The sequence below is a fragment of the Rhinoraja longicauda genome, chromosome 32 (genome assembly GCF_053455715.1).
Source record: "Rhinoraja longicauda isolate Sanriku21f chromosome 32, sRhiLon1.1, whole genome shotgun sequence".
NCBI classification, from domain to species: Eukaryota; Metazoa; Chordata; class Chondrichthyes; order Rajiformes; family Arhynchobatidae; genus Rhinoraja; species Rhinoraja longicauda.
In genome coordinates, this window is record NC_135984.1 from 20817429 (window position 1) to 20889517 (window position 72089).

Sequence of the window (72089 nt, forward strand, 5' to 3'; positions counted from 1 at the left end):
TGTTACTCTCTTGTGAAATGAGTATAAGAATTTAGGCTGACACTTATGAGCAGAACTGACCCAGAGCTTCACTATTGGAAATGCTGCCTTCAATGTGCGATAGTTAACCAATTCTTGTCACAGGTGGATTGAAAAGACCCCTTGACATGACCTTGATGAAAAGCAGGGAAGTTATGACCAAAATCTTGCTCAATATTTATCCCCTTTTTAAAAGGGGATTTTTTAACATTTCTAAAAAAGACATCACTGCTTGGAAATTAGATTGCCCAGCAGAGCAATGTGATCCAGTTCCAATGTCACCCCAAGTGATTTGGGTTAGTAATCACTTCCAGATGAAATCACACCAGTCGTGATGTTCTTCACACCACAGTGAAGAAAGGCAATGGAATGTTGGCCTTCATAACAAGAGGAGTTGAGTATAGGAGCAAATAGAAGGATGAGAGGAGATCTTATCGAAACGTATAAGATTATTAAGGGGTTGGACACGTTAGAGGCAGGAAACATGTTCTCAATGTTGGGGGAGTCCAGAACAAGGGGCCACAGTTTAAGAATAAGGGGTAGGCCATTTAGAACTGAGATGAGGAAAAACTTTTTCAGTCAGAGAGTTGTGAATCTGTGGAGTTGTGAAGGCAGTGGAGGCCAATTCTCTGAATGCATTCAAGAGAGAGCTAGATAGAGCTCTTAAGGATAGCGGAGTCAGGGGGTATGGGGAGAAGGCAGGAACGGGGTACTGATTGAGAATGATCAGCCATGATCACATTGAATGGCGGTGCTGGCTCGAAGGGCCGAATGGCCTCTTCCTGCACCTATTGTCTATTGTCTTGTCTATTGTCTAATGTGATAGTGGGCCAGACATTTCAGTCAGCAGCTTGTCTGAAGCTTTTCAAATGAAGCCAATCATCGTGCCATGAGTGCAGACAGTGGCTGTCCAAAAGTCAGAGATTGAAAAAAATATAAGTGGCGTAGAAAGGATAGACAGTCAGGATCTTTTTCCCCATTGTACGGGAGACTAGAACTAAAAGGCTCAAGAGCAAAAAACTAATTGCGGGAGTAACTCAACAGCTAAAGCAACATCCATGGGGGGGGGGGGAAGAATTGTTCCTGTTTCGAGTCAAGATCTTGAATCTGGACTGAGTGCACAGGTTTAGGTTGAGAGGGGAAAGATTTAAAGGAGATCTGAGGTGTAAGATTTTCACACAATGATGGCAGTAGAGGTAGATAAAATTGCAGCATTTTAAAGGCATTTGGACAGGTACTTAGGAAAACTGGAGGAGTATGCAAGCAAATGGAATTAGTTTAGAAGGTCGCCAGTCAGCATGGACAAGGTGGGCTAAAACAGCATGTTTCTGTGCCTCATGATCCTATGGTTCTGTGGGATCATTTTTATGACCAGCAAAGATTTCCTTTCGATAAAAATCCAGCTGGTTGCAGATACAAGGAGCTGGAGATGGTGGTTTACACAAAAGGAGACAAAGTGCTGGAGTAACTCAGTGGGCCAGGCGGCATCTCTGGAGAACATGCGAGTCTGGAGAAGGGTACTGGGCTGAAACGTCACCCATCCATGTTCTCCAGAGATGCTGTCTGACCCACTGAGTTACTCCAGCACTATGTGACCAGCTGGTTGTGGATCTGGGGGAGAATTTCCTGTTAGTTGCAATGCTTTTCAACGGCACAGAGGCGCTGCAGTAGAGTTGCTACCTTACAGCGCCAAAGACCCAGGTTTGATCCCAATTACCGGTGCTGACAGTACAGAGTTTGTACGTTCTCTCGTGACTGCGTGGGTTTTCTCCGGGTGCTCCAGTTCCCTCCCACACTCCAAAGATGTACAGGTTTATCAGTTAATTAGCTTTGGTAAAATTGTAAATTGTCCCTAGTGTGTGGGATAGTGCTAGTGTACGGGGTGATCGCTGGTCAGTGCAAACTCGGAGGGCTGAAAGGCCTGTTTCCATGCTGTAACTCTAAAGTCTAAAACAGCTCCCAAGATTCTTTTTTCCTGAGGGAGTCTGGACTGCCGGATGTTTTTATTGGCCAGCATTGCCCAATGGATGGTTCCTGTGGCACAAGGTTCACACTCCGCTTCATAGCTGCTTACATCAGTTTACGCTCCCAACACACCAGACGAGTGGAGATACCAGAGCTGAACAAGTAAGACAATGATAGTGGAGAATGCTGCAAGTCTCGCCAAGATGCGACTCTGTTGTCTTTGCCAGGCTGGGGCACTCTGTACTGTAAGCCTCATGGTTGTATCAAACCTTGCCAGTTCTAGGTGATGGCCAGTGTTGGAGATGCGAGGCATGTTGCCCCTGGTGGCATGATCCATAATGAAATGCGTCAAGAGGTTGATTACGACACAAATCAACTGGTGCATTCGGTAAAGCTGCTGCCTCACAGTGCCAGAGACCTGGGCTCAATCCTGACTTCAGGTGCTTCCTGTGTGGAGTCTGCACGTTCTCCCTCACCGCGTGATCGATTGTCTGCATGGACGTGGTGGGTCGAAGGGCCTGTTTCCATGCTGTAACTTTCAATCAATCAATCATACTCCTGCTTTGGAAGTGACCTAGATCTGCTTCAATTTGCTTATTGCCACAAACATCGACAGCAGATGATTTTTCACTGGCTCCTTGCTGTGGGGAGAAGAAAGGAGGGGAGGGGGAAGGAGGCTGGGGGGTGGGGGGGTGGGAGGGTGATCAAGATACTCACAGTATAGCATGGGGTCCAGAGAGGACAGGCAAAACAGATAACATTTCATTCCCTTCTTTACAGTGTAGCTGCAACCCATGATCTGCTTATTGGAATATTGGTTGGACATTGATCAAAAGTAATTTTCCATAAAATGGGCACATCACTGGTTTATCTGTTCAGGAGACGAAATCAGTCATGTGTGTGATCAGTGTTCCTTTAGAGTACGACTCAGGAAAGATGCTGTGCTTTTTTTTCTCATCCTTGGGGGAAGCCTTTGGACAGTTTAGAGTATAGTAGGTGTCTTGATTTTCTAACCCCATTTCAGCACAGTGACTCAAGGATTACAGGCTAAATTTGTCACATTGTAGAAATCAACGTCATGATGAAATTCTGAATAACTTTAGCCAACTTCTAATCGCTTACAATACAGCTGCATTTACAGGGATTTTACAGGATTTTTTTTTGAGCCTGCTTGATTATCTATCACTCAGCTATGCTCATACATCCCGGGGTACATACAAAGGACGCGGAATAATTAGCACTCATATAAAACATAATGAATGCATCTTTACATAATGAATGCATCTAAAACATAATGAATGCACCACGTTAGACTATGGCAGTCTTTAGACTATTCAGCACAGGTGGCCACCACAGCTGAGTGCATCTTCAGGGTTTGGTCAAGATAACAGAAACATTGAGGTTACATGTCAATGTAAGCAGAACTATTTTTTTAGAGATACAACATGTGAACAGGTGCTTTGGCCCACTGAGTCCATGCTGACCATCGATCACCCATTCACACTAATTCAATGTTTTCCCACTTCCGTATCCACTCCCTACATGCTGGGAACATTTTTTTTTACAGAGGCCATTAACCCACAAACCTGCAGGATTTTGGAATGAGGGAGCAAACTGGAGCATGTGGAGGTACCCGCACGGTCACAGGGAGAACTTGCAAGCGCCACATAGACAAGGCCCGAAGTCAGGAACAAACCTAGGTCTCTGGCACTGTGAGGCAGCAGCCTCTACCAGCTGTGTCACTGTGCTGCCCTTGTATTAAAATTGCAGCTTGCAAGATGTCAATAAAATCCCCTCAAAACACGAGTGATTTATTGCTGACTGGTGAGCTTGCAGTGCCTGCTCATTAAGAACATCCTCCACCATCCAACATAAAATCGCACCATTTCAAAAGACAAATTAGCTATGTAGTCCAGCAAGCCTAAGCTATTTTTCGACAAGACAAAGTCTCCTGCTTTCTCCCCTTGATGTTTAATAACTTGTTTTCAATAAGTTATGTAACCGCCTATTAAAAAATGGACTTGATGTTGATAGTTGTTTAAAATAAGACAGGAATCTTATTGTTGTTTATAATCCAGTGAGGTGTACCTAGCTACTGGGGATCAGCAATGAGCAACCTTTGTCTGAAAATATGATTGCATAGCATTATTTCCCCCCACAGTTTGATGTAACTGGCGTGCCTGGGGTGAAACAGAACAATCACATTTTTTCCTGCCATTTTGTGTCATGCAGAAAATGTGATCAGGGCATTTCCTGCGGTCACGGTGGGCAGTCACGGTGGCGCAGCGGTAGAGTTGTTGCCTTACAGCGAATGCAGCGCCGGGGACCCGGGTTCGATCCTGACTACGGGTGCTGTCTGTACGGAGTTTGTACGTTCTTCCCGTGATCTGAGTGGGTTTTCTCCGAGATCTTCGGTTTCCTCCCACACTCCAAAGACGTACAGGTATGTAGGTTAATTGGCTTGGTAAATGCAAAAAAAATAAAATTGGCCCTAGTGGGTATAGGATACTTCCAGTATAGACCCTTCAGAGGTGATGACCACAAGATACAAGATACAAGATTCATCCCTGTGATCCTGAGATGATTGCTCTGCCAGGGCCTCACATTGTGAAGTCATTCCTCCTTTTGGAGAGGAGCTTGGCTTACTTTGGCCTCAGTCTGCTTGCAGTTGAACACTCCTGAGACAACATTTTACCAGAATGATGCCTGCTTTAGTGAGTATTAGCCACAGGGAGAGGTTGGGAAGACTAGGATTGTTTTCTCTGGAAGGCTGGAGGTTGCGGGGTAGAATTATATCAAGCTCTTGAAGTATTTTACATACTCCTGATAGAAGTATAAAAAATTATGAGAGGCATAGATAAGGTAGACAGTCAGAATCTTTTTCCCAGGTTTGAAAAATCAAATAATAGTGGGCATGGTTTTAAGGTGAGGGGTGCAAATTTAAAGGAGATGCGCGGGGCCAGTTTGTTTTACACAGTCAGAGGGTGAATGCCTGGAACTCGTTGCGGGGTTGGTGGTTGAGACAAATCTGTTAGTGGCATTTAAAGGACTTTTGGATGGGCACATGGGTCTGCAGAGAATGGAGGGATATGGATTATCTGCAGGTAGATACGTGATGGTTGCCATCATGACTGGTACAGATATTGTGGGCTGAAGGGCCTGTTCTTGTGCTGTCCTGTTCAATGTTCTATTTTCGAACATGATCTTAAAACCATAGCACCAAGCAAGGAATTGTGTAACATGACTAATTATTTTAATAAAACCAATCCCCCCAATACCCACCTGTTGCTTATTTATGACCCCGCCCCAATCTCACATTTTCTCCCCTCTCCAACACAATAGGTTTTCATACCTTGCTTCCAAAGCCAAACCCACAAGAACTTGCCCACTCCCAATCCCAATTCACTGTGCCTGATCTCAACCCATCCTCCCTCTCATATATATTCGCCTAAATGCCAGGTGAATCAGTTAAGCAACCAAGGGGTCATTTGCAGTTGGTTTCATAAAACTATGACAGTTGGTGGTCCAGGACATCTGTGCCATTCTAGCACACTGGAGGTTGTGCACTGTAATTTATACACATGTCTGAATTTCCTTCACCAGCCCATGGCACTGAGCCAAAAACACTGTCTCTTTTATTCACCCTGTGAAGTCATCAACCTCTGCATACCCGATGTTATAGAGTCATACAGCATGAAAGCAAGCCCTTCAGGCCAACTCATCCATGCCGACCAAGTTGCCATCTAAGTCAGTCCCATTTGCCCGCATTTGGACCATAACCCTCTAAACCTTTCCTATCCATGTACCTGTCCACAAACCCGGTATTATCATGCAAACTGCCTTGTCCTTATTCATCAGCTCCACTGGATCATATACAAAATGAATCACCTAAAAAAGCTCATTGCAGTACCATTCTAGCCTGTGAAATATTCAATCAACCATGACAGCGTCAGTCTCCTATTTTTTAAAGATGCTTTTGAATCTTGCACGTACCTTCTTTGCATGAACGGAGTGTTGGATGGCTCATCGCTCCACATGGCTTCCTGTCTTGGTTATGTTAAGTTTTGTTTATGGTGTCACTTTGCAAAACTCAGCCAAGACAATTCTATCCTGTGAGGTTTTGAATTTGAATTAGATTTTTTCACAGCTGGCCTTATGACACAAATTAAAATAGGGCTCAACTAAGATGAGAATTGGTTCCTCACTCTGCAAACAGGTGCACAAACACGCGGTACAGTGGCGCAGCAGTAGAGGCTAACATGGAAAGTGCAAAAGCAGCCAGTTCACCAGGCGCTTCTCATCAGCCCCATTACATCTAAAGTATAAGGCAACACAGTGGCGCAGCAGTAGAGCTACTGTCTTACAGCGCCAGAGACCCGAGTTCCATCCTGACTATGGGTGTATGGGTGAATTTGTAGATTCTCCCAATGACCGTGTGGGTTTTCTTTGGGTGCTCCGGTTTCCTCCTGCACTCCAAAGACCTATAGGTTTGTAGGTTAATTGGCTTTGGTAAAAATTGTAAATTGTTCCTAGTGCGTAGGATGGTACGAGTGTGTAAGGATAATCGCTGGTCGGCGCAGACTCGGTGAGCCGAAGGGCCTGCTTCCACACTGTATCTCTCAAGTCTAAAGTAAAGTTGAGACACACAAAGGAAAGCAATAGAGAGAAAATGTAAAAGGACACAAAGTACTGAAGTACCTCAGCAGGTTAGACAGCGTCTCCGGAGAAAATGGATAGATAGACGCAAAATCCTGGAGTAACTCAGAGGATCAGGCAGCATGTCTGGAGAATAGGAATAGGCGATATTTCGGGTCAAGACCCTTCATCAGACGGGAACATGGATATGTGTTCTCCACAGATGCCTGACCAGCAACTTTGTTTCCCTTTGTGTATTAACCAGCATCTGCAGTTCTTGTTTCTAGAGAAAATGGAAATCACTTACACCAACATTCAATTTGTAATCAAGATATAGAATACTTTATTACATATTCAGTAAGAAACACAGTAAATAAACTCACCATATTATCAGCAAATAATTTGAAACAAAAATACAATCAGTAAAGTGCAGCTTCAATTTTACATAAATCATTTGTCATTTTTTGTTAAAGCTCAGTTGCCTCTGCCCCTCTGAACCAGGGTAACTCTAATGTCTGGATTCTCCAAACCCCAGCTATTAATTAAATATTCAGCCACCTACCATAGTATCTGCCCTCTTTATGCATTCAACTGTCATCTATAATTGAATGCTTTGTTATTAAAATGTGAGAAATCTTTGAAGCAGTCAATTCATAGGTACAGCATCTTCCAACAACTACTTTGTCAAGTTGTGATATTGAAAGGCTCTCTTGTCAATTACATTTCTAATGTCTTAATTGGAAGAAGCAGAGATGAGACCATACAAAAAAATAACAGATGGTTTAATTACACTAATTAACCAAACTGGAAGGACTCCCATGTAAGGGGCTCCTGAAAATAACAGCATGACCTGCTAAGACAGCAATTGTGTAACACCTAATTACAACTAGGACACTGGCCTCATTGTTTCTTTCTCAGTTCAAAGGCAAAGTCAATAGAAAATTTGAAAGAATAAAACAGATTTGCTGTAATTGGTGGTTAATTGTTGTATCTCAAAAGCTTTAAATAATTTATCTTATATTCAGTGAAAGAGTTCAAAATGAAATTAAATATCACCCTTACTTATTATAAATCTGAAATCCAGTTTATACTTAAAATCTTTTATAGTTGCTTATTTGCTTATATTATTGGACTATGAAACTGATTGTTCGAAGAATTTGTCTCAAAATAAAGGATACATTTTTCCCAAGGACTATGATGATTAGCTACTTAATTGTGGGAAATTTCAAAGCGAACAGCTTGTCTATTCTACTGATACGTACATATTATTGTATTAAAAGAAAACATTTTTAATTCTGCTACATTGAGAGGCAGATTAAAAGTTCTCATACTACTTTCGAGCACATTTGGTGCAAGGTGAGTTGTCACCTACAGAAGAATAATTTCACCTTGGGATTCTAACTAGTTCATGATATCACACAATATGCCTGAGAAATTTATCTGTTTCCTTCTACTTCCTACAAATTTAGTGTTATGCACACACAATTTAAAATGGTAAGATTAACTTAATAACTAAACTAGGATAACACCAAGGCGCAGGCAGTAACTCCCACCTTTAGCGACCAAGCTTTTGAACTTGAGCTCCGGTGCTGCTTGTGTGGAGTTTGCACGTTATCCCTGTGATCGCACGTGTTTCCTCTGGGTGCTCTGTTTTTCTCCTATATCCCAAAGATGCACAATTTGGTGGTTTAATTGGCCACTGTAAACTGTCCCTTGTATGTATGTGAGTAGAGGAATCGGGGAGAGGGGGGGGTTTGATGAGAATGTGGGGAGAAGAATATGGGATTAGTGCAAGATTTCAAGATATTATAGTACATAAGTGCTTATGTACATATGATCATCACAGACTTGGTGGACAGAAAAGTCTGATTTCATGCTTTCTACAGAGAAAACTTTCATCTTCAGCAATCTTGCACAAAGGTATTCTGAAAAAGGTAGTGGTGGAGGACAGAGGGGTTATATTAAATTCTTAGTAGGCAACCCCAGCACATCAAGCTCTGAATCCTCACAAAATATGTGCACTCATCCGCAGTTTACTCTGCACCAATAATGATTCTCATGTCCGTCTTTCACCAAAATAGAATGAATGACTGCTTGGATCAGCGAATAAGGTATTGACTGACTCCAAAATCAGAACTGCAAAGCAAATTTAGGTAAATACTGTAAAGTCAGCGATACAACGTGTGGACGTGTTGCATCCTAATTCTGTATCAGTCACAGAATTTGCAACATTGCATGCATTTAACTGCCACTGGTAAAATAATTGATGTGGTAGATAGGTCTCAAGTGCTGTCAATTCACACAGTTGCTACCCCAACAAATTACACAAAAGGAGATAAATACAAAATGCTGGAATAACTCAGCAGGACAGCCAGCATCTCTGGAGAGATGGAATGGGTGACGTTTCCAATCTGAAGAAGGGTCTCGACCCAAAAAATCACCCATTCCTTCTCTCCAGAGATGCTGCCTGTCCCGCTGAGTTACTCCAGCATTTTGTGTCTATCGTTGGTTTAAACTAGCATCTGCAGTACCTTCCTATACACAAAAGGAGAAACAAGAAAGGAACAGGTCCAGCATATTTTGAATTACGCAAGTGTTTGTGGCCATGTTCAGTTTTTAATTAGTGTCTGTGCTAATAGCCTGCTCCAATCCAACATAGCTTTGATTGTGCATCATAGTGGGGCATGTGAAGGAAAATAAAAGTAGGCAGTTAGATGCTTCTGTCTTGGTTAGAAGAGAAGTCAAGAGACTTTACGCATGAGTGTTTATGCACTAGATATGAACAGGCACAATGCAGCAGCTTTAGAGTCACAACAACAATATATGTGCAATAAATGATCAGTGATTCAAAGTATCGGCACGGTAGTGCAGCGGTAGAGTTGCTGCTTTACAGCGAATGCAGCGCCGGAGACTCAGGTTCGATCCTGACTACGGGTGCAGCACTGTAAGGAGTTTGTACGTTCTCCCCGTGATCTGCGTGGGTTTTCTCCGAGATCTTCGGTTTCCTCCCACACTCCAAAGACGTATAGGTATGTAGGTTAATTGGCTGGGTAAATGTAAAAAAAAAAATTGTCCCTAGTGGGTGTAGGATAGTGTTAATGTGCGGGGATCGCTGGGCGGCACGGACTTGGAGGGCCGAAAAGGCCTGTTTCCGGCTGTATATATATGATATGATATGATATGATAGTGCACAAAAACAAAGTATATTGAGGTGGTTGAGGTAGGTTTGTGGATAGAGTTGAGCAGGGTGGTCCAAGAACCTGATGCCTGATGGAAAGAAGCTGTTCTTGAAGCTGGAGATAATGCTTCTCAGGTTCCATTATCTTCTTATTCACAAAATGCTGGAGTAATTCAGCAGGTCAGGCAGCATCTCGGGAGAGAAGGAATGGGTGACGTTTCGGGTCGAGACCCTTCTTCAGACTGCTGCCTGACCTGCTGAGTTACTCCAGCATTTTGTGAATAAATCGATTTGTACCAGCATCTGCAGTTATTTTCTTATCCATTATCTTCTTCCTGCGGTAGCATCAAAAAGTGGGTTGTGAGTCTTTGATGATATTTACTACCTTCTTGAGGCAGCATTTCTTGCAGATCCATTTGTTGATGGGGAGGTCAGTACCCGAGATAGTCCAAGCAATGTCCATCATTTCCTTTGCTCTTGCATGTTCATAGTTCCTAACCAGGCCATGGTGCAAATTGCCAGTATAGTCTCCACAATGCACCGTGTAGAAGTTTGATTGGGTATTTAATGACGTTGCCGAATCTCTTTAAATATTCTGATGAAGTAGAGGCATTGGGAAGCTTTCCTTGTGATTGCATCAATGTGCTGGGCCCAGGTCAAATCATCAGGGATTTGCACGTCCAGGAACTTGAAACTATCCCACCATCCCACCAATGAGGACAGGTGCATGCACCCTCAGTTTTTCATTCCCAGAGTCAACAATGAGCTGCTGGATCTTGCTAATGTTGATTGCAAGGCTGCTTTTCTGCCACCACTCAACCACATTGTCGATTTCACTCCTGCACTTTGACTCTTCATTGCCTGTTATCCATCCAATGATGGTGGTGTCATTGGCGAATTTAAAGATGACATTGGAGCTGTGCCTGACTACACAGCACAGGTATAGAGAGAAGAAAGAGCCGGGTACTAAGCACAGAGCCCCAAATTACACCTGTGCTGATGGTCAAAGAGGAAGAGGTGTTGTTGCCAATTCATACTGATTGAGGTCTGCTGATAAGGAAGTTGAGGATCCGGTTGCAAAGAAATGAATAGGGTTGGTGGTTGGAGATTGGAGTAGGAAGTATTAGTCAAGGAGGGTCGGGATCTTGAGGGTGGGTAGGGCTTAAGGGATTAAGCGAGGTCACAGTCAGTTGAGGGCAGCAGATGAACCTGTGAAGGTACGGCTTGAGGTTACAACCAGGGAAGTGAGATGGGAATCCTTTGGAAAGCTTCACAAGGGCTAGGCATCTTGGTCAAGGGAATAGGTGGTCAATGTGCTTCATAATCCATGCAAGCATGGACCAACATCACAGAAGTGACCTGTAGCAATTAACTGTATGCTATTAGAGATACTGTGCATACCCGAAGGTCTCTAGCCATCAATGGACTGAAGCGCCAAGGAACTGGAAGGAAAGCATGGCTCCATGACCCCTATAGTAAATGTCCAACTTTCCTTAACAATCAGTTTGATTGAAATTAAATCACTAGCATGCTTATGTGCTACACCTATGTGATAGATCAGGTAGACCACATGTTTGCAATGACATTCCAGAACATAGAACTAACATCAAGCAAAATTGACCCATCTCTGACTATCTATCCATGGCCTCGCACATTTAGCTTGGTCCAGTTTACCTAGAATAAATGATGAATAAATTAATACTTTATTGTAGGAAAAAAACCTGTAGATGCTGGTTTAAATCGAAGGTAGACACAAAATGCTGGAGTAACCCAGCGGGCCAGGCAGCATTTCTGGAGAGAAAGAATGGGTGACGTTTCGGGTCGAGACCCTTCTTCAGACTGATGTCAGGGGAGGGGGCGGGACAAAGGTAGGGTGTAGTAGGAGAGGAAGACTAGTGGGAGAACTGGGAAGGGGAGGGGAAAGAGAGGGACAGAGGAATTATCTGAAGTTAAGAAGTCAATGTTCATACCGCTGGGGTGTAAACTGCCCAAGTGAAATATGAGGTGCTGTACCTCCAATTTGCGCTGGGCCAATATTGTTAACAAATATTGTATATTTGTTTGTTGTGTTGTTGCATTTAATGCGCCAGTAAAGCTGCAGCATGTAAGAATGTAATTGTTTCCTGATACATGTGACAATTAAACACTCTTGACTCTTGATAATGAAGGTTATTCAGACCAGAGATCAGTGCAGAGATTTTCAGCACATTGGCAATGCCAGATAACGAATAGCGGAAATGAAAAAAAAGAGATCGAGAGAGACATAGGCATGAATGTGGGAAGTATGTTTGACAACACTGGATGGAAAGGTTAGGCTGGAGATGTGATAGTACTGTTCGAAAAGAGTGGAGTAAAGACAGGGCTATTTAACGAGAGATGAAGATGACAGATTTGAAAGCAGGTACAGTACCTGACGGGCACCATTAACATAATGGTTAGGAAGGTAACTCAGGCACTCAATAGTTTAGACACAATGGCACATCTCAATGCATCAGAATTTCATACACAGGGAGGAGCTATAAGGATGTCATTGTCAAACCAGGAACTGTAATTCCCAATAATCTACTCTCTTTCACAAGTCCATCAACTCCCTACTGATCCTACTGCCTTTCATCTGCACTCAGAGTAATTTGCAATAGCCAATTCATTTACCAGCAGCATCTTTGGTAACACAGTGAACATGCAAACACCTCACCAGCAAATCCAGATCTGCCATTATACAGATTTTGATTATACTTATTAAATATTTTGTCTTTTCCTCAAAGATAGCCCAAATATTTCAAAGTTATACTTGCCTCTGCTAATGGACTATGGAGCATGAATATTTATTCCACTATATTGCTGCCTTCCTCAAAACTCCGGCTCTCCTCTGTGGATGGATTGTCATTACCTTTTAGATCAGCCTCTGTAATAACTTCAGTGTGCTTCTGATCGACATTTTCATGATCTTGGCTATCAGTCAGCACCCCACTAACCTCACGCTGGTGTGCTGCCTCTTCTATGGTGTTATCTCCAGGTTCATCCTGCGGTTTAATATCAATCTCATTGCCAGTATCCTTTCTCTCTACAAAGCCCTGTTCAGTGCCACAGATATCAACATTTGCAGTGCTACCAGATGTAGCCTCAAATACATCTTTCCGATCCAATTCAGTCCCACAGATATCATGTCCAGCCATCTCAGTATCCATGTGTGGCTCCGATTTATTGTCTTCTTTCATGACTGACTGGAGTTCTGATCTACAGATGTCTGCATCTGCAGTAATGTTTTCCACCCTTATTGGGGAGCCAAGTTCTGCAGCACAAATGTTAATCTCTGCAGTGCCACCCTTCACTGTTGAACGGAGGCTACTGGCTCCCATTCTGCTTTGAGGTTCCTCATGGGTTATCTCCACGGCATCTTCAACATTGGTAGTTTCTTCTTCAGTAAATGCCAGCTCTTCTCCCGAGCTGTAATCAATTCCATCTGGATCTGGACATGCTTCTGTAAATAAGTCATCATCAGCTCTGAAAAAAAGAAATACATCTTCTTTAACATAACTCCAACATTCAGTTATATCTATTTTTGCATCAGAATATGTCTTTGCAAACAAAATCATCCCAGATTAGTTCCATCAGGAGTCACATTTAGCTCATCTGTAGAGCCTTTTTTACACAGTCTAGTTCTTCATTGATGGTAAAATAGCCCCTAACTGATCTTACTCAGATATATTGTTCAGTTCTGCATTGGGATGGATGATAAAGTAATCATTCATTGATCTTACTCAGACAGACCATAACATGGTAAAAGTGAAAATTAAAAAAATCTAGCATTTGAGCTTGAAGTTATGCAACAGTGATGGAAGAATTGAAGTTTAAAGCAAACTGAGTTAAACTTGAACCTGGATACTAAACCACCACATGGAACATTTCCTCTTTCTTTACAAATATTCTTCATCTTGACAAAATAAAATGTCGAAAAATAAAACTCTTGTATTAACAAAATAAACTTTATCAGATGTACATTTAAAATATCATGTAATAATCAAAACAGGTAAGCCTGTAACATACAGGCTAATGGAATCAAGGGATATGGTGAAAAAGCAGTAAGAGGGTATGATCAGCCATGATCATATTGAATGGCGGTGTTAGCTCGTAGGGCCGAATGGCCTACTCCTGCACCTACTTTCTATGTTTCTATGTTTCTAAATCCCAAGCCCAATGAAGGAAAGTATAATTCAACAAGGTGAATCGAAAAGCAATTTGGCTTAAGATTCATTCTGCTTAATAACAGTGGAGGGGAATGAAAAAGACTACGGCAGGAAAATGCCTCTTTTCTAAATCAACTAAAATATATCAACGATTAGTGGTTAAATGAAAAGCTTAACATCAATAATCTGATTTTTTTTAACATTCAGAACTGTCAATTCTGAACAATTTATTAATTGTATTGAAAAAAGAAAAGCACAATAAAGAAAAGACAATAGAATTGTCTGGTAAACAGTTTACAGTAGTGATTAATGATATTGATTTACAAAATTCATAGGAAAATAACTGCAGATGCTGATTCAAATCGAAGGTAGACACAAAATGCTGGAGTAACCCAGCGGGTCAGGCAGCATCTCGGGAGAGAAGGAATGGGTGACGTTTCGGGTCGAGCCCGTTAACGTCACTCATTCCTTCCCTCCTGAGCTGCTGCCTGGCCTGCTGAGTTACTCCAGCATTTTGTGTCTACCTACAAAATTCATAGTGTGGAGCCTGAGTTCAAATCTTGTACTTGTTTAAACTATCACCAATTATAATAATAAATAATTTTGGAAAAAAAATCAAAGTGACTGTAATGCATGAAAATTCTTACATCTTAATAGTTTCAATAGTGAAGGAGGTGTTCTTTATAGATTAAATATTAATAATGACAACAACCTATTTAGGATTGTACTTTGGGTGTCAACGGCCCATATGACTCAGAATGAAAGCAGAGTGAGATTATTTACTCCAAGGAATTTTATTCCATTGCTCAGGCTGCAATATCAGATTGGGGCAGGACAACAATGTGAGTGGAGAGCCAATGTTAAGAGCTTCAATGGAAAGATCCCAGTCAATTTTTTTCTTCCAGTTTTTGTATAAAGAAACATTTTACAATATTAGCTTCCTGTTAGTTAAATCAAATCAAACTAGAAAAAGACATTTTCATACATATTAGTCCTCTGCATTGATAATAAGACATAACCAGCAACTAATGTGGCCAACTTGACGTTATTGGTAAACTGTTGTTATTGATTAACACATTATATTGCTGATTAAAATATTTCTTAATTCGTCAATTTGTGAGATATGAAACTATAATGATTAAAGTTGCAAGTCTCCAGGATGGACTGTTTCACTGAATGTTAACTGCCTATGTAATGAGCAGCAAGTGAGAGCAACAGCCAGCATTGCCTTTATTTCCCGTGGGAAGGTCGCCATATTGACAGGGTGGCATGTGTCACTGAGACAACTTCCTGCCCAACAAAGCCAGTGCCTTGCTGTGCCACGTGGGATGGTGGAATCTTGCAATGGCAGATGGACCAGCTCGTCCCTCCCTCAACTCAGCCATCCATCTTCATTGAGACTTTTCACAATATCTGGAGGTCCCTAACAGACAGGCCTCAGCCTTTCCTAAGTTCTCTGGCTAAGTCTTGGATTCCTGTGGTGGAGAAATTAATGTTATAAACAAATAATTGTTTCCCAAAATAAGGTAGAAATTATTTGGACAAACTGTTAAATTAAGACAGAAGTGTACCCAAACTTCTGAATATTAAGTTAATATTTTTATTTATATTTCCTAGCTCCCAATTTCTTCCACCTATTTAACCTCAACTGTGTTCTTCTTGGATAGCGGGTGAGAATAAGGCCACTGGAAGAAACGCCACCAGGAGTTTCCATGTCCATCGCCTATACTGTAAATCATGTGTGTGAGCATTGGTCACACAACCTCCCCAGCCTAATGAACGATGAGTGGAACGAGGTGCACGGCAGGATTGCAATTGGATGGTGACTGGTGTGCATTGTACCCACACACTATTGGGGATTCGTGGTCAGATGCATCGTTGTTTCTGATGCTCTAATCCTCAGTCACGCCCAACTTCAGCCTGTCATCTTTGCCTTCACATATACAATTCTACTAGATATTAATTGCAAAGTTGATTGAGACACAAAAGTACAAATTCATGTTTTAGAGTAGCCTTCCGGCTTCCACCAGTTCAGAGTCAGGACAGTGTCAGAGATTGAGGGACTCCACATGCCACTGACCGGATGCATATTTACTATAACAAATTCAGATACGTTGATGCATGCAACACTTGTTCTGTACATGTATTAAATATACAATGCATTGAATGGTTGAAGACAACGTGGGAACAACATTGTGATTCCCCACCAATGAAAGGGAATAACGCTTTGGGAAGAAAAGCTCTAAGTGAAGTAGCTGCCTCTCCTACTTAACCTTTCTATTTATGTGTAGGAAGTGTAGGGAAGAAATGCAGATACTGGTTCTTAATATCATGTCTTAATATCAATACAGTGGTCTGAAGAAGGGTCTCGACCCAAAACGTCACCCATTCCTTCTCTCCAGAGATGCTGCCTGTCCCGCTGAGTTACTCCAGCATTTTGTGTCTACCTAACTTTTCTATTTATGTCAGCTACTGATGTGCAACTAATAGGTTGGTCAGACAAACTACCTTCTTCCAGGCCTTTCTCAGAAATATTATCACTTTTGTAATAGACACAAAAAGCTGGGGTTAATCAGCGGGTCAGGCAGAAACTCTGGAGAAAAGGAACAGGTGACGTTTCGGATCGAGACCCTTCTTCAGATCTTGACCCGAAACGTCACCTATTCCTTTTCTCCAGAGATGCTGTCTGACCTGCTGAGTTACTCCAGCGTTTTGCGTCTATCTTCAGTTTAAACCAGCATCTGCAGTTCCTTCCTACACATCACTTTTGTGATGATAGGTCTACTTCATCCTCAATCATTGGCTTCCTTTGTTTTTTTTAATTCCCATTGGTTGTCTTGATGAGCCTTCAATATTTCCTCTGGTTGACCTGCTTTATCTTCATTCATTGACTTTTGGAGTCTCATTTTTCCTCATTCGTTCAATGAAGCAATACAACCCTCTCACAACTTCTTCAATAGGAAGCTAAAAATCAGGAACTGGAAGTTTCTAATAGAAATTTTATCATCCTGTAAGATAGCAAATTTCAGCTAGACAAAGATTTAGACTAGAGAACAATTACTAAAGCTTGATGCTATTATTTGTGATAGAACCTTACCTATTCTTATTGCAAACATCAAATAATAGAGGAATGGAGAAACATCTTTCTGTCTGATTCTTGGGCTCTCCTCTTTCACTGTCTTTTAGATCATCCTTCATGGACAGCCCAATTGTATTCGCTTCCTGGTCTATGCTGTGAATAAGTCTCTGCATCGAACAGCAATTCCTCTCTCCATCCTATTTTTAGAAAATGCACACTACAGGAGTTCAGCTCTCACTGTCTTGAATAACGTGAAGGCATAGCTGTCAAAAGTCTCTTGCTTGTACCATCAAGGACCTAAATGAGATGTCTCAACGTGTCATCTAGACTGCAGCATGGTATATAATAAATAAAAGTCAGCACAAGTCACAATTGGCAGGTTTTAACAAAAGAGAATATAGTTAATTGGCAAAAAACTTCCACGTTGATAATGACATTTCTATATCTACCCATTTTCTTTGAATTTTAATGGATTGGATAAAGTTTACGGACGAAACCGAGGCTTACAGATGCAACCCGACAGAGTCATAGCCCTCTAACTTGTGCTCTTTATTGGGGATCTCTGTAATACGTGGAAGAAAATATATGAAATTATGCTGAAGAAACAAACAGAAATATGTTTATTTATCATCATGTCAGGAACACTGAAATGTGGAATAATCTGCTGAACCGCCCAACAAAAATCGTTATTTTTTAATATTATCATGTCTTCATAAATTGTGGTTTTCAATAATATAGGGTAGGGAAGATATGTTTCAAATTTCCTGGGTGAAAATGATCACACAATCTTTTTTCATTGGTTTTGTGCATCATTCAACCACCTAAAATTGCGGCATCCTTTGCAATAATGTCAAGTGATGACAACAATATTGAAGGCAATAGGTCTCATATAATCCTGAAGCGCCCACTATTCAGCCCACACATATTTAAGGAATGATTGATGGTTCTGGATTAGCATAAATACAAGATCCGCTCAGGCACAAATAACAAAGCAAATATGCGATCTGAGCTGCTACTTCAGAGATTTATCCTCATGGTAAACTATTCGAAGAGTAAAATGGTCTGCGATGCAATCAGATTATGTTACTCTCCTGTCTGAGGACTAACATTTTTTACATATTTTCAATAAAGACTAACAAAGTTTGGATTGGAACGGCTTTTGCTTTTCAATCAACATGATGGGGGAAGTGGTCTAAAATTCAGCTTCTCACTGCTGAAAAGGATGGTGGAGGCAGAACCCCTACTACATATACAGTATAAAATGCATCGACATTTGCTTGTAGACCTGTGACCTAGTGTTGCAGAACGTGTGATGAGGCTGGGGCGTGGGCGGCCAAGTGGCGCAATGGTGGAGAGTTGCTGCCTTACAGTGCCAGAGACCCCGGTTCGATCCTGACTACAGGTGCTGTCCAGACGGAGTTTGTACGTTTTCCCTGTGACTGCGAGGGGCTATGGGTTGACAGGGATCAGAAACTTGTAGAGGTCATTATTCGTGAAGGAGCTGGAAGATGAGAGTTAACCATGACACAATGTTCTACAATGTGTGATTTATAACAGCACATGACGCACATAGGCAATTGCCAACTACACAAATGGCATTTCGGCACATGGTACACGCAATGGGGGGGCAACGCAAATGTCCAGTGCTCTCCATGAGTTAGTGCATCAAATGTGTAGCATGGCACAGGGGCATCCTGGTAGAGCTGCTGCCTTACAGCGCTAGAGGCCCAGGTTCATTCCTGACTGTCTGTACGGAGTTTGTATGTTTTCCATGTGACCATGTGGGTTTTCTCCGGGTGCTCCAGATTCCTCCTACATTCCGAAGACCCACAATTTTGTCGGTTAATTGGCTTCTGTAAATTGTCGCTAATGTGTAGGTTGTAATTAGTATACGGGTGATCATTGGTCGAAGCCGACTCAGTAGGCCGAAGGGCCTGTTTCCACATTGTATCTATAAACTAAACTAAACTACTGATGACCAAAGTGAAATTATGGACTTTATGCAGTTTCACAAGTTCCTCGATTTTATCTTTCATTAAAAATGGATGGTTTCTTATACAAAAATGTTGGCAATATATGGTTCATTATAGGAATGTGTGGTTTATTTCACATTGAATACGACTGTTGATTCAAACCAATGCCTTATTTAAAAAAAGGAGTGAACCTGGAGGAGCTTGCTGGGTCAGGCAGCATATGTGAAGGGAAATGAACAATTGCCAGGGAACATTTGTTTTCTTGGGACTTATCATTCAAAAGCCTATTCATTTCATTATTTTGTGGCAAATTAACTAAAATGCAGAATGCTTTGGAACTTACCATAAACCTCGATCTAAAGAAAGAGCAATGAAACTTTTGGGAAACCAATGAATGCCTTTAAGTACCTTTCAAAATTACTTCACTGGAACCTGTAAAAGACTCATAACATTCTGAATTTGAGAAAGCTACTATCTGAATGGAATTCTCCCAATTGAATAAAATGACATATGAGAAATAGATTCAATGGAACAAAGATATTCTCAGTTTCCAGCCTCTTATGCTACTACAAGTAAGAATTTCATTGTTCCATTGTCAGTAAATATGACAATTAAACACTCAACTCTTTTGACTTGACCTTGAAATAGATTTATTAAAAAATCTGTGGTCTAGAGATGTAATAACCTGAATTTAAAAGATTAATTTTGGTCTTACATTACTTTTCTGCGTGAAATTTAAAACCCAATTGAATTGTTTTACACTATTATTGCTTGTTTTTTTAAATATATACTGAACTTTTTGTTGTTTATTATGCTGTTCAGAAAATGCTAGTTTACATATCTGTGGTGCTGCTGCAAATATGAATCTTATTGTTCCGTTTCGGAACATATGACAATAATACTCTCTTGACTCATGTAAATGCTAACTGGCAAGCTACGTATACCGAACTAGTGCCTTGGAATGACCATCTCTATCAGTTATGTCTTGTTATTACCTCTTAATGCTAAATGGCAATAAGATTTCCCATTGCCCCTAAGGATCACCAGTGGTGACAAAGTTTAGAAGGATGAGAGGGGATCTTATCGAAACGTATAAGATTATTAAGGGATTGCACACGTTAGAGGCAGGAAACATGTTCCCAATGTTGGGGGAGTCCAGAACAAGGGGCCACAGTTTAAGAATAAGGGGTAGGCCATTTAGAACTGAGATGAGGAAAAACATTTTCAGTCAGATAGTTGTGAATCTGTGGAATTCTCTGCCTCAGAAGATAGTGGAGGCCAATTCTCTGAATGCATTCAAGAGAGCTAGATAGAGCTCTTAAGGATAGCGGAGTCAAAGGGTATGGGGAGAAGGCAGGAACGGGGTACTGATTGAGAATTATCAGCCATGATCACATTGAATGGCGGTGCTGGCTCGAAGGGCCGAATGGCCTCCTCCTGCACCTATTGTCTATTGTCTATAAAGTTACCTGAACGAGCTCTTTAATTATCGAATCTGCATATAGACTCTGTCCAGGGACCCCAACATCCTTTTAGGTTAGGCAGAGGTTCACTTGCACCTCCTCCAACCTCATCAATTGTATCCGTTGCAGCTCCGCCCTTGCTCCCCTCCACAGAGTCGCAACAGGGACAGAATCCCCCTAGTCCTTACCTTTCACCTCATCAGCCATCGCATACAACACATAATCCTCCAACATTTTCGCCACCTCCAACAGGATCCCACCACTAGTTACATCTTCCAATCTCCACCTCTTTCTGCCTTCTCCAGAGACCATTCCCTCTGCAACCCCCTGCTTAACATCCCTTCCTACCCAAACCACCCCAGGTACTTTCCCCTGCGACTGCAGGAGATGCCACACCTGTCCCTATTACCCCTCCCTCGACTCTGTCCAAGGACCCCAACAGTCCTTTCAGATTAGGCAGAGGTTCACTTGCACCTCCTCCAACCTCATCTACTGTGCCCGTTGTTCAAGATGTGGACTCTTACACATTGGCGAGACCAAACGTAGACAGGGCGATCCTTTCACTGAACACCTTCGCTCAGTCTGCGTGGACCTACCTGATCTCCCAGTTGCTAAACACGTTAATTCTCCTTCCCATTCCCACACTGACCATTCTGTCCTAGGACTCCCGCATTGTTCGAGTGAGGCTAAACGCAAATTAGAGGAACAGCATCTCATATTTCGCTTGGGCAGCTTGTAGCCCAGTGGAATGAATATTGATTTCTCTAACTTCAAGTAACCCCGGCAATCCCTCTCTCTCCATCCCTCCCCCACCCAAGTCACACTAGTTTCCTATTTTCACCCAACAAACAGCTAACAATGCCCTGGTTTCTTTATTATCGTTACTCTTTTGCATAACTTTTATTCATTGTTCTATATCTCTCTACATCATCGTCTACATCTCTTGTTTCCCTTTCCCGTGACTTTCAGTCTGAAGAAGGGTCTCGACCCGAAACGGCACCTATTCCTTCTCTCCAGAGATGCTGCCTGTCCTGCTGAGTTACTCCAGCTTATTGTGCCTATTGAGCAGTGAGGTTCGCAAAACCTTACCTTGTTGACTTATTCCACCACCTCCAAGGCTCAAATCAGAGTTGTAGTAAATTCTCCATAGTTCTAAGAAGAATATTCTCCGCTTGCTTCACTGAGTACCACTCCAAAAATATTCTAGCCCATTCAACACAAAGATTCCCATTGCACCACGACCCGCCAACCGAACATTTCACTGCAGTCCGACTCTGGTGCAACCTGTGCAGTGTATGCTATTTTTCAAATGGAGGGCAGCAAGCTGTGAAAGCTTCCTCCCACTGCAGGCAAAACCCTCAATCTTACGTCAACAGAAGCTATCATTTGGGTTCTTTGGCAGCTACGAAATGGAAAGCTTCCTCCACTCACTCCACCATGGAAATATACTTTTCCTTTCCCGGCTGCTTGCTATGCTAAAGCTATTCTTAAAACACCAGTGTCAGTTCATCTCACCACGAGTATTGAAGTGGATCAGGAATATGGAATGAACAATAACCCGATCTGACAATTCCCAATTCTTATAAAGAAACTCAAATGAACTGAGTGATGCAGTTCCCCAGCTAGCAACCCTTCCACAAATCCTTTCTGTACAAATCATGAAAATCTGAACTAAAGAATTGAAGAATCTTTTTATATTAAAAACCAAAACTGCTGAGTAAATCTCCAAAGTACATCTACAAAAGCCCATTCAGCACAAAGATTCCACTGCAGTATTACCTGCCTACCAAACCTTTCACTGCAGTGCACTGTGATGAGTGCAGTGGATGTTGTGATACTATATTCTGCACTCTGTTTTCTTTCTCTTTTTGCACTCGTCGTATACTCATGTCTGGTAAGACTGCACTCGTGTATTGAGCAACCTGCCTGGATAACAACGCTTTTCACTGTGTCTCGGTACGCTTGACAATAATAAACTAAACATAAGCATAAACACTGAGTGTTAAATGTTCTATGTGATTTTGCATGCCCTACTATTTCTGTGCCATGCTTCCCTACCCCCCCAGCATTGTTGCGGTGCATGTGGATGATTAGCTAGGATTTCAGACGGCCTTGAAGGATGAACACATGGACTAACATCAAAATGCACTCACAGAATGAGCAGCAGCAATCTGTTCTGGCTGGGTAATGGGCTATTGCAATGGCACTGAAGACAGAGGCATGAAACATGTTTTCAGATACATTGAATGGAACCCAGGATGGGGCCTGTTAGCGTAGAACCAGGAAGAGAGCAGATCACTGAGTGACGTGACATCATTAAGGACCTTGGCAACCATAGATGCACTGGCATGCTGGTAGGGATCAGAACTTCCCAGCGCAACTTTTATTGGTCGGGTTATTTGAACCTGTGCTCCATGGAAACCGAGACCTTCTCCTATCTCGATTGCATCACGGTTGGTTTCACAATTCCTAATGTGGAGCTGGGCATCTCCTCAATTTTAGAAATGATGGGTTTCAGGCCTTGCATAAAATCTTGTGCAACATGAGAACTGGATGTTCCCATCCGTCTGGACACCAGATACAAGAAATATCCTGAGCATTTTCATACACTTGGGATTTCAGCGTTAACATAGACAGCAGCTTTGTGGTGGCCATCTCAATCCTCCAGAGAGGCCAGCTCTGCAACATTGATTTCTAAAACAATGACACATAAGCAGCCATTTTCCACTAGCCTAGTAACAGTGTCCATTGAATCATTTAGGGTAGATCCTTCCTCCACTTTTCCTTTCAATGTCCATAAAGGCCGTGATCTGAATTGGTGGATGCAAGGGTCAGTTATAGGCCATATAGAACGTAGAACAATAACAACATTGGCCCACAATGGGCAAACGTGACACCAAGATAAACTAATCTCATCTGCCTGCACATCTGTATGCCTCTGCAAATTCATGTGCCTATCTGAAAGCCTCTTAAATGCCACTATTGTATCTACCTTCACCACCACCTGGCAGCGTGTTCCATGCACCATTACAATTGATTAAATATTTTCAAGTGATTCAGAATCATTAATGACATAAAGTTGTTTACAGCCAGTTATTTAAAACATGTATTTAGTTCATGGCAATTGAATGAAGCATAACCATTCTACATTGACAACACTCAATTAAACAATTTTGAAGCATGTCGGCTTCTTATTCATATTATCGGTTCTAACTAATCAAAGTTAGGTTTTAGAATCAAATGAGAGTAAACATACCCAGTATTTAGTAGTCACCATTTTTGTGTGGCTGGTTCATTTGATTTTATTATCTGCAACCCCAAGACATTGATGATAGGGTCGATGTTGATATTGAAGATGAGGATTTGGTAATATTATTACCTTTGAATGTCAAGGGTAAGGTGGTTAGACACTCTCCTGTTGGACATGGTCATTGCCTGATACGTTTGTGATGCAAATGCTACTTGATCCTGAATACTGCGGCACAGTGTGTAGTGGTAAAGTTGCTGCCTCACAGTGCCAGAGACCCAGGTTCGATCCTGACTGCAGGTGCTGTCTGTACGGACTTTGTACGTTCACCCTGTAACCATGTAGGTTTTCTCCAGGTGCTGTGGTTTCCTCCCACATTCCAAAGACGTGCAGGTTTGGAAGGTAATTGGCTTCTGTAAAATGTCCCTCGTCTGAAGGATAGAACTAGTGTATGGGCGATCGTTGGTCGGTATGGACTCGATGGGCTGAAGGGCCTTTTTCCACGCTATATCTCTAAACTAAACTAAATTAAACTAAAGCCCATGCCCAAATGTTGTCCAGGTCTTTTCGCATGCAGGTATGGACTGCTTCTTTTGCTGAGGATTTTCTAACATTATAGAACATTTGAAATATTTTCTTTTCAGTACATTAGAATGTCAATGAAATGAAGATCCAAAGACATAGTCTCAGGGATTGAGCTTCCTTATATGAACTATATCACATCTACTTACATGGCATAATGTAAGTTACTGTTCATTACCGCTCAGTACTACTTACTGCTCACGTGGCTTGCCCCACCAGCAAGATCCTGCAGATAATTTTTTTAAAGCCCCCTAATTTTCTGAGGCATGAGCACATCTGGTTATTATCCTGATAGCTCCATACCTACATGTTTTAAATTCATTCTTTAAATTTCAAAGGCCGTTTCGCTATGTTTGGTTTATTCAATTTAAACAAAATATTTTGTCAGAAGAACATTTGCTGAAAGAATGCAAAGAGTTTTCTTTTATTTCTTAAATTAGTATACATGTGAAAGTCGAGGCACTTTAAAAATTAACATGACTATTGTTCTCTGTTTAAAATCCTTGCTGAAATAAATGTTTTAAAATAGCTCTGATCCTGTGTTTGAAATGTCTGCACAACACAAAGCAAGCAATACTTTTTCAATAATGGCAGTGGTCAAAATACTTTAAGATCCAGCAATTGAAATATAGGACGGTGTGGACACTTTTGTTTTGTCAGCTGAGGCACTGTATTACAGAACTCACACATCAGGTGGAGGGGCTGCAATTTCTTTCAATGACTTCCTTGTAGAGAAACCTCTATATGCTGACTGTATGATCACTGCAGCCTCATTTTCCTTTAAATTGGCGTCCTGTAATTAAAAAAAACAATGTAAAAATTGTTCCATGTAGGTTTATTTAGCGTTCAAATAGTGTTACCGAACACTTCTAATATCGTTTGCGAAAGACATATCAAGTGGGAGAACTTCGAATGTGAGATTTACAGAACAGCATTTTCATGTTTCAGAATAATATTCTCAATTTTTAATTCACTTTTTTTTTGCGTTATACTTTAACATCCTAGGTTGAATTTCATCCATGTCGAAGCTAATTTATTTTCTTCACATCTATCTATCGAACATATCGCTTAACACAGGCCTGACGAGGGTCAGCCAAAATGGCCTCTGCCAAAGAATAAAACAGTTTCACAAACATGCCGCTCCCAATATACATGACCATTCCTGGTTTGGAGGAGAAATACTACAAAGTAAAGATGAGAAATCATACAAAGTATATTCATTCTGTGCCAACCCCTATCCCAAGGGGTTTACAAATTGTTCAAATACGCTGGAGACATCTTCTATTTAGCACCTTACACCCACTTAAAGCGGTAACAACATTTATAGATGTCCCCCATCCAATTCATCAGGATTCATCGGCATGGTATTCAGATGATCCATCATCAGCACTCGGGTCCTGTACTCCTTCATAAACAATCATGTTCTCTGCCACCATAAGACTCCCAAGAACATCTGCATTTCCACAGTACTTTTCAGCTTTGAAAGCAATTGTGCATTCATATGTTTTCAATGTCAAATCTATCTTTGAACTTGTGGGGAAAACTATGTGAGGTGCAGGCTTCATTTCATGGAACAGGAAAATTGGTATTAGCGATCCATGCAAATAGTGAAATGATGCCCAATAACCTTCCCATAGCTGAGATTACATTTTCTACGCTGCCGTCAGTCTTCAGGATATAAACCCTTCTGACGAGACGATGCAGCACCAACATGGATAAGATAATTTTTTCTGCTTTATAATCAGTGAAGCTGCACATTAGAAGCAATTCTTTGCAAATACTAACAAAAACTGTTTCCTGAGTTTTAGTCCACTTCCACTTCAGATACCAGATTTGGCAAGAATTTATAATAATTCAACAATCTCAGACATGCCTTTAGCTCACCTACATTAGTGGAGTCATGGACAATGTTAATGGTTATTACTTTCTCTTGAACACAGTGTAGTTCTTCAGCATCCACCCAGGTAATGTACTCCATCCACCAAGAGACTGCACTAATTTCCATTTAAATGTGGGCCGACTTGAACATTAAGTTCAACATTTCCTCCACATTCCAGTGTTAGTATCTCCAGGCTCCTACATATCCCACAGCTCCACTCTTGCTCCCCCTCCCCCCATTCGTAACAGAGACAGAGTCCCTCTTGTCCTCACCTTCCACCACCATCAGCCGTCACATACAGCACATAATCCTCCGACATATTTGCCACCTCCAACGGGATCCCACTATTAGACACATCTTCCCATCTCCGCCCCTTTCCGCTTTCCGCAGAGACCGTTCCCTCCGCAACTCCCTGGTCAACTCGTCCCTTCCCGCCCAAATCATCCCCTTCCCAGGTGCGTTCCCCTGCAACCACGGGAAATGCAACACCTGTCCCTATACCTCCCCCCTCGACTCCGTCCAAGGACCACTACAGTCTTTCCAGGTGAGGCAGTAGTTCACATGCGCCTCATCGAACCTCATCTACTGTATCCGCTGTTCCACATGTGGACTCCTGTATATCGGCGAGACCAAGAGCAGGCTCGGTGATCGTTTCACTGAACACCTCCGCTCAGTCTGCCTAAACCTACCTGATCTCCCAGCTGCTCAACACTTTAGCTCCCTGTTGACTATATAATTACAGAAGCCTTACACCTGGATAATGATCCAAAGACTTTATTAACTACATAGCAAACACTAATCTACACTCCCCCTCCCATTCCCACACTGACCTTTCTGTCCTGGACCTACTCCATTGTCAGATTGAGGCCCAGTGCAAATTGGAGGAACAGCACCTCATATTTTGCTTAGGCAGCTTATACCCTAGAGGTATGAACATTGACTTCTCTAACTTCAAGTAACCCTTGGTTTCCCTCTCTCTCCATCCCCTCTGCAATCCCAGTTCTCCAACCAGTCTGACTGTCTCCAACTACATTTTATCTCTGTTTGCTTTGTTGTTACCTTCTCCCAACTAACAATGATTTATTCTATGTTTTCCTTGATCTCCATTCCCTATGTCCTGTTTTCACACCTTACACTTCCTTATCTATACGCTTGCTTATCCAGGTATCACCCACTCCCCTCACGTCAGCTTGAAGAAGGGTCTCGACCCGAAACGTTACCCATTCCTTCTCTCCAGAGATGCTGCCTGAGTTACTCCAGCATTTTGTGTCTATCTTCGATTTAAACCAGCGTCTGCAGTTCCTTCCTACACATCCCACAAAAAGGATATCATCCTGACCCTGTGAATGTCCTGCAATAATTCCTCCATGATTCTCTGAAAGATAATAGGTGCAGACCAAACTCCATGGGAAAATTGATCACATACGATCATGTGTCTTCACTGTCCAAAACATTTTAGACTGATCTTCTAACATGATATTGATATGCATTTGCATCCTACTTGGCCAACTACTGCTCTTCAGACAAGACTGCACCAAAGTCTTTTGTTCAAGACACAATTTACATTTAGCTGGTAATCTCCATAAATGCGGATAGATCCATTATGCTTTAACAGGGACACAGTGATTACTTTACATGTTCAATTATTATCGATCTGACAAGCCTGTCAACTTTTGATTCTAATTTTGAGTTCATTGTAAAGTCCATTGAGCCTAGCTTGAAGAACCATGATGGAATGCCAAAGTCAATGTGAGTTTTCGTTTGCCTGCTCTTCTATGTGCCCAGCTCAACTTCGAAAACCTCTTCATGTCTCCTCAGCATCCCCCAAGTAATGTTCCAGCCTCGCTCATATTAATATTATGAATGTCCCTCCAATCCAGGATAATTTATTTTAGCCAGCCCCTTGCCCACAGGCCTGGTCTGGAGTTTGCAATGAGACACTACCAGTAAGATTTCAACACACCTTGACAGGAACTCCAAGTACTTGAATGCTTTCACCTGTACAGGACTTTCGGATTTAGCTGTGCCTTTTTAAGTTCAGGTTTGGTTTACTGTGGTTATCCAACTGTATTTTCAGTGTGATTTATCAGTGCAATGCTGCATCCAGTGACCAGGTCAAATGCCTAGTCACTCTCTTTTGCATTCACACTAAACGGTTCTACTTTTATTGAATCAGTGTCTTTTCTCAGTAAACATTGTGAACACCTCCTCTGCATTACAGGACATTACTTCCAGTATGCGGCAAGAATGGTGGGAACAAGAACTTTGAGCACCTTCCTTTAATTTCCTACTTTCATTTTATTTGCTCAACTTTACTTCATCCTTCGTCCAGCAACCTCTGGCAAAATGGCCTTGTAAATAGATGACACTTGATATTATATGACATTTTCCTTACCAGCGTTCAGACAACATGTATATCCATCACAGTAAAAATAACCTGCATTTACCTTTAAAATGCTGGATGCTTTGCTTGTTTTAAGATGGCACCTGAGGGTGGCGATGTTTTACGGGTGGCTCTTCTTGAAAGTTCATTCAGTTATTCTGTTATTGAACTTTACATTTTTTGTACAACTCCAGATTGCATTGCAGTCTTGCACCATTCTACTTTTTGCTCATATTGTTGTATTTACTATTGTATTTATCATTACTGTATATACTGCTTGCTCTGTTGAACTTTACGTGATAAAGGAATTTCACTGCACCCTGGTGTACATGATAATAAACTAACCTGAAATCTGGAATCCGTAATGAAAAATGAAAAATATGTTTTGCCTCTTGTCCACCAAGCAGGCTGCTCAGTGGAACGATTTATTTCATTTGTGTGTTCTGGATATCTCTACTTGCCATTTCTGCTGCCTTGTCAGAGGTCAGATTCATCTCAGACAACAACTTATTCTGAATCCAGTCTTCACTGATTCCGCACACGAACCTAGGCTAGGCATCCGAAACAGTCTACTGTTGTAGCCTGGTTCTCAATGAATCCAACTGCAAACTCGAGAGATGCCGTTTGATCTGCTGAGTTACTGCGGCTTTTTGTGTCTTTATTCAGCCACTGTTTTATTGGTTTTCTTAACCATTGATCAAACTTCACCTTTGTTCCATCTCAGCTGGCTTCACATTAGACAATAGACAATAGACAATAGGTGCAGGAGTAGGCCATTCGGCCCTTCAAGCCAGCACCGCCATTCAACGTGATCATGGCTGATCATTCTCAATCAGTACCCCGTTCCTGCCTTCTCCCCATACCCCCTGACTCCGCTATCCTTAAGAGCTCTATCTAGCTCTCTCTTGAATGCATTCAGAGAATTGGCCTCCACTGCGTTCTGAAGCAGAGAATTCCACAGATTCACAACTCTCTGACTGAAAAAGTTTTTCCTCATCTCCGTTCTAAATGGCCTACCCCTTATTCTTAAACTGTGGCCTCTTGTTCTGGACTCCCCCAACATTGGGAACATGTTTCCTGCCTCTAACGTATCCAACCCCTTAATAATCTTATACGTTTCGATAAGATCGCCTCTCATCCTTCTAAATTCCAGTGTATACAAGCCTAGTCATTCCAGTCTTTCAACATACGACAGTCCCGCCATACCGGGAATTAACCTAGTAAACCTACGCTGCACGCCCTCAATAGCCCTCATTAAAGTTATTACTCATCAAATCTACCAATTCTCTATTTTTTATTAGTTATTTTATCTCCAGGCTCAACAGGTTTCTCATTGAACTTAGGCTCCCACCTGTGTACTGTAGGTAGATCCCTGTTTATTATCATCACTATTATTTGCAGCAAAGTAATGCAAAGTTATACCAAAATCCCATCCAGTGTTGCGAGTCAAAATCGAGCCTATAATAGTGACCATTTTCCTTCCTCTTGTGGTAAGATCAGGGAGATTAGATTTAGATTTAGAGATGCAGCAAGGCAACAGGCCCTCTCGCCCATATTAACCATCAATCACCCTTTCACACTAGTTCCATGTTATAAGGTCAAAAGGTTATGTGATAGGTGCAGAATTAGGCAATTCAGCCCATCGTCTACTCCGCCATACAATCATGGCTGATTTATCTCTCCCTTCTAACCCCATTCTCCCGCAATCTCCCCATAACCCCGTACTAATCAAGATTCTATCTATCTCTGCCTTAAAAATATCCATTAACTTGGCCTCCACAGTCTTCTGTGGCAATGAATTCCACAGATTCATTACCCACTGACTAAAGAAATTATTCCTCATCTTTCTAAAGGAACGTCCTTTAATTCTGAGTCTATGACTTCGAACCCTAGACTTTCCTACTAGTGGAAACATCCTCTCCACATCCACTCTATCCAAGCCTTTCACTATTTGGTAAGTTTCAATGAAGTTCCTCCCTCATCCTTCTAAACTCCAGCGAATACAGGCCCAGTTCCATCAAACGCTCATTATATGTTAACCCACTCATTCCTGGGATCATTCTTGTAAACCTTCTCTATACCCACTCCAGAGCCAGCACATCCTTCCTCAGATATGGTGCCCAAAATTGCTCACAATACTCCAAATGCAGCCTGACTAGTGTGTTATAGAGCATCAACATTACATCCCTGCATTTGTATTCTAGTCCTCTTGAAATAAATGCAAGCATTGTGTTTGCCTTCCTTACCAACGATTCGACTTGCAAATTAAGTTTTTGGAAATCCTGCACCAAGTCCCTTTGACCTCCAATTTCTAGATTCTCTCCCCATTTAGAAAATAATCTAGGCTTATATTCCCATTTTCTAAGGTCCCTACATGTTAGCCACAATTTACAGAGGCCTATTAACCTACAAATCTGCATGCCTTTAGAAACAGGAGCACCTGGAGGAACCCATGAGGTCACAGGTCGAGATCGAACCCGGGTCTCTGGCGCTGTGAGGCAGCAGCTCTACCAGCTGAGCCATTGTGCTGCCTCCATATTTGTTGTTTTGAATGTTCAACTTTCTTTCCCCGTCCCCATTTTTTTGTCCTTTTCACTTACCTGACTTCAGGAATCATTTTTCTTGATGCTGTTATGTTATTCCGTAAACATACAAGACAAAAGTGGAGGCAGAGTTTTGTTCTTTCAGTAGTTATTTATTTCCCCCCCAGCCTGCTGTGTGCACATTTGCAAACACAGTCCCTGCAGAGATCAACTAAAATGGTGCCTGTCAAGCAATGCACTAATCCTCAAACACACCATAACCTCTGCTGGCTGGGAGAAAAACAACTAACAACTATCTATGTTAGAATATTTTACAACCAGAACAGTCACATCCTGTTCTAAACACACAAAAAAAATCCATCTGGATTTACACACATTGGTCATCTTAACATTAAATAAGCAAAAATTAAAAATATATATAATTTCCAAATTTGCACAGTTGTTACATAGCACATCTGATGGAATATGTGCACCAAGTTTTTATATAGCACTACACAAGCAAGGCTCTTCCTGCTATGGAGAAGAGATGACAACAAATGAACAGATGTTGCAATAATCGGGCGAGGTCTCAAGTGGAAGAGTGGCTGAGTATTTCCGGGGAATCTATAGAATCTGGATAGACTGGCGAAGACATTGGTCAATGTAGGCACAATCCTTTGTAGAAGGGGCATGAAAACACTCGGAAGACATGGCCAGGTATACCTGGCAGGAAACTGCTAGTGGTGTCTCTGATTGTTTGCAGTTTAAGGAAGAGCTTGCCCATAAAGATGGTCTGAAGAAGGGACTTGACCTGAAATGTCACCTATTACTTTTCTCCAGAGATGCTGCCTGACCCGCTGAGTTACTCCAGCATTTTGTGTCTATCATTCATCGGTGTAAACCAGCATCTGCAGTTCTTTCCTACACAAGAGTTTGCCCTTGTCTGTTCTGCCTGCTCCTGTTGGGTGAGGGAAGGTTAAATAGTCCCCCTCTCCTTGGGCAGGGAGACCCTTGATGACATGCACAATGCAGCAATAAACAGCAAAACTATAAGATGTGGCCAAGATCACTGGCATGTGGGATGATCCTGAGGTTAGGAAGATGTGAGTGAAGTAAGGTCATTGAAGTTTGTGAAAGATTACAGATTTCACTGGGGGACAAAGAATGAAATTTTGGCATTTGCCCTTTATACAGTACAAGTTCAGGAGAAATAGGGTTAAAAGAAACTATTTTGTATGCAAATAAATAAGAACAGTTGCTCTTCAGATGGGTGAATTTGGAAATTTTATTGCAGATGTATTTTGCTCTGCTGACGTTGCCAGAAAGAGTTTTATGCCAGAAAAAGAGCGCAAAGAAAAAATATCTTAATTAAGAGGTAAATTTCCCATGGATTGATAATGCTCCCAGAAACGTGCACAAAATTGTTCTGTTCCAAGATAATGCAACTTTCAATTGTACAGCACTGCTTTATTTGTGCTACCTCAATATATTTCTAGGCCAGACCTTTAAAACTAAAAGAATGCTTGTGAGACAATGTACTCATTGTTAGATTGATAAGCTAAAACGTTACTTACTGCACTTGGTTCCTGAGAGGATGGAATTGTTTCTTCTTGGTCTTGTGCTGATGTTGTTGCAATCATTTGAGCAGCTTCATCTTCCTTTGACTCTTCTTCTGATGGTGCTGCAATCACCTGCGAGGTTGTTTCTTCCAAAGAACCTCGTTTCGATGCATCTGTGACTAATTCAGATGCAGTGGCTTCGATTTCTCCTGGTACAGGTGCTTCTGTGATTGGTTGAGTCTCAGTCATTTCCACAGGACTTCCTTCTGGGGCTACTGCAACCTCCTGAGAAGTGGTGGCTTCCAATGAAATTTCTTCTGGACCTGCTGCCGTTATCGGAGCCGTGGTGCCTTCTATTGGAGCTTCCACCAATGCCTCAGCAGTCAATGGAGAGTCAACGGCCACCCAAACCTGTTCTGGTATATACTCAACTAACGCTTGGGATAATTCTTCCGTTGGAACTTTCTCGACTGCTGCAGAGGTTGCGGCATCTTCTCGAGTTACTACTGATTGTTTTGAGTGCATTTCCTTATCCTACAAAAACAATTATATTATTATTTCCATTTTTTAATATTTAAGTTTAAATTTAGCATAAAAATTTCCCAATCTTCACATCAACATCTCTCAATCGCCAAAATGACACTTATCCAGAATTTTTTTTTGTCTGAGCATACTCCGATAAAAAACAACTTTTTGGGGGAAAAGAAATTGCTTGTTTAAAATATGAAATAAAATTATAAATCAGTTCTTAATAAATAATTGATAATTTATCTCACTCATTTGATCATGAACCTTACCCCTAACATTTTGTTTGTTAGCACAGGAAAATGAATTTACCTATCTCCTGCTCATGCCAACTCAAATCAGGTTGAATTTCTTGTCATATACACAAGTACAGTGAGGTACAGGTACAATGAATATCTTGCTTGCTGCAGCACCACATGGACTCAACCAAACACACAAAAACATAAATTACACATAAGTTCTGCGAGACAATAAAGAGAAAAAAGATAGTGCACTCCACCATTCAGTTCGATTATGGTCTGCAATTCAACCCCCCTTGCCTTCTTTAGCACCAAGCATTGTTAGCCCTCTAAGTGCCACTTCGAAGGTATGAGGTGCTGTGACAAAAACTTAACATATCATTCTGGCTCGGCTCAATAGTGACTGCATAACTGAAGCACATTTCCCCTTTTATTCTTTGTGAAATGAAGGTCAACATTCTTTTAGCTTTATGATTGTTTTTACTATCTGTCTTCCAGAAGATGACTTAGATAATAAAAACAGAAATGCTGAAGAACTCTGCCAGTCACAAAGGATTTGTGAAAAGAAAAACTAGTCAATGTTTCATTCAAGAACCATTCAATGGATTTATGTACTTGGTTTCCCAAATCCCCTTATTTCTCTTTGGTTCCTGCTCTTCACAAACAGCCCATGGCAGCCCTTGACCTTTAACAGTACAATTGGCTGGCCATGTTAGCATAACCGAGCATCTTTAACTGCAGGTGAGGTCCTACCTCCAAGCTCCATGTTGACAACACTATCACTGATATTAACCTTTAACATTTACAAACGTTCAGTATCATTGAGGAGTTGTTAAAAAAAGAAAGGAAATGCTAAAAGAAAGTCTAAATGATTAAACCTTTTTAAAATGTTAGACACATGGTCAAGTCCACCATACTTTTGAAAGCTGTTTTGCTGTTCTTCCTACTGTGTAAACTTTGTGCTTTACCTGTAGCATCATAGAGATAGTCTCTTGGGAAAATGATGTGAAATGGGCTGGCTTCTTTAGGCATATTTTTTGCATTCCCACCAAAGAATCTGTCAGGTCCTGTAAAAAATAAAATATAGTAATAAAATAGTAACAACGACTTTCATAAACAGATCAGCAATAATATAGTATAACAGCTCAAGAGTAGTCATAATAAACATTTTGCTTCTAAGCCACTGCAAGAGATATCAGACCCAGTGGTGAAAGGGGTAGGATTTGATAGGGGGACCTCATTGAAACGTATAGAATAGTGAAAGAGTGGATATAGAGAGGATGTTTCCACTAGTGGGAGAATCTAGGACTAGAGTTCATAGCCTCAGAATTAAACTATGTTATTTTAGGAAGGAGATGAGGAGGAATTTCTTTAGTCAGAAGGTGGTGAGTCTGCGGAATTCTTTGCCACAGAAGGCTGTGGAGGCAAAGTCAGTGGACATATTTAAGTCAAAGATAGATAGATTCTTGATTAGTGCGGGTGTCAGAGGTTGTGGGGAGAAGGCAATAAAATGAGGTTAGGAGGGAGAGATAGATCAGCCTGATTGAATCGTGGAGTAGTCTTGATGGGACGTATGTCTAATTCTGCACCTATCACATGATTTTATGATCTTATGATTTTAAGGAGTATTTCAAAGGAAGTAAGAAGCCAATTACTTTAGAGACAACTTCCAAAGGGCTAACGCAACCATGCATATGGCCTCCAAATAAACGTTGTAACAATCAGCAACATGCGAGATGCCAGAACTGAAAATAAGAAAAGTCACTGGTTTGAAGAGATTGCAAATATAAGAAAATAGGAATATAAAGGATTTAAAAATGAGAATAAAGATTTTTAAACTAGAGCAGTTTTGATTATATTATGTGACTACAGAAATCATGATAGTGTGTGTAAAGTAGACATCATAGAGATGACTTTAAAGTCATTGGTGCGATATTTAGGAATGGAAAGGTACTGGCAAACTAAAATCTTACACTTTATTGGGAAGATGATTAAACTTCGGCAAGTGATAGATGCCATGTATGTCAGGCAGAGGAATGGTCTTCTCCATATTCTGCACAAAATGATGGACTACATGCATATTAGATAGATGTTATTGTCTCTGAGAGTTCTATGTTATACGGTGATTGGCTTCTGTTTGTTTCTGTGCATGTCCAATAAAGCCATGGTTTTCCACAAGTCAGCATACTTCATTGTGTGTTAGTAATTGTTTTGAGTGTGTGCCATTGATAGAGTCATGAGTAGATTGGACAGCAAAGATTTTCTGTGTGCAATCGGCATGGATGTATTTCTATGTACTTAAGGAGTTGGCTCTAGAAATTGTGGACGCATTGGTGATCATTTTCCAATGTTCTATAGATTCAGGGTCAGTTCCTGTGGATTGGAGGGTAGCAAATGTTATCCCACTTTTTAAGAAAGGAGGGAGAGAGAAAAGGGGAAATTATAGACCAGTTAGTCTGACATCAGTGGTGGGGAAGATGCTGGAGTCAATTATAAAAGACGAAATTGCGGACCATTTGGATAGCAGTAACAGGATCGTTCTGAGTCAGCATGGATTTACGATGGGGAAATCATGCTTGACTAATCTTCTGGAATTTTTTAAAGATGTAACTAGGACAGAGGAGCCGGTGGATGTGGTGTACCTCGACTTTCAGAAAGCCTTCGACAAGGTCCCACATAGGAGAATAGTGGGAAAAATTAGAGCACATGGTATTGGGGCTAGGGTACTGACATGGATAGAGAATTGGTTGACAGACAGAAAGCAAAGAGTGGGGATAAAAGGGTCCCTTTCAGAATGGCAGGCAGGAACTAGTGGGGTACCGCAAGGCTCGGTGCTGGGACAGCAGCTATTTACAATATACATCAATGACTTGGATGAAGGGATTAACAGTACCATTAGCAAATTTGCAGATGATACAAAGCTGGGTGGCAGTGTGAAATGTGAGGAAGATGCTATGAGGTTGCAGGGTGACTTGGACAGGTTGTGTGAGTGGGCGGATGCATGGCAGATGCAGTTTAATGTGGATAAGTGTGAGGTTATCCACTTTGGTGGTAGGAATAGGAAGGCAGATTATTATCTGAATGGTGTCAAGTTAGGAAAAGGGGACGTACAAAAGATCTGGGTGTCCTAGTGCATCAGTCACTGAAAGGAAGCATGCAGGTACAGCAGGCAGTGAAGAAAGCCAATGGAATGTTGGTCTTCATAACAAGAGGAATTGAGTATAGGAGCAAAGAGGTCCTTCTGCAGTTGTACAGGGCCCTAGTGAGACCGCACCTGGAGTACTATGTGCAGTTTTGGTCTCCAAATTTGAGGAAGGATATTTTTGCTATTGAGGGCGTGCAGCGTAGGTTTACTAGGATAATGCCCTGAATGGCGGGTCTGTCATATGTTGAAAGACTGGAGCGACTAGGCTTGTATACACTGGAATTTAGAAGGATGAGAGGGGATCTTATCGAAACATATAAGATTATTAAGGGGTTGGACACGTTAGAGGCAGGAAACATGTTCCCAATGTTGGGGGAGTCCAGAACCAGGGGCCACAGTTTAAGAATAAGGGGTAGGCCATTTAGAACGGAGATAAGGAAAAACTTTTAAAGTCAGAGTTGTGAATCTGTGGAATTCTCTGCCTCAGAACGCAATGGAGGCCAATTCTCTGAATGTATTCAAGAGAGAGCTAGATAGAGCTCTTAAGGATAGCGGAGTAAGGGGGTATGGGTAATGGCTCACATTATTAATGAGCCCACTATCATATCATATCATATCATCATATCTATACAGCCGGAAACAGGCCTTTTCGGCCCTCCAAGTCCGTGCCGCCCAGCGATCCCCGTACATTAACACTATCCTACACCCACTAGGGACAATTTTTACATTTACCCAGCCAATTAACCTACATACCTGTACGTCTTTGGAGTGTGGGAGGAAACCGAAGATCTCGGAGAAAACCCACGCAGGTCACGGGGAGAACGTACAAACTCCTTACAGTGCAGCACCCGTAGTCAGGATCGAACCTGAGTCTCCGGCGCTGCATTCGCTGTAAAGCAGCAACTCTACCGCTGCGCTACCGTGCCGCCACTGTCATATTCTGTCCCTCAGTTCTACCATTATCATTTTGTCTCACTATTTTATCAATTTATTTTCTGAATGCCTCACCTCTGAACCTTCTGTTGTACCATTCTTTCATCCCTGCATAATTATTATTCAAAATCAAGGTAGATTTCACATTCTTTTAACCAATATCTCAAACTCCATTGCTTAATATATTACACAGATTCATAGAAAACATAGAACATAGGTGCAGGAGGAGGCCATTTGGCGCTTCGAGCCAGCACTGCCATTCATTGTGATCATGGCTGATCATCCACAATCAGTAACCCGCGCCTGCCTTCTTCCCATATCCCTTGATTCCGCTAGCCCCAAGAGCTCTATCTAACTCTCTTTTAAATTCATCCAGTAAATTGGCCTCTACGGCCTTCTGTGGCAAAGAATTCCACAAATTCACAAATCTCTGGGTGAAAACGTTTTTTCTCACCTCAGCTTTAAATGGCCTCCCCTTTATTCTTAGACTGTGGCCCCTGGTTCTGGACTTCCCCAGAAGATTTAAATTCATGAACCTATGCTGTACTGCTTCAATAGCAGTGATGTCCTTCCTCAAATTTGGAGACCAAAACTGCACACAATACTCCAGATGTGGTCTCACCAGGGCGCTATACAACTGCAGAAGGACCTCTTTACTCCTATACTCAAATCCTCTCATTATGAAGACCAACATGCCATTAGTTTTCTTCACTGCCTGCTGTAACTGCATGTTTACTTTCAGCGACTGGTGTCCAAGGACACCCAGGTCTAATTGCACTTCCCTTTTACCTAATCTGACACCATTGAGATAATAATCTGCCTCCTTGTTTTTGCCGCCAAAGTGGATAACCTCTTTTTTCGTATTTCATCTTTAATCAATGTATCCCAAAATTTGGCATTTTCAAAAGACTACTTCTTTATTGTCCCCTTCTACTCTTTCCAACTCTGCTCGCAGCCTACAATGTGGATGTCTGCCTTTCACTTATGTTCGTTTGGTATTGTGAACTGAATTTTAGATTTTGTCAATATGTACCAACCAATTTAGTTAGAACACTTAACAGTATTTTTTTTTTCTTAGGCAGAAGTGCTGGATGTACTCAACAGGCCAGAATCATTCTGAAGAAAGGATTAAAATTGTTGTTTTTCTTTTGGCAGATGCTGCCTGAGCTGCTGAGCATTTCCAGCATTTTCTGTTTTTTATTTACAATTCCATCCTCTGCAGTTTTTGTTTACTTTCCCCGAAAAGTAAAAGTAAATGTTGGAAAGAACATACTCTATTATGAATACATTAATTGAAACTAGAACACTTACCTCTGAAATTTTATCTTTATCCTGGAATGCTGTATCAATCGTCAGAGGAGCAGCTTTTGGTTCATTTTCAGGTATACTTGTTCGTTTTTCCTGCAAAAAAAAAAGGATAATTATTCTAATTATACAGGGCAGACCAGCAATCAAATTAGCTGCATTTCGTGAAGAACAATTCACTTTAATTTGCCTTTGTGCTTAAATTAATGTTTAAGCAAATAAAGAATAAATTGGGTCTACACAGTGGCTTAATGTTTAAAGACATTGCAGAACACATTCAGACATTTATGTGGCCTCAAGAATTGTTGAAACCCTTTCTTATCTCCAAATCATGGCATGAAAATCTGTGGATACATTTGTGTTATCAGACAGCAATGCTATGTAATTTATCCAAGGTTGATACCTTCAACAATGCAGAGGGCTTCCCTGTGGAGATAGTTTAATTGAAAGATGTAGCATGAAACAAAGGCCCTTCGGCCCACCAAGTCCATGGCCACCATTAATCACCCACACACACTAGTTCTACATTGTCCCACTTACACATCCACGCCATACACATTTGGAGCACTTTACAGCGACCAATTAACCTACAAATCTATTCGCCCGGAGGAAACCCATGTGGTCACAGGTAGAAATTGCAAACTCCACCCAGAAATCGGGATTGAACCTAGGTCTCTGGTGCTGCTAGGAAGCAGCTCTATTAGCTACACCAATGCGCTGCTCCTCGAATTGTATTATGTACTTCAGGAAAGGACATTGAACTTAATCAGCTGGGTAACAGATGTGTTACCCTTTCTTGGTTAACCTGGTATTTAAGGTTTTAGCTATAACAATAGTCATTTGCTCGGATGCTTCAATGAGAACATCCATTGTACATTCAAGCTGTACTAACATCATAATGCATTCACATTGCTTTTTCTTCCCATGTTTTTACTTTGCTACCCAGTTATGCAAACCACTTTTGATATCCTCTCTTTGAGGCCAATTACACAAATTCTTGAGTGAAATGTCTGAAAATTCTAACATTTATACGAGATATTGAGGTGGAGAAATTTAAAAATGGATGTGCATAGAATAGGTCACGGTGCAGGAAATCAGTTCTGAGCATATGAGGAAACCTGCTTCAACCCGCTAATTCTGGGTTTTTATGGACAAAGGACAAGAGGATGATGCGCCAGCCCCTCAGAGAAGATGGCCTTGGAGAGATACTGCATGGAAACAGGCCCTTGACCGATTCCATGCCGATATTCAACCACCATTTACACTAATCTTACACCAATCAAATGCAATTTTATTCTCTCCACATTGTTATTAACTGCTGCCAGATCCCACCCCTCACCTACTATCTACAGTGACCAATCAACCTACTGTGCAGCACATCTTTGGATGTAGGAGGAAACCAAAGTTCCAGGAAAAAGCCCACACCGTTAGAGGGAGAACGTGCAAACTTCATGCAGACAGCATGCGAGGTCAGAATTGAACCGGGGTCTCCACCACCGTGATGTAGCCACTCTCCCAACTGCCCCACATTCTAATCAGGCTGGAACCATCTCAATTATCCTTCGTACTAAGGAAGGCTGGAAAATAAATAAAACAAATAAAGCTGCTGATACTGGAATCTGAAACAAAAACAGAAATCATAGAAGAACTCGACCAGTCAGGCGGTATCCATGAACAGAGAAACCAGTTAACATTTCAGGTCAGGGACCTTAGGCGAGCTGGGTTTCATAACCTTTGGAAAACACAACAGTAGAAGAAGGGCTCTCGAAGGTTACCTGCCCTTGGATAATTATCTGCGAAGCCAGAATAATTAGATCTACTTTCTGCAATTCTCCATTATTTCTCACCATCAAATCGCAATTAAAAAAACCAATCTAGTATCAGAAAGCCTCCATCCACCAGCTGGACTGATGACTCAGTCATCAGATCCTCTACACAATCTTCTCCGCTTCCAGGATTGAATCCATTTCCCAGATCTCTCCACACCTAATTCCACTCACTTGCTGCTTAGTCACCACCCTCTGATCAGGCAGGGTATCTGGGTATCTAAAATTAAATCAAAAGCACCAGAGAACCATTTGGTCAGAAGAGGCAAATAAGAGATTAAGCTTATCCCAAAATAGCTTGCAAGTCAGAAGGGAGTGTGCAATGAACAATGGGCTCTGGGGGACTGTGCATGAATACGTGCTCATCCCTGAGAGTCCCAAAGTCATTGCCACCCACAAATTAGACAATAGACAATAGACAATAGACAATAGGTGCAGGAGTAGGCCATTCAGCCCTTCGAGCCAGCACCGCCATTCAATGCGATCATGGCTGATCACTCTCAATCAGTACCCCGTTCCTGCCTTCTCCCCATACCCCCTCACTCCGCTATCCTTAAGAGCTCTATCCAGCTCTCTCTTGAAAGCATCCAACGAACTGGCCTCCACTGCCTTCTGAGGCAGAGAATTCCACACCTTCACCACTCTCTGACTGAAAAAGTTCTTCCTCATCTCCGTTCTAAATGGCCTACCCCTTATTCTTAAACTGTGGCCCCTTGTTCTGGACTCCCCCAACATTGGGAACATGTTTCCTGCCTCTAATGTGTCCAATCTCCTAATTATCTTATATGTTTCAATAAGATCCCCCCTCATCCTTCTAAATTCCAATGTATACAAGCCCAATCGCTCCAGCCTTTCAACATACGACAGTCCCGCCATTCCGGGAATTAACCTAGTGAACCTACGCTGCACGCCCTCCATAGCAAGAATATCCTTCCTCAAATTTGGAGACCAAAACTGCACACAGTACTCCAGGTGCGGTCTCACCAGGGCCCGGTACAACTGTAGAAGGACCTCTTTGCTCCTATACTCAACTCCTCTTGTTACGAAGGCCAACATTCCATTGGCTTTCTTCACAGTGTGCTGTTACTGCATGCTTCCTTTCATTGACTGATGCACTAGGACACCCAGATCTCGTTGAACTCCCCCTCCTCCTAACTTGACACCATTCAGATAATAATCTGCCTTTCTATTCTTACTTCCAAAGTGAATAACCTCACACTTATCTACATTAAACTGCATCTGCCATGTATCCGCCCACTCACACAACCTGTCCAAGTCACCCTGCAGCCTTATTGCATCTTCCTCACAATTCACACTACCCCCCAGCTTAGTATCATCTGCAAATTTGCTAATGGTACTTTTAATCCCTTCGTCTAAGTCATTAATATATATTGTAAATAGCTGGGGTCCCAGCACCGAACCTTGCGGTACCCCACTGGTCACTGCCTGCCATTCCGAAAGGGCCCCATTTATCCCCACTCTTTGCTTTCTGTCTGTCAACCAATTTTCTATCCATGTCAGTACCCTACCCCCAATACCATGTGCCCTAATTTTGCCCACTAATCTCCTATGTGGGACCTTGTCGAAGGCTTTCTGAAAGTCGAGGTACACCACATCCACTGACTCTCCCCTGTCAATTTTCCTAGTTACATCCTCAAAAAATTCCAGTAGATTTGTCAAGCATGATTTCCCCTTCGTAAATCTATGCTGACTCGGAATGATCCCGTTACTGCTATCCAAATGCTCAGCAATTTCGCCTTTTATAATTGACTCCATCATCTTCCCCACCACTGATGTCAGACTAACTGGTCTATAATTACCCGTTTTCTCTCTCCCTCCTTTCTTAAAAAGTGGGATAACATTTGCTATCCTCCAATCCACAGGAACTGATCCTGAATCTATAGAACATTGAAAAATGATCTCCAATGCTTCCACTATTTCTAGAGCCACCTCCTTAAGTACCCTGGGATGCAGACCATCAGGCCCTGGGGATTTATCAGCCTTCAGTCCCATCAGTCTACCCAAAACCATTTCCTGCCTAATGTGGATTTCCTTCAGTTCCTCCATCACCCTAGGTTCTCCGGCCCCTAGAACATTTGGGAGATTGTGTGTATCTTCCTCAGTGAAGACAGATCCAAAGTAACGGTTTAACTCGTCTGTGAGAACTGCTGCAGGAATCCCTGGAACTCTCATCTCCAGGGGTTTCAGTAATTAGGTCATCCCTGTCTCTTGTTAGTTTAGTGCTGCTGGTGGTGAATATATTACAGCGAGAGAGGGAAATATGTTACAGAATATGCCATTTGGCTGGCATGGTTGACTGGATGGCAATATCTGCAAATAGTAAGAAGTGAATGTGAAGCAATGGGTGTGTGGCTGTGTGTGTGAGCTGAGACATTTAAAGGTTAGATTTCAGCCATAACTGAAAGAAGTTACCAGTTACTTATTTACCGGTAAGCGATCGGGCTATTTTCTATTGACCACTGCGGGAGGTTATTGACAAAGCTGGAGGAAATGTTTTTATTGTCTATGAATACACACAAGGACTTTTAGCTACTCATGGGTCCACACCAATAGCTTTGTGCTTGATTCTTCTTATTCACATTGAGTGTTGGCTGTTCACACTACTGCTTCACCATATGTCTGGACCGCTTTCTGATTTCTTCGCCTTGAGCACTCTACTCATCACCCGCTAAGTTCTCCTGACATGCATCAGAAATCTGTGTACGCTGTCATCACTTCCAGCTAGCTGCAAGACCTTTACAGACAATAGTTCTCTTCAATTGAGTCCATGTGCCTTTCGTAAGTTCCCATGGGACATGATTCCAGCACATTTTCAGGTACTCCTTTCTACAATGCCACAACTTCCCTGTGAAGAAATATGTCTCCATTTTCCCTTTATTTTTTTTGTCTATCTGCATTAGCAAACTACATACCAGTTGAAAACAGTTTTTCCTAATTGCTCTACGAAATATCCTCATAATTGAGTAATTCTATTCAGACTTTCTCAAATAACTCTAACTGAAGGAGAACAATACCAGCATTTCAACATCTCCATGTAAGCCCCTCCCTAGGCAGACACTACCTTGCTAAACCTCCTGTACCTTTAGGGTCTTGAATCTTTCTTAAGGGTTGACACCCAGAATTGTGTGCAGCTAAGACCAAACCAAAGATTTTTAAGAGTTTATCAGTTTAGTAACTTGGTGCTCTTATTTAAAAGCCAAAAAGCCTCTACATCTGCTTGATCACCTTCCCAACTGGCCCTGCCATTTCACATTAGTTCTATGTTATCCCACTTTCACATCCACATCCTACATTCTAACGGCAATTTACCTACAACCCCGCACGTCTTTGGGATGTGGGTAGAAACAGGAGCACCCGGAGGAAACCCAGAGGGTCACCAGCAGAACTTGCAAACTCCACACAAGTCAGCACCTGAGGTCAGGATTGAACCCGAGTCCCTGGCATTGTGAGGCAGCAGCTCTACCAGCTGTGCCAGAGAATTGCTCCCAATTTCTTATTTTTATTGCATTTGCTGTACCATCAGATCATTAGATTATATTACTTAGCTGTGAAATGTATAAGTTGATTATTCTTACTCATGTGAGCTAGGCAATGAATAAGTCCCTCACCAATACAGGATTTCATTATAACTCTTAACTTATACTGTCTACTTTCAGTTATTTTAATGTTATCTTTCCTGTAGATGGTTTATATGCAACCAATAACATAGTTACCTCAGTACCATTAACCCCGCCTAGTTAACATCAATCATAACGCCTTCCCTTCCTGGGTACAGTTCAGTAGAGGAACGTAGCCAGTGCTTGAAGATGTATGTAATACGCTGTGCTATCATTAAAAGATGTTGTACGCTTTAAGAGTTTGTGAAGTATTAATTTACATGGTGTCGGAAGTGGAAGACACTTGCGTCTCCTGTCTGTCGGGTTTTATTTCTTTTTTTTGATTTGTGCCTTTTTTGTGCTTAATCTCTCTGACCATGGCGTCCTCTTGCAGAAAGCCCGCGCAGCTTGTCTTTGATGCTGACATTTCTGAGCGCTGGGACACGTTTGAGTTTGATTTCACCCACTTTGTCAACGTCGCACATCGCGCTGATCCTGACTCCCTTAAAGCCTCCCTCCTACTCAACCTTGTCGGACCTGATGCCATGAAGAGAGCCAGAACTTTCACCTATGCTCCAGCGGTCCTGGGCGACGACAACGTGGAGATTACCCCTGCAGAATCTGCCAGTGACCCCGCTTGCCTGCTACGTAAGTTCAGGGAGATTTGTGACCTGCCCTCGAACCGCATTCTGCAGAGGGCACGGTTCTTTACAAGAAAACAGTTGCCGGATGAACCTGTTGAATGTTTTATTGCTGATTTGCGTTATCTCGCCCAGCGGTGCCGTTTTGGTGACATGACGGAGCAGCTCACTAGAGACATTTTAGTAACTGGCATGCGTGACCAGAAGCTACGATGTGAGCTTCTAAGGGATCCGGATCTAACGTTGGAAAAAGCTATGCATGCCTGCAGATTGTCTGAGGTCGTTGTATTGCCAGATGACCACCGAGACTCGGCCAATAAATCTATCAACCTGGCTGGGTGTAGGAGACCCCAGCCTCGGATGGTAAACAATGCTTTTCTGCCGCGTGCCAACCCAGGTCCTGGTGAAGTGCCCCAAAAAAGGTGCCCAAACTGTAACTACATGCACCATAGACTGTCTACCTGCCCTGCTTATGGCAAATTTTGTAACTTTTGTAAAAAGTTAAACCACTTCTCTGCGGCCTGTCGCTCGATCCGTTCCCGTGGGAGACAGGCACAGATTTCCAGACCCAGTCTAAACATGCTGAGGCAATCTGATGGCTGTTACGATTTACAGCCCAGCCTGGTCGACTCCTACGAGGCAGATCCAATTAATCCTCCTGAGGATTCGAATGTGTTTACCCTCCTACACACAACCGCCCAACGCTCTGATCCCTCTGTAGCTCTGACTGTCAATGGTGTGTCCTTCCTTGCAAAGCTGGATACAGGTGCGAAGGTCAACGTATTGTCAATAAATCTTTTCAATAAGATAAGGAATAATGAGCCCCTGGTTGTTGACAACGCTACGTTGCATGCCTATGGTGGAGAAATTCTAAGGCCTGTGGGGAGGGCTGCTTTAACTTGTGTGCTGCAAAAGGCAACGAGAAACCTCGTTTTCTATGTTTTGAACTCTGACTGTGTAACCCTGCTGGGCAACCGTGCGTGCCAAGATCTTGGCCTGGTGTCCTTCGACCGCACGGTCCACAAAGTGCAACTGTCGTTCAACCCTGTTGTGGAATACCAGGACCTGTTCAACGATGACCTGGGAAAGTTACCACTCACATATCGTATTTCCGTTGACCCAGACGTACAACCTGTAGCCCGCGCAGCTCACAGGGTGTCTCACGCCATGAAAGACAGGGTCGAGGCGATGCTGAATAACATGGTCGAAAAGGGGGTGCTAGAAGCGGTTAGCGATCCCACCGCTTGGGTCTCCACTATGGTTGCCACGATAAAGAAAGACAAGAATGAAATACGTGTGTGTATCAATCCGAAGGACTTGAACCTTGCAATCAGGCGACCACACCACCCCATGCGGTCTGTTGAGGACGTGGCGGCTCAGGTCGGGCAGGCCACCATCTTTTCGGTCCTAGACGCTAAGAACTCGTTTTGGCAGATCCCGTTGGACAAAGAGTCTTCTGACCTAACGACCTTCGCCACACCGTTTGGCAGATTCAAGTTCCTGCGAATGCCATTCGGCATTAATTCCGCTAGCGAGGTGTTCCAGCGAACTATGGAGCAGATATTCTCGGGCCTGCCATGTGCCATCATCGTGGATGATATCCTGGTTTATGGGAAAGACATTGCGGAGCACGACCTGAACCTCCGCAGCATCCTGGATCGGGCGCGGAAGGTCAATCTGAAGCTGAATCCCAAGAAATGCCGGTTCCGCGTCCCAGAAGTCACGTATGTGGGACACGTCTTCACCTCTAACGGACTAAAACCCGACCCCTTGAAGGCAGCTGCCATCTCCGAGATGGCAGCCCCCACCGACGTGCCAGGTCTACAACGATTCTTAGGCATGGTGAACTACCTGGGGAAGTTTATACAAAACCTCAGTGAGCTGAGTGCTCCCCTGCGGCAATTGACAAAAAAGGATATTGCCTGGGCCTGGCTCCAACATCACCAGCAGGCCTTTGACTGCCTCAAGTCGAAATTGATTGACACCCCGACGTTGCGGTACTTCGATGTAAGTCGCCCCATCACCGTCACCTGTGACGCTTCCAAGTTCGGTCTGGGTGCGGCTTGCCTTCAGTCTGTCGATGGATCGTTACATCCTGTCTCCTATGCCTCCCGCACCATGACGGACACCGAGCAGCGGTACGCTCAGATCGAGAAAGAGCTGCTCGCGGTGGTGTTCGCCTGCTCCAAGTTCAGAGATTTCCTGTTCGGCAGCAGATTTACGGTCGAAACCGACCACCAGCCACTGGTGACCATCCTAAACAAGCCAATTCACGCTGCCCCCGCCAGGCTGCAGCGTATGATGCTACAGCTCCAGCGTTTCGAATTCGACATCATCTACAAGAAGGGCACCGAGATGCACATTGCGGACACCCTATCGCGCGCCCCGCGGACCTCCTGTGATCGCCACCCCTACGAAACGGAGGACTTGCTTGTACTGGGCGTTAATTTCATTCCCACCAAGCAGCTACAGGTGTTGGCCGAGCACACCGCTGCCGATCCAGTTTTGCAGCGGCTTGCCACTGTGATTAAAGCAGGGTGGCCAACAAAGCGCTCCGCTGCGCCATCTGAAACACAGCCTTTCTTCCTGGTCCGCGACGAATTGGTGCTCCAGAATGGCGTCATCGTCAAGGGACATAAAGTTGTGGTCCCGTCCTCCCTGTTTGACTCTTACTATTGCGCAGCCCATAGCGGACACCCTGGGGTCGATGCAACACTCGCCCACGCTCAGTGCCAATTCTACTGGCCTGGAATGGCCAAATATATCCGAGACCGAGTTTCTGCCTGCTCCACGTGCAACAGTCTTGCTCCACACCAGCAGCGACAGCCCCTGCTGCAACAGCCTGCCCCTGCCTTGGCCTGGTCCTCGTTGGCTGCTGACATCTTCGAGTGGCGTGGTAACCACTACCTTGTCCTGGTCGACTCATACTCAAACTGGTTCGAGGTGGATTTACTGACATCCCTCACGTCGGAGATGGTGATCCGAAAGCTGCGGAAACACTTCTCCACTTTTGGGTCCCCTGTCAGGCTGCAGACTGACAACGGCAGGCAGTTTACCAGCCGAGAATTCAAAAGTTTTGCGGACAAGTGGAATTTTGTGCATTTCACCAGCAGCCCTGAGTACCCACAGAGCAACGGACTTGCAGAACGGGCCGTCCGCAGCGCCAAGCATCTGATGGAACAGGCGAGACTTTCCAACACTGATTTGTACTTGGATCTCCTAAACCTCAGGAATGTTTCCAGGGATCCGGCCATGGGGTCACCTGCTCAGCGTCTGATGTCAAGGAATACCAGATCTACTATCCCGATTGCCCAGCGCCAGCTGCAACCTCGGGTGCTGGAGCCTGCCTCCGTGCAGAGGCGTATTCAAGAGAAGCATGACAGCCAGCGGCGTTCCCACGATCGGTCGTGCAGACCACTCGATCCTCTTTTGCCTGGACAGGTTGTTCGGTTGCAGACCGCCGGCGGTCACTCCCGTCTGGCCACCGTGGTTGGGGTGGCCGACTCACCTCGTTCGTACCTGGTGGACCATGAGGGCACCATCTACCGAAGAAGCCGACAACACCTGCTTGCGGTTAATGAGCCAAAGCCGCAGCCCCCGGGACCCTATGCCCCGCCGCTCTCATACCAGCAGCCGGCTGCCGTCCCGGCCAGCGTTCCTTGTATGCCTCGGTCCCCATATCGCGCGCCCGGTTCCCCTCTGCGCGGGTCCCCTGTTGCCGGTTCCCACTCTCCCGGTTCTACCACCGCACCTCCCTTCCCTGGTTTCCCTGCAGCCTCGTGTCCTCCGGTTTCTTCTGCTCTTTCGGGGGGAGGGGGAGACATTCGTACGCGCTCGGGCCGGATTAGTAAGCCACCTGTGCGCTATGGCGATTTTGCTTAATTCTGTTATTAATTCTGTTGTTGTGACAACAATCTGTTTAATTTTCTAGGGGGAAGGATGTAGATGGTTTATATGCAACCAATAACATAGTTACCTCAGTACCATTAACCCCGCCTAGTTAACATCAATCATAACGCCTTCCCTTCCTGGGTACAGTTCAGTAGAGGAACGTAGCCAGTGCTTGAAGATGTATGTAATACGCTGTGCTATCATTAAAAGATGTTGTACGCTTTAAGAGTTTGTGAAGTATTAATTTACATTTCCAAACAATCTTGGAATGAAAGCCATTAACATTTAACATTAAAAAGTAATTAAATAAAAAACAAACCAACTTTATCGACAATGATAATGTATTCTGTTATATTTTATGTTCTTTAGTGCTCCATCAGGTGTGCATGGATGAGACGGGTAATATTTCCCAACACACCATATGTTGGCACACAGAGTGTTAGGATGCAATTTACGCCAATGATTCTGCACACAGTGAGATCCACATTGAGGAGAGAAGTCTAGACATTCATTTCCATTTCAGAAATCTTTTATATTGTGACATTTCTGCTGCTCAGTCTGCGCACTGCAGTCTGGATTGGGGAGATCAGATGGGAAAAATAAATGGGATTTCAAATCTGACAATACTACGAGTCTGATTTACATCAAGCAGATTTCCAGTTCTTAAGTGGCGTTCAGCGTCCAAATCTTGTAATCAAATTGAAAACATAATGAGGAAATTGGTGGAGAATGAAAGTATAATTAAAAATAATTGCAGTCAAAATAAATATGATACAAACAGCAGAATGCCAGTGCACTGCTTGACTAGAACTGCATTTTAATATTCCATGTTATAGGGAGAAAATGTTGTGTGAGAGAGTAACCGTGCTCCAAACACTCATCCCGCCAGAAGCTGTGATCCTAATGTTAATTAATGACTTCTCAGGCCTGAGACTTTACACTGCAGAAATTCTTCCTGATTTTAATGTTTCAATAGAAATTTAAGGCTGATAAGGACATAATAAGGCAGCATTCTGTGCTTTTTGCTTTTTACATTGCATTCCCGTTAAATTTTGTTCAAATATAGTGGGCATTGAAAGTACCAAGTCTTCCAGTTAATGGTGCAAGATTGCTTAAAGGTAAGTGGTGAGAAAAATTTGATAGTTATACCTGTCTTAGGAATCATGTATGAGGTTTAATTAACATGAGATATAACACCCACTGACAAGTAAGCATGCATCATCACCTTTGTGCTACCAGTGAACTTGTATGCCAAGATTTGGCTCTCAAACAGGTGAAATGATTACTGGATAGATCACAGGCTTGTCGTTATCAAGTGAGAAACTCCAGTTAAATAACCTCAACTGCAGAAGTTAATCTAAATGAAAGTCAGAAAAAAACCCTACAGATGCTGGAAATCTGAAATAAAAACAGGACATGTGGAAAACTGTTTGCAGAACATGCAGCCTCTGTGGAAGAGAAACAGTTGATGTGTCAGGTCCAAGGTCCTTCACCTGAACTGGTAAAGAGAGATAGTTTTAGACAGCGAAGGTAGGAGGTGGAGGGTAGAACACACCAAATATCTCCGATAGGGGGAGACCAGGTGACCTAATGTGGACATTAAGGGGCAGTTAAGATCAGGTTCAGCTTCCAAGTCTGTAATATGACGCAATAGCTAGGCTGTGGGATATGTGCAACAAGTGTGAGTGTGAATGGCGTGGTGAATTAAAGATGCAGAAGGTCAGGGTCACTCCTGCAAACTGAGCATAGGTGCCAATCTGTCTTTGGATTCTCTATCATAAAGGAAGCCACTGTGAATTCTGAATGCAGCACACGATATTGGAAGATGTGCAAGTGAATCAATGCATCACCTGGAAAGACCCCAACCATGGAGATACAAGGAACTGCAGATGCCAGAATCTTTTGCAAAACACAAAGTGCTGGAGGAACTCCGCTTGTAAGGCATCTGTGGAAGGATTGGATAATGACATTTCAGGTTGAGATTCTTATCCGGACTCCAGAAGGGTCCTGACCCGGGAAACGGCACCTGTCCATTCCCTCCTGCTGAGTTACTCCAACACTTTGTGCTTTGCTCAAGACCCTGTCTGTCCTTCTTGCCTGTGGCCTCTTACACTGTTACAATGAGGTTCAACACAAACCTGAGGAAGAACACATCGTCTTGGATCTGGGCACAATGTAGTCTGCTGCACTCAATACTACATTCTTCAACTTTAGAAAAAGAACTCTTTATTTTGGTTTGTATTATTGGCCATTTCTACTTACCCTCATTTTGGCTTAACTTTTTTTCTTTTTTTATATATATATACTCTGGCCTGCATCTTTTCTCTCATTGATAGAAGGCATCAGCGTGGGTGCCTCTACCTGTTGTAAAGTCACTGACTATTCATAGGTCTCGACACAGCTAGCTAGAAATAGAGCATTGCCTTTACACACCCAGGAAAATGCAAGATTTGGCTAAATGCTGCAATGGATTTGGCATTGTTAATGGCAGGTCATTACCACCCACAACTTGTACACATCCATCTCTATCCAGAATAAGACAAGGATCATCTATAATACCAAAAAATGTGCTGCCCAATGTCAGATAACTGATGTACTGTTCAAAAATTTCATCCACTTCTCTGTCGAATTACAGTGACAAATTATGGCTATCCTATTTCACCACTCTGTTGAAAATGTCAGATTAACCATTGATCATTCTCAATTGAACATTCGGACAGCAAATTGCTGTTCTTCCTCTGGTACTACCATTTGCTTGTCCTTCTCTGCGAACTGTAACTCAGTCTTCAGTGCCACTCTGTATTGTGCACACTTTGTATCAGTGGTGAGTATGAGACAGAGAATGGTGTGATGATGATTTACGGAGAACATAGAACAGAACACAGGAACAGGTCCTTTTGCCCACAATGTCTGTGCTGAACATAATGCCCCAGTTTAAACTAATTTCCCCTGCTTACGCATGATCCAAACCCCTCTATCCCCTGTATAACTACGTGCATATCTAAAAGCCTCTTAAACGCCATTATTATCTGTTTCACCATCACCCCTAGTAGGTGTTCCAGGCATCCACCACTCTCTGTGTAAAAATCTTTGCATCTCATAAATATATATACCTTTATCAGGTCTCCCCTCAATCTCTGACACTCCAGAGAAAACAATCCAAGTTTGTCCAACCTCTCCTTATAGCTAATACCATCTAATCCAGACAGCATTCTCACAACCCATTTCTGCACCCTATTATCCACATCCTTCCTCTAATGGGGTGACTGGAATTGCACATAATACTGCACTTAGGGAATACTATGCTGCTGGTCTTGTCAGCTCAAGAGAAAAATGTGTTGCAATTTGTGATTTAATAAAAACCTTCTAGTGTTGACTGCATTGTGCATGTGAAGTACAATGCAGTATGTGAAATAATTACAAGTATATGTGTATCTGCATAATATTGTCTGGTTACAGGAAAAGGCAACAAAAAGTAATCTATGGTAGACATAAAACGCTGGAGTAATTCAGCAGGTCAGGCAGCATCTCAGGAGAGAAGGAATGGGTGACGTTTCGGGTCGTGACCCTTCTTCAGACTAATGTCAGGGAGGCGGGACTTATTTCCACCTACCTCGACTCCGAAACGTCACCCATTCCTTCTCTCCCGAGATGCTGCCTGACCTGTTGAGTTACTCCAGCGTTTTGTGTCTGCCTTCGATTTAAACCAGCATCTGCAGTTTTTTTTCCTACAAAAAGTAACCTATCCCTATGCTCAAGGAAGTCTCTGGGTTTATTCTCCACAGTTTTTCTAATGCCCTCATAGGAAAGGATGTCCACATTTGATTCAAAATATTTCATTGTTTTTTATTTTGGACCCTTCCTTAATTTGGGTTAGTTTGTTTTAGAATGTGGCGCCCTCTGCAGGGTATTGAGTTGTTTGTGAATTGAACATACAAGATGATGAATATGAACCAAGTGAACCTGCATACAACAGGTAAAAGCGGATGTTACAAGTAAAAGCCCGTGAATATTTCAGATTCCATTGTAAGCTGCAATCTGCATATATGCCTGGTTGCCATAAAACAGTGCAAATGCGAGCATTTCAAAAGCTTTGAATATACTTTTGATGTGTATGTTTGGATGAAAGCCTGTGGGAAAACACAGGAAGGCATTGATTCATCGCATTATCGGAGATCTTCTATTTCTATCCACATTTGGATCGAGGTCTTTTAGTGTTGCAGAAAACAGACGCTATAGATGACTCTTCGCTTGGAGGAGGTCGGGGGTGGAATCCTCCTGAATGTCTCTTTTGTCTCAATGCATACAACAGTATAGCCATGCAATCCATACATGTTCCCATGTGCTCACTGGATCCTTTTCAAGAGACGGAAAGAGAATCTTCACATCTGTTTATGTCAAATGATGAAATTTCCTGTGCTAAACAGGCATCGATGTTAACCCATCAATTTGGGCAAAACGTCAGTGAGGTACTAATCCTTGTTATAACCATATAACCATATAACAACTACAGCACGGAAACAGGCCCGTTCGGCCCTACCAGTCCACGCCGACCACTCTCTCTGACCTAGTCCCATCTACCTGCTCTCAGACCATAACCCTCTAATCCCCTCCTATCCATATACCTATCCAATTTACTCTTAAATAATAAAATCGAGCCTGCCTCCACCACTTCCACCGGAAGCCCATTCCATACAGCCACCACCCTCTGAGTAAAGAAGTTACCCCTCATGTTACCCCTAAACTTTTGTCCCTCAATTCTGAAGCTATGTCCCCTTGTTGGAATCTTCCCCACTCTCAAAGGGAAAAGCCTACCCACGTCAACTCTGTCCGTCCCTCTTAAAATTTAAAAAACCTCTATCAACCTCTATCAAGTCCCCCCTCAACCTTCTACGCTCCAAAGAATAAAGACCCAACCTGTTCAACCTCTCTCTGTAGCTTAAGTGCTGGAACCCAGGCAACATTCTAGTAAATCTCCTCTGTACCCTCTCCATTTTGTTAAATGCAGCCAAAAAATGGCAAGTATTTTTGCATAGATTTTTACAAAAATAAGGATTATGAAACACAAATGTGAGGTAAATAGCAGCAAAATGAAAGAATAATCAAATATAGTTTTCGATTTTTGAGGTATCAGCAATGGATTACATAAAATTGAACAAACACGACTGACAAGAAAGTAAATTCAATTACTGTACAGGCACAAATACCTTTATTGCCACAAGGTAATTTAAACTCAAATTCTTTATATTTTTGTCTGCAATTAGTACATTTATTTTCAATAGATGGGTGAATCAAAAAATATATAATTTACAGCATCATCACATGAGCACATTCAGCATCCGTGCGTTGATTTTGAATCGAAAATGCTCATTTGCAATGTGGAATTGGTGTTGGAAACACTTCTCCTCCAGCATTCTCCAGCACAATAGATGCCAATTTGTTTAATTCCACGTGATATCAGGCAACTGCTAAAGGGACAGCTATCCATAGGGTACAGTGAGGCCTTTGCAACTTGACCACATCTGGATTGTTCACCCACTTCCATCTGACTCTCAGATAATCCAAGCAACCAAGTAGCCCAACTTATGTGATTGTATAAATATAATGCTTGCAGCATTATAATTGTTAGAGGGTTAAATCAATTTGCAGATGGCTTTGAGTAAACCTTCAGACAAAAAGTAGAAAGGCCTAAAACCTTTGGCCATTGATTCTCTTGCAATAAAGCTATTTTCTCTGCCTACCTGATCAAACTCACACTAATTTTTAAGACAATGATTAAGGCTTTGTATTATAGTATTGTATATCAATTTCTCCACAGGTTTCACCCGTCTGGCAATAGAAGATGCAAAAGGAGTTTCTACACCACTATAAGGATTAATTGCCATTGATGGTTTTCCAATATGTCTTAAATTGAGTTTCACTTATTAGGGAACTTAAAAATATAACACAATCTCCCAAAGTGTCAAAAAGTGCAAGCACTTACCTTAAATATATGGTTGTTGTAGAAACGATCCTCTAATTGTGCTGCCCATTCTGCAGGGTCTATACCAGAGGCTGCATTGAAGAGCAGGTGTTAGAGAGAGGAGAGAAAAGAGAATTACATTCTGAAGATTAATATGGAAATAAATACGAGGAGTGCATTCAGTTGAAAATAGTGCAACAACTTTTATTCTTTCATTATTTTCTCTGCTTACAAAATACTTAACTTTTTAATCGTATGGCTTTTCATCTTAGTGCAGCAAGGCATAAAATTGCAAGTGTTGGAAGATTAATATTTTACTTAACTTCCTCAATGTATATATGAATAATTGTGCATCACATGGTTGCATTATGCAAGTTGAACATTGTGACTAAACACTGCACATTGTTGGCTAGATACCAGTGTTGTAACACTGTTAGAACAGATTAACTAGAGGTGCTGTTAATTCTCCAGTACATCTCTGGAATTATAGTCAGGAGGTTGTCTGGTCCTATCGTGATGAAGAGAAGGATATTTTTGGAACCTCCTCCTTCAGCACCAGAGCGGAGTTGTGCTACCTCATCCATACATGAGCAGCTCATCCAGTTAATAACCACCATTCACAACTGGGATTGCATAGTTTTGATATATGTCTGGAATAAAGCAATTTAGTATCAGGAATAACAAACATGAATGCAGGGCCGGAGACCTGGGTTTGCTCCCGACTATGGGTGCTTGTCTGTACGGAGTTTGTACGCTCTCCCCGTGACCTATGTGGATTTTCTCCGAGGACTTCGGTTTCCTCCCACACGCCAAAGATGTACAGGTACAGTATGTAGGTCAATTGGCTTGGTAAATGTAAAAATTGTCCCTAGTGGGTGTAGGATAGTGTTTATAGTCGACGTGGACCCGGTGGGCCGAAGGGCCTGTTCCACGCTGTATCTCTAAACTAAACTAAACTAAAGTTATAGGGGTGTATAAAATCATAAGAGGAATAGATCGGGTAATTGATCATAATCGTTTGTACAGACTAGGGGAATCGGGAACCAGAGGACATAATTTTAAGGTGAGGGGGGAAAGATTGAGTGGAAACTTTTTACACAAAGGGTGGTGAATGTATGAAACATGCTGCCGGAGGAGGTAGTTGAGGCAGGAACTATCACAACGTTTAAGCTATATTTAGAAAGGTACATGGATAGGATATCATATCATCATATCATATATATACAGCCGGAAACAGGCCTTTTCGGCCCTCCAAGTCCGTGCCGCCCAGCGATCCCCGCACATTAACACTATCCTACACCCACTAGGGACAATTTTTACATTTACCCAGCCAATTAACCTACATACCTGTACGTCTTTGGAGTTTTATGTCCCACCGAACTTATTTCCACCTACCTCGACTCCATCCTATCCCCCCTGGTCAAATCCTTCCCCACCTACATCCAAGACACCTCACATGCTCTCCGTCTCCTCGATAACTTCCGGTTTCCAGGCCCCCACTCCCTCATCTTTACCATGGATATCCAGTCACTCTCCACTTCCATCCCCCACAAGGATGGTCTTGAAGCCCTCCGTTTCTTCCTCGACCGTAGAACCAGCCAATCCACATCTACTAACACTCTCCTCCGCCTAGCAGAGCTGATTCTTACCGTTAACAACTCCTTTGACTCCTACCACTTCCTCCAAACCAGAGGCGTAGCTATGGACACTCGCATGGGCCCTAGCTATGCCTGCCTCTTTGTTGGGTATGTCGAACAATTCCTGTTCCGGATGTACACTGGCCCCATCCCCGAACTCTACCTCCGCTACATCGACGACTGCATTGGTGCTACCTCTTGTACCCATGCCGAACACACTGACTTCATACACTTCACTACCAATTTCCATCCTGCTCTTAAATATACTTGGAGTATCTCCGACATCTCCCTACCGTTTCTGGACCTCACCAACTCCATCACAGGACACAGACTAGTGACTGACATCTACAATAAACCCACTGACTCGCACAGCTATCTGGACTATACTTCTTCCCACCCTGTCTCCTGCAAAAAAATCTATACCCTACTCCCAATTCCTCCGTCTACGCCGCATCTGCGCACGGGATGAGGTGTTTCACACTAGGGCATCAGAGATGTCCTCATTCTTCAGGAAACGGGGCTTCCCCTCTTCCATTATAGATAAGGCTCTCACTAGGGTCTCTTCTACATCCCGCAGCTCCGCTCTTGCTCCCCCTCCCCCCACTCGCAACAAGGACAGAATCCCCCTCGTTCTCGCCTTCCACCCCACCAGCCAGCGTATCCAACAAATCATCCGCCAACATTTCCGTCACCTACAACGGGACCCCACCACTGGTCACATCTTCCCATCCCCTTTCTGCATTCCGCAGAGACCATTCCCTCCGTAACTCCCTGGTCCACTCATCCCTTCCCACCCAAACCACCCCATCCCCGGGCACTTGCCCCTGCAACCGCGGGAGATGGAACACCTGTCCCTTTACCTCCCCCCTCAACTCCATCCAAGGACCCAAACAGTATTTCCAGGTGAGACAGAGGTTCACCTGCACTTCCTCCAACCTCATCTATTGTATCCACTGCTCTAGATGTCAACTTCTTTACATCGGCGAAACCAAACGCAGGCTCGGCGATCGTTTCGCTCAACACCTTCTCTCAGAACGCCTGATCTCCCGGTGGTTGAGCACTTCAACTCCCCCTCCCACTCCCAGTCTGACCATTCTGTCATGGGCCTCCTCCAGTGCCATAGTGAGGCCCACCGGAAATTGGAGGAACAGCACCTCATATTTCGCTTGGGCAGCTTGCAGCCCAGCAGTATGAACATTGATTTCTCCAACTTTAGATAGTTCCTCTGTCCCTCTCTTCCCCACCCCTTTCCCAGTTCTCCCTCTATCTTCCTGTCGCCACCTATATCCTTCCTTTGTCCCGCCTCCCTGACATCAGTCTGAAGAAGGGTCTCGACCCGAAACGTCACCCATTCCTTCTCTCCTGAGATGCTGCCTGACCCGCTGAGTTACTCCCGCATTTTGTGAATAAATCCAGGCCCAACAAAGTAGTTGATTCTTAATTGCCTCTTCAGGTCAGAAACAAGTAGAAATGGACATTAAATTATAAGTGATTTTGTTAACCAGTATGTATATAAAAATGTCTCTGTAAGGACTTCTAAGAAGGCTGCCGACCCAAGCGTCACCCATCCGTGTTTTCCAGAGATACTGCCTGACCTGCTGAGTTACTCCAGCACTTTGTGTCTTTTTTTGTAAACAAGTATGTTGAAGGAGCAGAATTAGGCCATTTGGCCCATTAAGTCTTCTCCGCCATTCAAACATGGCTGATCTATCTTTCCCTCTTGTTCCATGAGCCTCCACTAATACTGTCATGGAAGATACAACTTAAATTGATAGAATGATGAGGATGAGGTCAAGTGAGTTCATCGCTCATTGGTTAATTCATCACCTGCCACAGACCCAGTCTGGTAATTATTTTCAGGGCTCAGCCAACTCGATTAACGTTGGTGAAACTGAGGCACTCTAGGTTGTGGACATTTCAATCTCATGCCCAGAGCAAGAGGCTGTGATTTTTATACCTTTGCTGGTTCTTCCATGTGTATTCAACATGGGCAAGTGTTCATTCATCCTCAGTTTGACTTGCCATGAGACTTAATGGGAAAGGCATGAAGCATATTTTATCCCTTGCTCCATGATATTAAAATAAACTCCACTCTGTCTTTTAACAAGAACCTAGAAAGAGATCATGCAGTCCAGAACCTGTGGCACGGAACTTGAACGATGAGAGTTTGCGAAGAGCAAATCCCCGAACATAGGGGTGAGACGGTGAAGGCAACAGCAGTGTGGAATATGCAATCAGCTAGAGTTGAAGCAGAAAGAAATACTAGTGAAATGCAAAGCCACAAACATAGAGAGGGCACAGGACGTGAAGGTATCAGGATGCAACAGCAAAGATCTTTGAATTAGATTAGAAGAAAATGTAGGTCAGAGAGTTTAAGGTATAGGAATAATTGGAGTTACCCGTTCTCTTTTTGAGCAGATCATCAAAATAGGCGGCAGCGAACCCTACGACATCACCTGGCTGATCCCTCAGCACCTCTCTGGACAGTCCCTCCAACAAGTTCCCAAAGCCACGGGGAATTCGGAGAGTGGTGTTGGAAAATGGCACTGACATACTGGTACAAGCTCTGAGACCAATATACAATATCCAACCCTCTGCTAATTAGAACGCGAACCTGAATATTAGCATTAGCTTGTTATTCCTCAGAAACCTGTTGGGCCAACTATGTAATCTCTATCAATAAGCGTTATCCTTCCTCTCCCAGTCGCAGGTCTCCCTATTTCAAGTCTGTAAATTTCCAATACACCAGACCTCTCCCTCTCTCAATCCAAAATTGCCTCTCTATCCCAAAAATCTCCTCTTTCTGGCCCAGGTTTTCTTCCTCCCTTTCTCAGTTGCCTCTTTTTCTCTGTCCCAGGTTTCTCCCTCTTCCTTCCTTATCCTTATCCTTATGCTTGTCTTGTCTCAGGTCTGCCCCTCTGTCCCAGATATCACTGTCCCAGATCTCTCCCTATCTCGTCTCTCCCTCTTCCAGGTCCCTCTCTCTCTCTCTCTCTCTCTCTCTCTCTCTCCCAGGTCTGCCCCTCTCTCTCTCCCAGTCTCTCTCTCCCAGATCTCTCAATCTTTCTCCCAGACCTCTCCCTTATTCCCAGATCTCTCCCTTATTCCCAGAACTCTCCCTTATTCCCAGATCTCTCCCTCTCTCCCAGATCCTTATTCCCAGATCTCTCCCTTATTCCCAGATCTCTCCCTTATTCCCAGACCTCTCCCTCTCTCCCAGATCTCTCCCTTATTCCCAGATCTCTCCCTTATTCCCAGATCTCTCCCTTATTCCCAGATCTCTCCCTTATTCCCAGATCTCTCCCTCTCTCCCAGATCCTTATTCCCAGATCTCTCCCTTATTCCCAGATCTCTCCCTCTCTCCCAGATCCTTATTCCCAGATCTCTCTCTCTCTCTCTCTCCCAGGTCTCTCTCCCTCTCCGATCTCTCCCTTTATCCCAGGTCTCTCTCTTTCTCAGGTCTAGCCGCCTCTCCCTCCGCCGCTCCCGGCTCCCCACTGTTTGTCCTCGACCCGCCCGACGTTGCCAGGCCCCGCCGTTGCCAGGCCCCGCCGTTGCTAGGGCTCGCCGTTCCGTTGCCAAGTTGATGAATCGTTGCCTGGAAACGGCGGGCCGGGCACTCGCTCGCTCACTCACCTACGGAGCGCGCAAGGGTCGAAACCTGGAGGAACGCGGGAGCCGGGACGGAGCAGGCGCTTGCGCTGAAGACAGACGCGAGATGCTGGAGTAACGAGGCGGGAACAGGCAGCATCTCTGGAGAGAAGGAATGGGTGACGTTTTGGGTCGAGACCCTTCTTCAGACCTTGTCACAGCTCTGGTAATGTGACCCACAATCAGATTAATAGAGAAGGTCGTACCTATGTCAAGAGTCAAGAGTATTGTTATTGTCATATGTCCCAGATAGAACAATGACAATAGACAATAGACAATAGACAATAGACAATAGACAATAGACAATAGACAATAGGTGCAGGAGTAGGCCATTCAGCCCTTCGAGCCAGCACCGCCATTCAATGCAATCATGGCTGATCACTCTCAATCAGCTGCATCCTTACTTGCTGCAGCACAACAGAATTGGCAAACATAGTACACTGTAAACAATATGATAAAAGATAGGACAAAAAGTTCAGTGTGTATAGATACACATACTCACAAATACACACACATACCCTATATATAATATATATATATATATATATATATTATATTCAGGGTCTGCAACCACAACAACCTGACCGCGGGAGAGGACAGCAGGAGAAGGGAAAAGACGTTGTGGCCTTCCATCACAGTGAGGAGAGGACTGGAGGAGACTCACTGTGATGGATGTTTTCTTGATGGATGTTTCTTTTGTGTGTTTTGGGGGTTGTGTAATTTTAATGCCTATTTTGATGCTTTTGTTGTTGGACTGTAGGTGACTGAATTTCTTCCAATTTGGATGACAATAAAGCTATCTTGAATCTTGAATATATATATATACACACACACACAGTGGTGTATCTAGGGTATGGCAGATATGGCACATGTCCTGGGTGCCACCTGAAGGGGGGAGCCACACAACAGTTTCAATTAAAGTCAGACAAGCCATCCTCGGATAGTGAAAAAAATAATGAGACTGTGGGCATTCTCATCCCATACACCCGCACCATGAGGCTGGTCATAGTCGCCCATAACGCCTCTTCGGGAATGCCAGTGCCAAACACTGGTCCTTGGTTAGCGAGGACATTTGAGCAGGTCGGCGGTCTCCCTCGCCAGTTATTACATGCAAAATGTATTTAATTTATGGAGGCTGACGTGAGTAGATGCAGCGGCCCTCCAGGTCGAAGGCGTGTGCAATTGAAACATAAATACAGATTGGGGAGGCGAGTGGAAACCATCCATGGGAAACGCACGCCCAGAGATCCCTTGATTGTAAAAATAATCCCTTGGCTCGGCTAAAATATAAATAAAGCAGGCAAGCAAGGTCGGAGGTGGCTGTCTGCAGCCATGGCCGCAGGCAATGAGTGTTTGACCTACAAACAATACAATACAATACAATATATCTTTATTGTCATTGTACAGGGGTACAACGAGATTGGGAATGTGCCTCCCATACGATGCAATAATTTAATTAGCTAGTCAGTATTAATTTAAACAACCCAATGAAACAAATTGTAACAGTTTTAAAACAGAATAAAGTGCAAGTAGATCTGTGCCGGATCACTGTGCGCCTTTGGAGGGTGGGAGGAAACCGAGGCACCCGGAGAAAACCCACGGGGAGACCGTGCAAGCACCGTGCGCACAGCGCCTGTGGTCAGGATTGAACCCGGGTCTCTGGCGCTGTGGGGCAGCAGCTCTGCCGCTGCGCCACCGTGCCGCCCTGATAATAAAGTATTAAATGGAGTGGACGGTGGATTGACAGTAGGGCACTTGATACAACCTAATTTGAGGAACGAACGCCCTTGCTATTGAGGCAGTGCAGCCTAGGTTCACGAGGTTAATCCCCGGGATGGTAGGACTGTCATATGAGGAAAGAGTGGAAAGTCTGGGCTTGTATTCACTGGAGTTTTGAAGAATGAGAGGGGATCTTATAGAGATGTATAAAATTATAAAAGGACTGGACAAGCTAGATGCAGGAAAAATGTTCCCAATGTTGGAGTGGTCCAGAACCAGGGGCCACTGTCTAAGAGTAAAGGGGAGGCCATTTAAAACTGAGGTGAGAAAAAACTTTTTCACCCAGAGAGTTTTGAATTTGTGGAATTCTCTGCCACAGAAGGCAGTGAAAACCAATACATACACTGGATGAATTTAAAAGATAGTTAGATGGAGCTCTGGGGGACTAGTGGAATCAAGGGATATGGGGAGAAGGCAGGCACAGGTTATTGATTGTGGATGATCAGCCATGATCACAATGAATGGTGGTGCTGGCTCGAAGGGCCAAATGGCCTCCTCCTGCACCTATTTTTCTATCTATCTATATTCTATGTTTAACCCCCAACCCTGGAATGATTCCATTGGGAAAAATGTCCCTTGGAGACTGAACGTCCGGCGCTCGCTGCTTCACGCACTGACCTGGCCGACGGCAGACGTGCGCTCTTGTTTCTGACCTGCCACTTAGGTGTTTCCCTCTGCCCGCCTTTGTTGTGGCTAAGGTCCCTGCTTCACAAACTCGCCGGCAAAACCCACTGCTGACGCGGCGGCCTCGGTCTCTCCGAACCGCAGGCCAACACTCCCGGGAACACTTCCACTGCACAGGCTAAGGCGGATAGCCGGATGTCAGATGTTTGGACAGGGGTCAGTGCTTGGCATAGGCGCTATTTTCCCTAGATACACCCCTGTATATATATATATATATATATATATATATATATATATATATATACACACACACACACACACACACACATACGCTCAGTCAAAAGACAACCAATAGTAATGCAATAATAATAATAATAATAATAATAATAATAATAATAATAATAATAATAATAATAATATTGTAGTTCAGAGCTCATTTGAGGTTGCAGTGTTTAATAGGTTTAATAGCCTGATGGCTGTAGGGAAGAAACTGTTCCTGAACCTGGACGTTACCGTTTTCAGGCTCCTGTACCTTCTTCCCGATGACAGGGGTGAAATGAGTGTGTGGTGTGGGTCTGTGATGATGCTGGCTGCCTTTTTGCAGCAGCGACTCCGATAAATCCTTTCCATGGTGGGGAGGTCAGAGCCGATGATGGACTGGGCGATGTTCACAACTTTTTGCAGTCTTTTCCGATCCTGGGCGTTCAAGTTGCCGAACAGGACCATGATGCAACCAGTCAATATGCTCTCTATGTACACCTGTAGAACTTCAAGAGAATCCTCTCTGACATACCGAATCTCCTTAATCTTCTCAGGAAGTAGAGGCGTTGATGTGCTTTCTTTATAATTGCATCAGTGTGCTGGGTCCAGGAAAGATCTTCAGAAATATGCACGCCCAGGAATTTAAAGTCTTTGACTCCCTCCACCATCATTCAAGTGACATAAACAGGATTGTGGGTCCTTATCCTTCCTCTTCCAAAGTCCACAATCAGTTCATTGGTTTTACTGAGATTGAGAGCCAGGTTGTTGTGCTGATACCATTTGGTCAATCGGTCGATCTCACTTCTGTACTCTGACTCATCACCATCTGTAATTCGTCCAACAACGGTGGTGTCGTTGGCGAACTTGAAGATGGACTTGGCACCGTGTCCGGCTACACAGTCATGAGTATAGAGTGAGTAGAGCAGGGGGCTGAGCGTGCGGCCTTGAGGTGCTCCCGTACTGATTGTAAATGAGGAAGAAATGTTTCTGCCAATTCGAACAAACTGTGGCCTGTGCATGAGGATTCAATTGCAGAGGGATGCGCAGAGACCCAGTTCCGTGAGCTTGGTAACCATCTTTGAGGGGATGATGGTATTGAACGCCGAGCTGTAGTCTATAAACAGATTGACGTAAGTGTTTTTATTGTCCAAGTGGTCCAGTGCAGTCGATGTGATTGTAAAATGTAAGCGGAGAATTGTAATCAGTGGAAGGCACCAGTTAGTTTCGTCACCCAGAACACCAGCCAGAGCCACAAGTAAACTTGCGACCTTTGGAGTAGTTTTGAGTAGCTGCACAAAGTGCTGGTGAAAGGGATTGCAACCTGCACTGTAACTGTGTTGTTCTCATTCATATTTTTGGATAGAAATGGTGGGTGAAAGATTAAATGGGATCCGTTTACTGAAATCACAACATTTACATTTTGACGTGATCTGAGGAAATTTAAGTCAATCATTTTTCTTTCTTACACCGCAGAAGGATATTCAGCCCATCAAGTCTATGCCAGCTCCCAGAGTATCACCATCAGTCCCATGAGCTCACTTTTTTCCCTGTCATCTCTTCTCTCATGTGCTGATCTATCTCCCCCTATCTAAATTGTCTGCTACCCACCAACACAGAATCAATTGCCCTAGCATTCTGCACATCATTGGGTCATGGAGGAAACCACAACACGTGGGTGACACACATGGTCACAGGGATCTCACGCAGACTTCATACAAAAAATGGCGGCGCTGCCCTAGCAGCTGCGGCTACACCTGCGGTCCATTTGTCTTGTGTTTTTGTTGTTTTTTTTTGTCTTAATTGTAGTTGTGATGTGGTGTTTTTGTGTTGTGTACTATGTGTGTATGTGGGGGGGAGGGGGGGAACTGTAACATTGTAAATATGTATCCCTTCCGAACGGAGTCCCGACCTTTGTGTTCTGGGCCGTGTCTCCGTTCCATCTGCGGCCTACCACCGGCCCAACTCCTGGAGCTGGCGGCCTCCAGGGCTCTGGTTCGCAGAGCCCGCGGATCGGACTTACCACCACCGGAGCCGGCCGTCTTCGGAGGCTGCGGGAGCAGCTGCGACTCGCCTTAGGCTCGGGCCGCGTGGATGCCGACATCGGGAGCTCCAGCAGCGGCAGCGTGTTCGCCCGCCCCGGATCACGGGGCTTGGGTCGCGGACATTTCACCGTCCGGCGCGGCCTAAGATATGCCGCGGGATATTTCTCTGCTGGGCGGGGGCTTCAATGTCGGGAGCCACGACCGCTCCGACGTGCAGCAACAGCGGCAGCAGCGTGTTCGCCCGCCCCGGATCGGACTTATCATCGGCGGAGCCGGCCGTTTTCGGAGGCTGCGGGAGCGGCTGCGACGCGACGCGCCTTAGGCTCGGGCCGCTGTGGACCGTCCGGTGCGGCCTGCAACCACAACAGCCTGACTGCGGGCGAGGACAGCAGGAGAAGGGAAAGACATTGTGGCCTTCCATCACAGTGAGGAGAGGACTGGAGGAGACTCACTGTGATGGATGTTTCTTTGATGGATGTTTCTTTTTTTGTGTGTTTTTGGGGTTGGGTAATTTTAATGCCTATTTAATGCTTTTATTGTTGGACTGTGTTTTGGGGGTTTTGGGGTTGTGTAATTTGAATGCCTATTTAATGCTTTTATTGTTGGACTGTGGGTGACCGAATTTCGTCCAATATTGGATGACAAATAAAGCTATCTTGATCTTGATACAGCATCCCAGGTCAGGATCTAACCCAGGTCAATGCATTAACTGTGTAGGAAGAAACTGCAGATGCTGGTTTACACCGAAGATAGACACAGAAAGCTGAAATAACTCAGTGGATCAGGCAGCATCTCTAGAGAAAAGGAATAGTCCAAAGAAGGGTCTCAACCCGAGATGTCACCTATTTATTTTCTACAGAGATGCCGCCTGACCCGCTGAGTTACTCCAGCTTTCTGTGTCTAGCTTCAATGCATTAGCTGTTGTGAAACCATGTTACCTTAATTTCTTGGAATCCAACTTTTGAGATAAGAGGAATCACTTAAGAGAAATCTCACTCCCCACTCTGTGATATTGGAACTAGAAAAAAACCGATTATACGTTAAGAATTGATTTATATGTGGTATATATCTTCGTGTATTATTTAACCAGACAGTGCAGTTTAGCTGAGAATTGGTGTCTTTAATAATGATCGTCTATAGCTCATACACTTACTTGTTGATTGAGCAATCAATCATAAAAATGCGCATGAATACCATGCAGTGGATTTCTTTTAGGCCAGGATATGTATAAAATATCTCTATCCTTTTTCCATTGAAGTGGAACTAAACAACACGGGGCCATGTATAAAGGAAGGATTCGCCAAGTTCTGGGGAAATGAATTGTTGGATCTTTGAGAGAGGTGAATGGGTACAATTGCCGACTGCACTGATGAGTTATTAGTGTGAAGCAGCAAGCTTGGGAGGAGACTGTAATGAATCATTCAGGTTGAGGGGCTGTGGTTTTGTTAGAATCGCAGCAGTGATCTAGAAGCCACACATACTTTGGAGTGCACTGGCCTCTTGCAATCACAGCACAGCTCAATAAGACCATAATACCATAAGACATAAGAGTAGAATTATTCCATTTGGCCCATTGAGCTAATCCTCCATTCAATCACGGATGATCTATTTTTTCCTCTCAACCCCATTCTCCTGCCTTTTCCCCTTTTCACCCTTCTTTCGTCAGAGTGTGTTGAGTCTGTGGACTTCTTTGCCACAGTAGGCTGTTTCAGCCAAGTCAGTGGATATATTTAAGGCAGAGATAGATAGATTCTTGATTAGTGCTGGCCTAATTCTGCTCCTATCACTTATTTATGATCTTATGATCTAATCCTTGATGCCCTTACTAATCAAGAAACTATCAATCTTGGCTTTAAAAATACCCAATGGTATTGAACTTTTTTGACCCAAAGCCACCTGTGGCAATGAACTTCACCTCAGATGAATGTGTGAGCCACCAAGACACTTCCAGTAAAAACAAGAAGGGATGAAATACCAAACAGATCTGTGGAGGGATGAGCAGAGTTAACATCCCTGGTCAATTCCCCTTCGTTGGAGTTTTTATGCATTTCTGAAAAGGCACAATGTGACTGTTGGAAGGCAGACTTTAGGCGCCATTGCTGTCCAGCAGTATTTTATTTACTCTCACATGCTGGTGTGGCTTGAACATACAATTATCAGACTCATGTGAGTGTTCAGCCATTATCTGAAGCCGATGAATAAAGTGAACCCACCCTGAAATTGCCACAACATAACATGAACGTACTACAGGGTTACTTATTCACCCCCATTTCCATCAACGAGATTCAACCATTTGCGGGCACACTACAGGTAATTTAGAGTGACCAATTAATCTACAAATTTACATATATTCGGGGTATGGACGGAAACACACACAGTCACTGGGAGAATGTGGGAACTCCACATGGCCAACACCAGAGGTCAGGTTTGAACACAAATCTCTGAAAGTGGGAGAAAGCAGCATCAAACACTGCACCAGTTGCATTTATACTGTATTTTGTTGAACAATACATTCCAACAGGGCATCACAGCAAATGTCCCCAAACAGATAAGGTAATTTGTTCTCCTAATGTTGTTTGAGGAATAAATAGAATGATCTCATATGAACGTTTATATCCATCTGAAAGGGCAGAAATATCTCTGGTTTAGATACATCTGAGCATTCCCTCGACTTACATTATTGAGTTAGTGGAACTGCTGCCTTACAGCTCCAGTGAACCGGGTTGAATCCTGAGCTCTGATGCTGTCTGCATAGAGTTGTACATTCTCGCTACGACGGAATGGGTTTCATATGCGTGAACCAGCTTCCTCCCACAAATGAAAGGCGGGCAGATTGGCGATTAATTAACCACTGGAAATTGCTCTGTATGTGTGTGTCTGTTTGTCTGCCTGTGTGTGTGCGTGTGTCCATGTGTGTGTCCCTGTGTGTGAGTCCATGTGCGTTTGGGTGGAGGTGGGGCATTGATGGGGAGAATGTGTGAAGAAAATAAGTAGGGAATGGGAGCCAGCAGTGACCCAGTGAGCCAACAGTGAGTGGGCTAAAATTGTCTCCTCTGTGCATTAGACAATAGACACTAGACAACAGGTGCAGGAGGAGGCCATTCAGCCCTTCGTGCCAGCATCGCCATTCAATGTGATCATGGCTGATCATTTACAATCAGTACCCCTTTCCTGCCATCTCCCCGTACCCCCGGACTTCGCTATCATTAAGAGCCCTATCTAGTTCTCTCTTGAGAGCATCCAGAGAATTGGCCTCCACTGCCTTCTGAGGCAGAGAATTCCACAGCTTTACAATTCTCTGAGTGAAAAAGTTTTTCCTCATCTTTGTTCTAAATGGTCTATCCCTTATTATTAAACTGTGGCCCCTGGTTCTGGACTCCCCCAACATTGGGAACATGTTTCCTGCCTCTAACGTGTCCAATCCCTTAATAATCTTATATGTTTCAATAAGATCCCCTCTCATCCTTCTAAATTCCAGTGTATACAAGCCTAGTCACTCCAGTCTTTCAACATACGAAAGTCCCGCCATTCCGGGAATTAACCTAGTGAACCTACGCTGCACTCCCTCAATAGCAAGAATATCCTTCCTCAAATTTGGAGACCAAAACTGCACACAGTACTCCAGGTCTCACTAGGGCCCTGTACAACTGCAGAAGGACCTCTTTGCTCCTATACTCAACTCCTCTTGTCATAAAGCCACCATTAGCTTTCTTCACTGCCTGCTGTACTTGCATGCTAACTTTAAGTGACTGATGAACAAGGACACCCAGATCTCCTTGTACTTCCCCATTTCCTAACTTGACACCATTCAGATAATGATCTGCCTTCCTAACACCATTCAGATAATAATCTGCCTTCCTGACACCATTCAGATAATAATATAGAAAGTGGATCAAAGTTTCTTTATTATCACATGTGTAGACATAAAGTGGATTTTTTTTCCATATAGTTCAGTAAAGTAATGTCATTACACAGCTAAGCACCATCTCTGAAATGTTGCTGAATAGACGTCAACACCCACAATGTTCTAACTCAGAGGCAAGGATACAATTACTGAATCACTCCTATACTCTGGATTTCCTTTCCCTTCATTGTTAGTTGCCACATATTATTTTCCCAGCCTTTATTATTGTCAACGGCCAGTGTTGCATTAAAGTGCACAATGAACCACATAGGTGACATTCAGGTTCAGTGCTGCTCAGTGATGCAGCTGGTGGAGCCACTGCCTCACAATGTTAGAGACCTGGGTTCCATCCTGACCTCAAGTGCTGCCTCTGTGGAGTTTGTACCTCCTCCCTGTGACCAAATGGGTTTCCTCCGGGTGCTCCGGTTTCCTCCCACATCCCAAAGACGTGCGGGTTCGTAGGTTAATTGGCCTTTGTAAATTGCCCATCGTGTGTAGGCAGTGAATGAAAAAGTGGGATAGCATAGAACTAGTGTGAAGGTGCCGGCATGAACTCCTTTCACCGAATGACCTGTTTCCATGTATCTCTAAACTAAACTAAACTAACTGATCTATATCTGAACTACAACTTTCTCAGCTGCTCTCCCTTCAATATTCCCAGCCAGCAAAAATCTCCTAATTGCACTGCCTAATTTCCTTTTCATTCCTACCTTTTGCTTGTTCTTCATACCACCTACAAAAAAATTGCTTGGAAAAGTTATGCGACAGAGCTGACCTGGAAAATTTGAGTGCCATCATCACTCTAACTCTCAGCAAAGCAACTATTAAGGAATTCCAGAGGAGCAGTACTTATTCTTCACTGCACATATGTCATTTACAAAAGCATTCTATCTTTTACTTAGAAATCTCCTGGGTGCCTACAATAAACACATGCAGGTATATCCGACAAATGATTGTGCCCTAATCCACTTCCACCTGAAGCCAAACTGAATTAAAAGTAATGTGTTGGCTTAGTCTCACTCTCACCACTGTCAACGGCTTTTCAATTAAATCCCTACTTTAGGATTTCACTACCTAATCTAAAATCCAGAATTTGAGCACACAATCTAAGATTGACATTTCAATGCACTATCGATCGAGCTGTTGAAGATTCTACGCTCCCATTAAGTTGAAAATAAGGGTCTGTCAGCAAAGACAGATGAAAGTAATGGAGATCTTAGTCCTAATTGAAGAAGAGAAACATTTCTTGAGCTAAATTAAAATCCTGAAATGGGACAAGGCCAACTTAGATGGTATTAGACAGAAATTTACTGAAGTTGTTTGGAGTAGGCTGAACAGGGACAAAGGAACATCTGGAAAATGGAGATAGACACAAACAGCTGGGGGAACTCAGTGGGACAGGCACATCTCTGGTGAGAAGGAAGGAATGGGTATCTTAAACGTGTGGTGACAAGTGTTCAGGGTATGCATGTTCCTGTTAGAGTGAAGGGCAAGGCAGGTGCGAGCAAGGTAGCCTGGATTGAGACCTTGGTCAGGAAAAGGATGGTGGTATAGGACAGGTAATACACAGCTGGGATCAAGTGTATCCCTGGAGGAGTTTCGGGAACTGAAGAGCATACTTAAGAAGGAAAATAGGAGGGCCCAAGTGGGGTAGGAGAGAGCTCTGGCAGATGATATTAAGGAAAATCCAAAGAGATCCAAAGAGTACTTTAAGGCAAAGAGGGAACCATAGAGAGAATAAAGCCCTCAGAAACCAAAGCGGTGGAGTCACAGGAGATGGGCAAGTGTCCTCAATGAGTATATCTCCTTTGTTTTTACCATGGAAAGAGACATGAAGACTGGTGAACTTGGGACAGTTAATGGTGATGTCGAGGACAATCTGCATTATGGTCGTGGAGGTTGTGGAAGTCCCAAGGCGTATAAAGGTAGATAAATCTCCCAGGCCTGATTAGATATATCCATGGACACTGTGGGAAGCTAGAGAAGAAATTGCAGAAGCCCCAGTTGAGATAGAATGAATCATCATTAGACAAGGATGTGGTGCAGGATGACTGGAGGGTGGCTAATGTTGTGCCTCTATTTAAGTAGGGCTCAAGGAAAGGCCTGTGAACTGTAGACCAGTGAGCAGGCAGGTTCCTGGAGAGTATATATAGGGGCGTGGCTGTGTTCTGCAGCTGCGGCTCACCGGCAGTCTCTCTGTCTTTTTTTTGTTTTTTGTCTATTGTCATCGTTTAATGTACGTTTTGTTCTATTTTTTACATCTGTGTATGTGGGGGGGTGGTGGGGGGGTTGGGGGAAACCTTTTTTCTAATCTCTTCCTCAACGGAGATGCGACCTTTACCGTGTCGTGTCTCCGTTCGCGCTACGGCCTAACATCGTGGAGTCGGCGGCCTCCAGCTGGGATCGACCTTGAAGACTCCAGTCGCAGGGCCTGGACTTACCATCTCGGAGGCTTCGGCCGTGGGCCCTGCAGACCGCAACATCGGGAGTTCGCAGGTCCCTGGCTGGCGACCGGTTTTTGGGAGCTCCAGCCGTAGCAGCTTCGACCGCCCCGAAGCGCGAGGTACGATCGACCCGCTCGCAGGCCCTTCATCACCCTGCGTGGCTCGGCCGCAGCACTTTCCATCGTCCGGTGGGGGCTCAGGACTTTCATCGGCCTGCTCGGCTCGGCCCTGGGACTTTCCATCGCCCAGTGGGGGCTCAGGACTTTCATCGGCCTGCTCGGCTCGGCCCTGGGACTTTCCATCGCCCGGTGGGGGCTTCAAAAAGTTGGGAGCCTCGATCACCTCGTGGCACCACGGGAGAAGAATGAGGAGGAGATAAGACTTTGCCTTCCATCACAGTGAGGGTGTGCCTGGAGCAATCACTGTGATGGCTGTTTGTGTAAAAATTGTATCTGTGTGTCCTGTGCTTTTTGTTGTCTACTGCCGGACCCTGACGTGAGAGGACGCTGGCGTTGTTTATTCGCCGCTTTTCCGTTAGGATAGTTTGTCTGTTTGTTTTTATGTTGATTGTTTTTGTAAAGCGCTTTGAGCACCCGATAAGGCGCTATATAAAATAAATGCTTATTATTATTATTATTATTATTATTATTATTATTATTATTATTCTGAGGGATAAGAGATAGATGCATTTGGATAGATGAGCTGATTATGGACAGGCAGCATTGTTTTGCATGTGGGAGAGTGTATCTTATGAATCTGTGAGTTTTTTAAACAAGTATCCAATAGGGTTGATGAGGGCAAAGCTGTAGATGTTATCTATATTGACCAGCAAGGCATTTGATAAGGTTCCGCATGGTAGGTTGCTCTGGAAGGTTAGATCACATGGGATCCAGGGTGGGTTGGCAGACAAGATAGAGAACTGGCTTTGTGGAAGGAAGCAGACAGTGATGGTGGAAGATTGTTTTTCTAACTGGAGGTCTGCAACTAGTGGTG

General features: G+C 43.4%; 1 protein-coding gene across 1 annotated transcript; it reads right to left on the reverse strand.

Moving 5' to 3' along the window:
- Positions 1 to 6808: 6808 nt before the first annotated feature.
- Positions 6809 to 59892, reverse strand: LOC144608646 (uncharacterized). The gene is made up of 8 exons (XM_078426624.1): positions 58791 to 59892; positions 54776 to 54846; positions 38824 to 38913; positions 34403 to 34501; positions 32686 to 33204; positions 25014 to 25120; positions 12772 to 13300; positions 6809 to 6901 (listed from the first exon to the last, which is right to left on the reverse strand). Exons 1-8 carry the CDS (start codon positions 58942 to 58944, stop codon positions 6809 to 6811), a joined length of 1662 nt encoding a protein of 553 aa, XP_078282750.1. The 5' UTR covers positions 58945 to 59892.
- Positions 59893 to 72089: the final 12197 nt, after the last annotated feature.

Coding starts and splice junctions, on each gene's coding strand:
- LOC144608646 (XM_078426624.1), bottom strand. CDS start 58,944: ATGTCAGTGCCATTTTCCAACACCACTCTCCGAATTCCCCGTGGCTTT. Junction 38,914..54,775: donor ACAACAACCATATATTTAAG/GTAAGTGCTTGC, acceptor TTTTTTTTGCAG/GAAAAACGAACAAGTATACC. Junction 6,902..12,771: donor AGGCAGCACACCAGCGTGAG/GTTAGTGGGGTG, acceptor CATTTTCTCTAG/AAACAAGAACTGCAGATGCT.